Source organism: Carcharodon carcharias, chromosome 9 (genome assembly GCF_017639515.1).
Source record: "Carcharodon carcharias isolate sCarCar2 chromosome 9, sCarCar2.pri, whole genome shotgun sequence".
In the NCBI taxonomy this organism is placed as follows: Eukaryota; Metazoa; Chordata; class Chondrichthyes; order Lamniformes; family Lamnidae; genus Carcharodon; species Carcharodon carcharias.
In genome coordinates, this window is record NC_054475.1 from 148,041,008 (window position 1) to 148,102,476 (window position 61,469).

Sequence of the window (61,469 nt, forward strand, 5' to 3'; positions counted from 1 at the left end):
GAAGCCAAAAATCAACCATGATTATATTGAATGGCAGAGCAGGCTCGATGGGCCGAATGGCCTAATTCTGCTTCTATGTCTTATGGTCTTATGGAATGGCGGGGAAGGCTCAATGGGCTGTGTGATCTACTCCTGCTCCTGGAACCATTGAACCATAGAAAAGTTTTAACCCCAGCTTCCAGCACCTGGTCCATATTCTTGCAGGTTACAGCACTTGAGGTTCAGATCCAGGTGTCTTTTAAATGAGTTGAGGGTTTCTGTCTCCACCACCAAACCAAGTAGTGAATTCCAAACACCCACCATCCTCTGGGTGAAGAAGTTTTTCCTCATATCATCTCTAATCCTTTTACCAATCACATTAAATCTGTGCCCCCTGGTAATCGACCGCTCTACTAGGGGGAACAGGGCATCCCTACCTACTCTATCTCGGCCCCTCATAATCCTATACACCTCAATCAGGTCACCCCTCACCTCCTCAGTTCCAAGGAAAACAACCCCAGCCTATCCAATCTTTCCTCATAGCTGCAATTTTCAAGCTGTGGCAACACTCTTGTAAATCTCTCTGTACTATCTCCAGAGCAATTATGTCCTTCCTGTATTGTGATGACCAGAACTGCACACAAAATTCAAGCTGTAGCCTAACCAGCATTTTATACAGTTTCATCATTACATCCCTGTTTTTGTATTCTATACCTCGTCCAATAAAGGAAAGCATTCCTCATGCTTTCTCTACCTCCTTATCCACCTGCCCTGCCACTTTCAGGGACCTGTTGACTTACATGCACACCAATGTCTCTCACTTCCTCTACCCCTCCCAATATCCCCCCATTTATGTTCTTGGTTCTTATGTTCTGCACTGTAAATGAGTATAAAAATTGGAGAAGATTCAAAAAAAACAAATTGTGGTGGAGGGGTTTGATGTTTTTATATTCTCTAGCATGGTCCTAAACAAGGAGAGGTAATGACAGTATAACTTGAAGTTGTCCAGTTACATCAGAAAATTAAATTATATTTTAAAACCAAAATGATCTTTCATCTTGTTGCTGTTTGTGGGTGTGCAATGTACTAGATATTTGGAAGTTCTTGTTTTAGATTTAATTGGAACTCGTTATTTTTTGTTTAAAACATTCTAATAGTTTTTATATAATGATTGTAAATACAACATTTCTAAAATTAATTTGGGAATTGATAACTGTTACAACTATCCAACTGTGATATTAGCCTTGGATGATAGTGTGGATGCCAGGCAGATATTAATCCTTAACGTTAGAGGGCGCCACAGCATCTAAGCTACGTCCCTCTTGTCTTCAATGCTCTTTGATGTCTTTGATTGCACCGGACGGAAAGAATTCCGGAATAAGGCGATGTTCCGGAAACAGCCGAAGAGAGCCGGCGCTGCTCCGGAAACAACCGAAGAGAGCCGGCGCTGTTTGGGGAAAACAGCCGAAGAGAGCCGGCGCTGCTCCGGAAATAGCCGAAGAGAGCCGGCGCTGCTCCGGAAATAGCCGAAGAGAGCCGGCGCTGCTCCGGAAATAGCCGAAGAGAGCCGAGGCGTTTGGCGGCGTCCGATGTGGCTGAGAGAGGCGAGGCCGAGGCAGAGGCAGAGGCTGAGGATCGGCTTTTCGGCAGTGACGGGGATTTGCTGGGGCCGGCCGGTAGGCCGGGTAGGAAAGATGGCGATATCGCGGGGGTTGTGGTGTTGTCAGCGGGTTTTGGCCTGGATTCCCGTGCTTATCATCACTCTGGTCGTGCTGTGGTCTTACTACGCGTACGTGTTCGAGCTGTGTGTGTGTAAGTAGCCCTTTGTTGTGGAATTGCTGATGACTGGGGTAGGGAGTTGTTGGCTGCATCCATTGAAGGATGAAAGTCGCCGGGTCTGCTTAACATGAGAGCTCCGATCACATCACACTCAGTGTTCGGGCCTTTAACAAGAAGCTGTCAGGACAGAAGGAACTCAGAATATACAACAAGTTGCTGCTCTGGCTTTAATATCTCACAGCAGCCAGTGTACACACAGATTCCTCAGGTTCTGTGCTGTTGACAGTCCCAGTTGTAGTTTAACTTATTTTACAATAAATTCTAAAGTTGTAGCTATTTCTTTTAAAAGCTCACCGGTTAAAACAATTACGAACGCTCAGGTTACAGTGGTTTACAGTGAAAGACATAAGTAAACGTACAAGGCTCTGAAGAGGAGTTCATACGGATTCGAAACGTTAACTCCACAGTCTTTCTCTCCACAGATGCTGTTAGACCTGCTGAGCTTTTTTCCCCCAGCATTTTTTGTTTTAAATATACACGGTATAGATTTAGTCCAGTTTTACATTTCCTGTGTTGTAGTTTCCCCCTTTATAGGAAAGGCTTTAAAGCAAACAGATTGGATTTTAGCTACTGTAAATGGTCAGATTACAATTAGATTTCTGTCAGTGTTCGGGTGGAGTAATTTGATAGAGTCAGGTACAGGTCCTGGTTGTGGACGGAGGTGAGTGTAACCAGGTGAACATTCCTCCAAGATCAGCAGTCTTTTGAAATGGTATTGTGTCATATCCAAGCAAGTTCCTTAAGCTTAATTCAATACTCAATCCAATGATCAGAGGTACATTTTTAGGAATAGTTGCTAGTGCCAGATCACTTCGAATGAAGAACTGCATCCCTGATGTCACCCTGAATTTTCTTCTTACTAGTTCATACCAGCTTTGTCCAGCAGTCCTTGTTTAACTTTTAAGTGGTGCTTTCCATCTATCTTTTCTGTTTCACATAATATCAAATACCTCTTGTAAGATTTCTTCTCATTCTCCCTATCTCTAGCGATCAACCCTGGGATTCTGCTCTGTTTCCAGAATTTGATGGTTTGTCATTGCATAGATGACCAGAACTTGACACAATGCTCAGGATGAATCTTGACCTGAGAATGATATTAGCAGGACAGCTTCAGTTTGTCCTCTGCTAATTTGGCATTATGTTTACTATATTGATTGCTCCTCCTTATTGACTGGACATGGTCAATGTTAAGTCTGCTTCACTCCAATATTTCTTTCAACCTCTTCTTCCAGCTCGTTTTACGCTATTTGTTAAAGATGTTGCCATTTTTTCCAGTTCATAATATCTTCTACTTATCAAGATAATAAGTGACTGTGACTATAGCAAACTATCCATCCTTATCTTTCTCAGCGTGACACCGTCCATCTCCAATGCCTCTCCTCTGCCCTCCAGTTGGGTGGCATTACCTGGCACCATTCTTATCTATCCATCTGTAATCAGAGAATGACCTGTAGTGACTTCTCACTCCAGCACCGTTACCTTTGCTGTCCCCGAGAGTCTTTTGGCCTCTCCAGTTTCTCTTCTTCATGCTGCCTTTGGACAGAAACATAATGCCAGGTTCCACATGTACGCTGAGGACATCCAGCTCTATCTCACTACCACCTCTCTCACAGATCGCTGTCTGTGATTGAGGCCTTCAGAAGAGAATTAGATAAATATCTGAAGAGGAAAAAAATGCGTGGTGAGGGAGAAAAAGGCAGGGGAGTGAAATTGTGAGTTGCTCTCGTAGAGAGTCAGCATGGACATGATGGGCTGAATGCCCTCTTCATATGCTGTAACCGTTCTATGAATTAACATACAGCTGGTCCGATATCCAGTATTGGATAAGCAGTTGTTTATTTGGAAGACAGCAATCGTCGTCTTTGGTGTCCACCACAAACTCCATTCCATATCCACGGACTCCGACCCTACTCCATGGCAACTGTCTGAGGCTCATGCGTTTGACCCCAAGATGAGCTTCCGATCATATATCCACTCCGTCACCAAGACTGCCTATTTCTGTTTCCGTAACATCACCGACTTCATCGCTGTCTCAACTCATCTGTTGCTGAAACCCTCATCTGTGTCTTTGTTACTTGTAGACTTAACTATTTCAATGCTGACCTGACTGGTCTCCCGTCTTCCACTCTACATAAAGTTAAACTCATCCAAAACTCTGCTACCTGAATCCATATTATCACATAAGTATAGTCCACCTATCACTCTGTGCTTACTGGCCTACTTTGGCTCCCAGTCTGACAATGCCACAATTTTAAATCCTCATCCTTGTTTTCAAATCCTTCCATGGCCTCACCCCTCCCAGTTTTCTCCAGACTTAGAGCTCTCCGATCTCTTCACTCCTTCAGTTCTGGCTGCTTTGCACATCCCAATTTTAATTGCTCCACTGTTGACAATTGTGCCTTCTGCTGCCAAAGCCTTAAGTTCTGGAATTCTCTCCCTAAATCCTAGTCATTTATGCGCGCCATTGGTTCCAACATGGACACCTGAATACTTCATGTTCAACAGAAGTTTGTAATAATGTAGTTCTTTAGCATAGAATAAAGTGTTTCAAGACATTTCCAAGGGGCATAAGCAAAAAGTGAACACGAGCGCAGGTGATTAGAAGCGAATTTATGAATTGGGAGCAGGAGTAGGCCATTCAGCCCCTCGAGCCTGCTCCACCATTCAATAAGATCATGACTGATTTGATTGTGGCCTCAACTCCACATTCTGACTAGCCAAAAATCTGTCTACTTTTGTTTTAAAAATATTCAATGACTCTGCTTCCACCGCCCTCTGGGGAAGACTCAAGACCCTCTGAGAGAAATTATTTTTTCTCATCTCCTCCTTAAATGGGAGATCCCTTATTTTTAAACTGTGTCCCCTGGTTCCAGTCACTCCCACAAGGGGAAACATGCTTTTAGCATTCACCCTGTCATGTCCCCTCAGGATCTTATATATTTTATAAGATCACCTCTCATTGTTCTAAACTTCAATGGATACAGGCCCAACCTTTCTTTATAAGATAACCCCTTCATCCCAGGAATCAGCCAAGTGAACTTTCTCTGAACTGCTTCTCATGCAGTTACATCCTCAGCGGTACGCAAATGTTTGATTTTAAGAGGTGGGTTTTAAAGGAGGAGAGGGAAATAGAAATCTAATTTTCCTTATGCATACCCTCCTTCCTTCCCACCAGCTGATTCTTAATCCTTATACGGTTCCATCTGGGAAGTTATCTTTACTGCAGTACTTGATCAAAAGGCTTTCTGAAAGTGAAAACACTACAGCAGATGGCTTACCCTCTTCATCCTGGGAGAAGTGAGATTGGGCAGGGATAAGGTTTACCCTTTTTAAAACCATGCTGACTCACCCTTGTCAGGGTTGCATTTTATTTCCGATTATTGATTCACATAGCTTGAATTGTAACTTTGTTTATATTGATCACATGTTCCACACTCTGTGAAAATGCAATGAAAATTAAATTAACCTTCAAATAACATGCAGCAACAGAGTACTTTGAAGAGAGGGATACTGAAACAGGAATCCTTATATTTATAAAAATATAAAAACAAAAAAACTGCGGATGCTGGAAATCCAAAACAAAAACAGAATTACCTGGAAAAACTCAGCAAGTCTGGCAGCATCGGCGGAGAAGAAAAGAGTTGACGTTTCGAGTCCTCATGACCCTTATATTTGAATTGAATTGTCATAAGTGCGATGCTATTGTAGTGTTACTAGACTTTTTAAAGTTTTTTTTAAGAGTAACTTTAGCTCTAATATAAGCCTGTCCTTCCTGTGATATCAGGGCACGAGTCATTAAAATCCTTTAGTTGGTTGCAGAACTGAAATGCAGCACACAAACTGCAGCTGAAGATACTGATTCCAGTTGCATGTTGCAGTGCCAGGTATTTTTAGAAATTTAGTCTTGTTACCTAATGCTGTGTTGGAAATTTAGATCAAATTTTCAATTGTTTTTAATGATTTATATAGGATATCCCAAATGGTTTGGAGGGAATTACTGCATAATTACTTGCAATTGAGATGGAGTTCGATCCTACTGTTTCAGGATGTGTTCCAGCCATATTCCACAGGGATTCTAAAGAGCCATTACATAACCTTGTTGTAATCCTATCCAAATCTTGCCATAACGTCCTGGGCTCAAAACCTAATGGGAAGTTTGTGGATTTAATGACAGCGTATTGCCTCTGAATCTTAGCATACCACAGCATTTTCTAATGAGATGCACAGCATAAAAATAGATAGCAAAAGATAATGTAAAACCTGCTGTTATCTTCCCTTAGACTAGTCCAGTGGTGACTAGATCCATTTGGCTAAAATTACAAATGTAGTGACCCCTTTAAATTGGTACCAGGCCCTCAAAATTAAGACTTTCTTTCATGTTTGCTATTGGATGCCATATTTCCACACTTCTCTGCTCACTTTATTCACTCTAAGAATTATGGTTAACCTTAAATGAGGATGCAGAGACCACATTGCTGTCCTAAATTGGAAATAAAACCAGAAAATGCTGAAAATACAGCAGTCTGTGGAAAGTGGAAAGACAGGTTAATATTTTGGGTGTAATCGTTCACCAGAATTGAAAGACAAACGAGCATGTTAATACAGTGTGGAAAATGGAGAAGGTTAACAATTGGTATTTTAATGACGGTGAGAGAAGCAATGGCTTGCAAACTTCTCTCTCCTCTCCTGCTAAAATGCTCCTTGCTTAACCTTTACAAAAGCAAAATGCTGTATATGTTGGAAATTTGAAATGCAAATAGAAAATGCTGGAATGCTCAGCAGGTCAGACGGCATCTGTGGAGCGAGAAGCAGAGTTAATGTTTCAGGTTGCTGACCCTTCATCAGCTTGCTTAGCCTTTCAGTTTTTAGTGCTGATCTAGCGAAGTAGAATACCTGAAAAGTTAACCTGTCTATTCCTTTCAACACTGATGGACCTGCTGTGTAGTTCCAGAATTTTCTGTTTTTGTTTTCAGACATCTAGCCTTTTCAGTTTTTGTTCAAACAGATTAAGGTTTCTCTTTGCACCAATTAATTTGCATTTTCTGTGGATGCTTGTCCCACTCGTGTGAGATGTTTTCTTACACAAGCAAACTGATTTTCAGCACACTAGTCTCATTTTACTACCCACTGATTAATCTTATCATTCTTGGGGAAAATAGTTTGTTTGTCTTGTGAATACAGAACTGAATGACAAATGTACTAGACTCCAGTGATGCAGGAATGGATGATATAAAGGTAGGAGGGAGAGTCATCAACAACATCAACTATTTCAACAACAGCGTACTTATGGGTAAATATGAAGAAGACTTGCAAAATGTAATTGGTACAATCATGAAGGAAACTTTACTCAACTATAAGAAAATGTACACTATTGTAATAACAAAGTGAAAGGACATTCCAGTATATAACTGCAGTAAATGGGAGTAAGTTGGAACATGTCAATCAATTCAACTATCCAGGAAGTGCAATAACATCCGAAAAAGGATTGGGCAAGCCAAAAGTCTTTTTATAAAATCAAGCAACATTCTAAGAGTCATCTTGAGACTTGAAACGCGAATGCATGTACTAAAGTGTTATGTCTGACTAGTAATGAATTATGGATGTGAAGCTTGGCGCTTTGGGAAAGAGAAAGAAAAGCAACACCTTTGAAATGTGGTGCTCAAGAAGGATCCTATGAGTAAAACAAAAACAGAATTACCTGGAAAAACTCAGCAGGTCTGGCAGCATCGGCGGAGAAGAAAAGAGTTGACGTTTCGAGTCCTCATGACCCTTCGACAGAACTGGTTCTGTCGAAGGGTCATGAGGACTCGAAACGTCAACTCTTTTCTTCTCCGCCGATGCTGCCAGACCTGCTGAGTTTTTCCAGGTAATTCTGTTTTTGTTTTGGATTTCCAGCATCCGCAGTTTTTTTGTTTTTATTCCTATGAGTAAGTTGGGTGGAGAAAAAATAAGCACTGTATGAGACTGGATCAACAAGTTAATTCTTAAGTAACATCAAAAGAAGACAAATGGAGTTCGTTGGATATGTTTTCCATGCAGAAGGGTTGGACACTCTAATCACCAGAAGGACTAATGGAAGAAGAACAAGAGGCCAAAAGTGAAGGAAGCAGCTACACAGCATTAAAGACTGGCTTAACCAGAACTCCAGCAATAAGGTCATCCACTGTTGCTATGTTAGGAAATTTTGGAAGACCATGTTCGTCTATGCCACTTGGCATGGCACTTAGACGATGACAACAATGCATAGTAGGCAGGGGTCTTGCTATGGAGAAAAGCGGAACCAATTTTTGAGATTTATGATGTAGCTAGGATTCATGATACATGTAGTATTACTGCTTGGAGCTAAAGGAAATCTTGCTGCAGTTTGTCTCACAAGGTCATTTTGCATCATTGAAACCTATGAAGAAGGCTGAATGCTGAATTACAAGGAGATATTGAGATTGAAGCAGGAGGATCTCGTGGCACATCAGTTTCAAAAAAGAAAGCTTCAACTTCCACGCAGTCCTACTTTGCTTAGAAAGGACATTTTTAAGTATTTGAGATCTAAGTGCTCCCTGTAGCCTAAACCCTAATTGTGTAACTAACAGAGCAGCCAGGTAGTGAGCTGATCTCAGGCCTTTGTTATTCAGTTGGTTGCAGTTGGAAGGTTCTTAAAAGGGATAATTTTTAAAAAATTTTTTTCTATCCACTCTCCTATTTTGGAAGAGCTGTTCTCTCGTCGGCAACTTCTCACCCCAATGGTGAACACTAAATGGGAATGCATTCCTGACATTATCTCCCTAATCAAGTTTCAGGATATTGACTAAGATGGAATACTGCAGCCCCAATTTTCTTTCCTGTGAAGATTCTCCGCTTCATTTTATTCCCCATTCCTTTCCTGTACTCCTCTGTTTTGAATGTGCTGGCTATTGTTTCACGCTGGTGGTTCCCATTTGCTGCTGTCATTTGTGACTCTCACAATTGATCATTGTTCTATTTGAGCGCATCCTACTGAACTCTATCTTATCTTCAGAGATAAAAACAAAAAACTGCGGATGCTGGAAATCCAAAACAAAAACAGAATTACCTGGACAAACTCAGCAGGTCTGGCAGCATCAGCGGAGAAGAAAAGAGTTGACATTTTGAGTCCTCATGACCGTCAACTCTTTTCTTCTCCGCCGATGCTGCCAGACCTGCTGAGTTTGTCCAAGTAATTCTGTTTTTGTTTTCTATCTTATCTTCACCTAACTTTTCATCACGTACACTTTTCAGCCAGGAGCATTGAATAGTGATCAGAGGTTAAAACAAAGATCTGTCTGATCTTTGTTTTCCTTGCCCATGGCTAATTGTAGAACTCTTGCCTCTCCAGCTAAGATTAGCTAATATTCCACAGACATTTCCTGATACGAGATTTAACTAGAAATGCACTGACTGGGGAAGTTGGGTTTTATTCAGCTTCAGTAACTCTATGAAGCTTTATATCACTAATCTTAACCCTTAAACCCTCAGGTATCTCTAGGAATTTCCAATCTCCTTGGGCAGGCCACTTTCAGCTCACACACTGTACAAAAACAAACCATAGTAATGTATGAATAAAACTATTCAAATATTGGCAATACCTTTATTATTGTAACATCCAAGTGTAGCTAAAATAAGTATCTTAAATACTCGGCTTACATTTTTAAAAAATTAAACATTTTCTCCTGCCTATTCAATTATTTAAATCTCTGAACCTATATTGTTCTCTGAACCTTAAATGTTCTGGAGGTTGGTGAGTGAAGCATTCTATAGTGTTTCCATCAGCCTCTCATGTTACACTTGTTTATCCTACCAGACACTATCGATCTTTTATTGTTTTTTGATTCGTTAGCAACTTCTTATCGTTCTTATCAGCCCAACCATCTTCAGCTGCTTCATCAATGACCTTCCTTCCATCATAAGGTCAGAAGTGGGGATGTTTGCTGATGATTGCACAATGTTCAGCACCATTCGCGACTCCTCAGATACTGAAGCTGTCCAAATGCGGCAAGACCTGGACAATATCCAGATTTTGGGCCTTCTCCTTGAACCACCAAAGTTTTTGCACTGATGAGTGGCTTCTGATGTTGGAATAAAGATCAACTGGACAAATTAGAGGGAGTCTTACTTTGCACTTCACCATGCTGGAATAAAATGGAGGTATAAATTTTCATTTCCCAATCCTGAAGTCTGGGCCTTGTTGATCTGCAGGGGTGTCCTAGTGCCGTGCTGAAGACAGACTTTCTCAAGGATCTGGTCAACATTGTAGGAAGGTTTAAATCCACCAGAAATGCTTCTTGCCTTTCTAATTCAAGTGTACCTAATTGCCATCTCTTTTCTCTGGGGACAGGGTGTCCAGCAGTAAGTATACCAGTCAAGAGATGATCTCTCCATTACTTCTGTTCTCTTTGTCTTCCTAAGTGGCACTGTTGGAGATGAGTGGGACTCAGAGAAAGGATATATTTTGTCTTTGCTTGGTTCCACTATTAGCTGTCTGATTGGAGTCAGGTCATCTTCAGTAGTGGATTCCTCTCCTGTCCCGCACATTTCTTTAAAGTCCCAAGGATATATCTTTGGCCCACTTATGACTTTTCTAAGAGGCAGCAGATAGATCTGAAGACATTGTATCAACTTATATGTGTATGCTGATGAAACCCAGGTCTAGCGCTCCATCATCACCCTTGATTCCTCTACTGCCTCTACTTTGTCCAACTGCAATTATCTCCAAATAAAAGTTGGAAGGAACAAAACCATTGTCTGCAACTGTTGTCAGTGATCCAACTCTATCCCCTTTCTAGCCATTGTTTCTGGTTCAACTAGGCTGTTTACCACCTTGACTCTGAACTGAGCTGCCAATGTCATATCAGCTCCATCTGCCTGTCTCCAACCAAGCCCTGAAGTTCCTTTCCTAAACAACTCCACCTCTCAAACACCTTTTCTCCTTAAAATCCACTTTGTTGAGCAAGTTTTTCGTCACCCTTCCTAATATCTCCTCCTTCTTTAACTTGACATCCATTTCTTGATTAAGCATCTGGGAAAGGCTTTGAGGCTTTATTTTAGCATTGAGGTACTATATAAATGCAGATTGTTGATATTCAGTGCAGCTATATTGTCAGTCCTATTAAAAGTATCTTTGCATCTCAAAGATGAAACCAAGAAATTACATTCACAACATTTGTACCTAGTGTTAGAATAGCAAGAAATTGTTTGTGCTAGTGCATGTTTCACACCAACAGGTTTACATCTTTTAAGATCTACAATATGGGTTTTGGTATTTACAGAAACTGTTTCTTAGAACCCCAACTGCAGAAAGTGAAATTGAGCAATAACTGCTGTTGCGTGTAACAGGAAGATGACACCCGCAGTAACGGCCAAGAAGGATGCTATTTTTGTTTATTGAAATAAATCTGCGGCTTTCTCAGAATCTGATAATGGCAGGTTTACATTTGACTGTTTCTGAATATTTTTGAAAACTGATAGAAAAACCAATGCATAACACCAGCTAGGCCTAACTGAGTACTGAAGTGACACCATTTTGGGCTGAATTTCGATGTAGGTCCCTTATTCTGCATGAAACTAAGAAATGGTTAAGCCAACTGTTTTATCATTATCATATTTTATCCAACAAACTCCTACATCTTCATACCAATAATGTGTTTTGTTGCCAAGTACAATTCTACATGGGGAGAAAAAGCTTATATTTGTATAGTATCTCATCACCATAAGGCACTTTACAATAAATGTGTTTCTTTTGAAACAGTTACAGTTGCGTAATCTTGTGGTAATGCCCCACAAATGAATGAGTGGACATATACTTTGTTTTCAATGGTGGTATTCAATCAAAAATGGAATACTGTGAGAATTTCCTGCCCTTCTTTGAATAGTGCCATGAAATAGTTCACATACACCTGAATCTCAGGTGTATGGAATCTCAGGTCAGACAAACAACCTCATCAACACTAGCATTCCCAACCATGCATAAACTCTTTCAGTACCACACAGGAGTGTCAGCTTACCAGGGATTCGCAAACCTTTTCTTTTGAAGAACCTTTTTCAAAAGGTTTGGTGATCACCAACTGCTCATCTAAGTTCTAATATCATACAATACATATAACATGAAAGTGCTGCATGTAATGGGTGCTTTAATAATGCTTTTCAGAAAACAGGTATTTACATTTGTACTGCTCTCAACACTCATGTTCCAAGGTATGGCAGCTAGCACACCATACTCCTGGGTATGGCAGCCAGCCCACTCTGTGCTACATGCATTTCACATTTTCACATTTGTTTTGTGGACCCCCAGGAAAGTCTTTATGCATCCCCAGAGATCTGCAGACCCCAGTTTGAACCACTGGTCTAGACCATGTGCTCAAGTCTATAATGGGACATGAGTTTACTGAGCATGCGGCCAACTGAGCCAAGGTGATGTTGGAGGTGGTCAGAGATGCGAGTGGGTGGATGTGAATGATGGTAAAGGTTATAGGTATTATTCATGGATTATGCGGAAAACCTAATGAAGGCTTCAGCCTCTGATCCAGTGGCCCACTCAGCTAGAAAGTGTGAATTTGCAGATGTCAACAGGATCAAGCTTAGTTGCCATGCTCTCCATGGTTGAACCATCTGTCACTTTCTGTCCAGGCTCTCTTATGATGATGGCTATTTCGGTAAGATGACAGAGAGCCACGTGTGCTTGTGAATCTATATCTCAGCATGAGTAAGCACCTTTAGAAAGCGAGGAGGAAAATTAATTGAGATTCATTTTCCACTCCATATTAATTAAATTCAAAGGGAAAATAGTTCAAATTTTCAATATTTAGTTATCAGTGTGGAACCGATGAATTTCTTGCTGTGAAGCAAAGATTGTTGTAAAGTTACTAACTTTAGGTAGGATTTTTTTTTAAATTCATTTGTTTCTTAATTGACTATTGATAATGGGAAAGTGCATCATAGCCTGTTTCAATTAAGCAGCAGTCTGATGATTGGATCGCATATCAGTTTTTGGAGATTTAGAGCCAGCAATTTTTTTTAGTCTTTGTTCATTTTTTTCTCTATCAAAGGGTGAAATTTAATTGAGAGTCTCTGAATGGTATTGTGTCCTTAGCATGATCCTGCACATTCTCCTCAAGCCATAGTATTCAGTTCTTAAAAACATGTCATTCCAGCCAATGACTCGTATGTGGGTTGAAAGACCTGGCACATACATAAAAAGTATCAAACATCACAATTTGTTCACAATGCTAAGTTAGGGGCTGTAACAAACTGAACTGAGAATGAATTTGGTAGATTGCAGGAAACAGCAACGGGTTATTGAAAGCACAGTTCAACGCAGGTAAATATGAAGTGATTGTTTAGAGGGAGAAGAGCAGAGAATGGAATTCTAACCTAAAATTGTCAGTGGAGGATTAGCCAGATCTAGGCTGCAAAATACAATGCACAGATCTTTTGAAAGCAGGATTTCAACTGTGAAAAAAGCCAGAAGAGGGCAAAGAGGATTTTGGGTTCATTTTAAGGGGGTTTTGTTTTTAATTTCTTCTTTCATGGGATGTAGGCAACACAGGCATAGCCAGCAATTTTTGCACATCCCTTTTTTCCCTGTGAACTGAGTGGCTTGCTAGGCCATTGCAGAGGGCAGTTAAGAGTCAACCACATTGCTGCCACATGTAGGACGGAGTAGGTAAGGATGACAGATTTCCTTCCGTAAATGACATTAGTGAACCAGATGGGTTTTTACAACAATTAAGGATAGTTTTATGGTCACCGTTACTGAGACCATTCCAGATTTATTAATTGATTTTAAATTCAACTAGCTGCCACAAAGGAAGTTGAACCCATGTCCTCAGAGCTTTAGCCTGGGCCTCTAGATTACTAGTTCAGTGACATTACCATTATCCCACTGTCTCCCCCTAGTCTCCCCAGCGATTGAGTAAAAGGACCAGGAATTGGTAATGAATCTGTACAATTGGTGAGGGCACAGTTGAAATAGTGTACAGTTTTGCACACTCAATATAGAAAGAACATTGGAGCCATGAAAAATACCAGGGATCAGAGGATATCACTGAAACAAAAAAGCTGGGACTGTATTTGCTGGAACAGACAAGGGGCAGGGGAAATGTAACAGTTTTCACAGGAGATCTAATGAAAGATTATTTCCATTGTTTGTTGAATCACTTAAACGATGGTAAAACCTGAGGATTAGAGCTAAAGGCATAAAAGCATGGGGGGATAGTGAAGGGTCTGGATATTAGATTTGCTTTTTACAGAAGGTTTATTAGGTAACGGAATGTATTCCCACAAACAGCTTTTGAAGCTGAGTCAATTACAATATTTAAAGGGCATTGGGAAAAGAGTTAACGTTTCAGGTTGATGACCTTTCCCACAGATGCTGCCTGAACTGAGTTTGTAGCATTTTCTGTTATTATTTTGGATTTCCAGCAACCACAGCATTTTGCTTTAGAGGTTAAAATAGATAGTTCATGTGGAGCTGACACTGGCAAAGACAGAAAGATCTCCCTTTGCTGACATTTCTAATCCAATAAAAATCACTGAAAACTTATAGTTAATGAATCAATAGTAATGCATTTCTTTGTTTGAGCCTGAGTAACAGGGATTGTTAATTTTGATCTGTTCATGGCTTTGAGTCTTTCACTGTTAAAACACTTTTTCTTTTTCTCTCCACACAGTTACTGTCCAGAATGGGCTGGAGAAAGGTAAGTTTTTATTTTGCATCTCAATGTCCTTTATGAAATCTGCTTCTACAGTGAAATGCAAGGACACACCTGCCTTCTCAAAAAGTCTACATTCATAGATTGTGTTCAGATGCAGACCGTCCGACAGCAAATTTAAATGCTATTGAAATAGCTGGCTTTCCTTAACTGTGAATTTTCAAAATGTAGAGTATAATATATTCCCTACAAAACCCTAGTTTGAATTCAATATTTTATAGCTATGAAATATATATTTAAAGTTTTATCTGTAATATTTAATTGAGGTATTCATAAACCATGAGTGAAAAGCTCGTTTGCTTTATGCACTGTGACCTGAATACCAATATGTAGGGGATAGGATTTCATAAATTTGCCACTGCATCTTTTCGTTGCATGAACATTATGACTCTGATTTATTAATACAGTAGTTCCTCACTTAATGTCCTAGTTCCTGAGAAGTGTGACTTTAAGCAAAACAATGTTAAGTGAATCAGATTTTCCCATAAAAACTAATGTATAAACTGGAGTTAGGTTCTTTTGGGCATTTCTCATCAGAAACAAAAATTGAAATATTGTACATGTACAGTACATTCCTGAATGAAATAACTTTAAAGGTAAAATAAATTGCTAAATATATTTACCTATTTAAAGAGGTTGCACCATTGAACAAACTGACAATGAGAATAGAATCATTAAACAGGCAGCTTTTGAATGGAATGTAGGGGCAGGATATTAGGATAAAATAATATTAGGAAAAGATGGGAAAAATACCATTTAGGAAAAAGATTGCAGAGAGTATTCCAGACAGAGAGAGAAAGCAACTGAGAGTGATGGAAGGAGCAGGGAGAACAACAGAAAGAGAGAAAGAGCAAAGTAGCGGCATGAATAATTCACGAGGTTAAACTGCTGAAGTGTCCCGAACAATTAGTGAGAGAAACTGAGAGTTCAAGTTGTTATTAGGTTTTTGCCTGTTTGAGTGAGTTTTATTATTGAACTCACTACCTATATCTTTATCCCAGTCAGGTCCTCGCCCTGTTTTTCCTTACTTACAAACTAAATAAATAAGCATAGTAGAATCAGTTACTCCCTGATGGTAATTAATTATTTAAATATTGCACTTTAAAATCTCCGACTGCTGAATTCAATAACAAGTGAGGCTGATTTCATCAATACATTTGAATTCTCCTCATGTGGCCCACAGGCAAACTTCACTTGTCAGCAATGTTATAACGAAACAATGTTGACTGAATCAATGTTAAGTGAAGAATCCCTGTACACACTCCATTCTTAGCAATGCTTCCCACACCCCTATTATTGTTTGATATCCTTTATTATAGTTGTTGGATGCCTGAACATTTTGGGTTTATCTGGTTGCATTGGTCTTTCATGAGCAAATGAAAAATGTACTTCCCACCAAGTCAATCTCATCCCTCAGACAAAACCATAGGCTCCTTCTGCAAGACGTGATTCTTTCAGCCCATTGTGCCTATGTGTCCTCTTTGAAAGAGCTATCCAATTAGTCCCAATTAGGGCGCGCGTTCCCCTGTAAAATCTACCCTACTCACTTAATCCCCCTGAAGGAAATTTTTGCGTAAACGCGCCAAGATCTTCAAGTTATGAATTGTTTATCATCACATATTGAATATTCAACACTGACTTCATGTCTCCCATAGAAACATCTAAATATGTTTTTAAGATTAAATTTAATTCTTTTGCATGAATTATTTAAATCTTCTGGCAACTGAGACATTTCTCCTGCTTCTTCAGTACACAAATAATATTCCTGCCTAACAACTGCTCCAAAAATAATGGCTGAAACCAGAACCAGATAATGCTCCTGCATTCTTGAAAGAGCAACAGCACAGAACCTGGTGCTTTTTGGGGAGTAATTAATCAGAGGAGAGATACTAATTCTGGGAGCAAAATATTTTTCATCTCAAGCACTGAGTTTCAGCCTCCCAGATCTAGTATAGACTACTGCAATCAGTGTATATTAAAGCTTCCTGTATTGTACTCAGGAATCAGTTTTAACACCAAGTTCAGAAAAACATTTCTTGATGCTTCTGTTGACAATTCCATTTCTTACACCAGGTATCAATTCATACCAAATCAAGGGAATATTGGCCTGCCACGTATTGGGTTGACACGCTCAAACTCATTTCATGTAAAGCTGTAGTAGCTAATTTTTAAAAATTCATTTACGGGTTGTGGGAGTCACTGGCTAGGCCAGCATTTATTGCCCTTCCCTAATTGCTCTTGAGAAGTTGGCAGTGAGGTGCCTTCTTGAACTGCTGCAGTCCCTGTGGTGTAGGTACACCCAGATGTTATTAGGGAAGGAGTTCCAGGATTTTGACCCAGCGACAAAGAAGGACTAGCGATATATTCCCAAACCAGGGTGGTGAGTGGCTTGGAGGGGAACTTCCAGGTGGTGGTGTTCCGATCTGTCTGCTGCCCTTGCCCTTCTAGGTGGTAGTGGTCCTGTGTTTGGAAGATGCTGCCTAAGGAGCCTTAGTGAGTTTCTGCAGTGCATCCTGTAGTTGGTAAACATGACTGCCGCTGTTCATCAGTGGTGGAGAGAGTGAATGTTTGTGGAAGGGGTGCCAATCAAGCGGGCAGCTTTGTCCTGGGTGGTGTCAAGCTCTTGAGTGTTGTTGGGGCTGCACTCATCCAGACAAGTGGAGAGTACTCCATCATACTCCTGACTTGTGCCTTGTAGATGGTGGACAGGCTTTGAGGAGTCTGGAAGTGAGTTACTCACCGCAGGATTCCTGGCCTCTGATCTGCTCTTGTCGCAACAATATTTATAATTGACAAGAAACACTTCAGGCTAACTTTCATCCAGGTCCCAGAAGTGAAAGCAAAGTATACAAATTTACTACCACCCAATCCCCAAGAGGCCTTGTTTCTCTTGATGCAAAAATGTTAACTGCAGTCACTACACGCCTTGTATCAGACCATGCAATTTGTTAAATACTGAGAGATTATCTCTTCTTCCCTTACCTCTTGGTACCCTGCGTTTTTTTGATTGCCTAAATAATTCAGTGCTCAGAAAGAAGATACAATGAGTATCATGTAACAATGGATCCTAAAGTTTATAGGGCAAAAGGGAACACTGAGCAGGAGGTAAGAATGAGATTGAGGAGTGACCAGAAATGCTCAGAGATTAAGGGCCAGGTTTTCCTCTTTGTGGTGGGAATCGCAAGTTGGGAGATTTCCTCACATTGTGATCCTGCCTCCCACCTGGCAGTTCCCACCTGTGCCCTTCTCACAATGAGATGGTGGAGATGGGCTGGTGTCGGGGCTATCACCTCCCAAAGTAAGTCCGAGACAGGAACAGAGCCGGGCAGATGCCGAAGTGGGCAGGTTAGAAGGCCCGCCTCTATTTGCTGGGGTATTGGCCCAGTTCTGTACATGAGTGTCAGGCACCTTAACCCTCACCTCCCAACCTCTCACTGCATTAAAAATGTGTTAGGATGATCAAAGAGCATCTAATTATGACGTGAAGTTGGCAACACCTTTTAAATTTGCCTGTCAAAAGGTTTCTGACTCCAGAACAGGCTTCCCTAATGGTTCCATACCCCTCTGACCTAGTCTGAACCATACCACCTTTAGAAGCCTTCCGAAGCCGACTTGACTCCATGAAAATTACAGGGAATCTAAAACTACCACCCCTGCAATGGAACTGCCAGTGTTGGGATTGCTGAGTGCAGGATCACAACCTGTAACCTTATCCCACACTCTTGAAAATAGCAGAGGATGGGAATGGTGCTAGAAATCCCAGAATTGGGCCCACCCTGCCTCTCCTTTTTTTCTCCTGCTTGACACGGGTTTGACCCGTGTTAGGAAGGCAAGATCCAGCCCTAGGCTTTTGAAGATGGGGAAAGATGTAATGAGGAAAAGAATCTTGCCGAATCTAGGGAAGTGGTGGCTGACTGCTCTTACACTGATGGGGCAACAGAGAGAAGAGATGAGTAAACCAAAGTTGGAAGCTTTTACGAGATATATTAGGATGTAGGGTTCAAGATGATTACAGACGTAGAGCGGAGCAAGGCCATGGAGGTTTTGAAGACAAGAATAAAGATTTTTGAATCATTTCGCTGGAGATAATAAGCAGTGGAGGTCATTGAAAACTGAGATAAGATTTTGTATTGAGTAAGTTACAGAAATAGAATCCTGAATGTTTAGATGTTTGGTTTTGTGAAAGGAAAATCATGTTTAACCAATTTATAGGAGTTCTTTGAAGGATTAACATGTGCTGTGGATAAAAGGGAACCTGTAGACATGCTGTACTTGGATTTCCAGAAAGCATTTGATAAGGTGCCACGTGAAAGGTTATTGCGGAAAATTAAAGCTCATGGTGTTGGGGGGGGTAACCTATTAGCGTGGATAGAAGATTGGCTGGCTGGCAGAAAACCAGAGAGTATGCCTAAATGGGTCTTTTTCTGATTGGCAGGATGTGGTGAGGGGTCTGTGCTGAGGCCTCAACCTTTTACAATTTATATCAATGACTTAGATGACGGGAGTGAAGGAATGGTAGTTAAATTTGCAGATGACACAAAGATAGGTAGGAAAGTATGGTGTGAAGAGGACATAAAGAGGTTGCAGATGGATGTAGATAGGTTGAATGAGGGGCAAAAGTGAGCAGAGGGATCTAGGTGTTCTAGTACATGAGTCACAAAAAGTTAGTATGCAAGTACAGCAAGTAATTAAGAAGACTAATGGAATGCTAAGCGTTATTACGAGAGGACTTGAACATATAAGTAAGGATTTTATGCTTCGGTTATACAGGGCATTGGTGAGACCACATCTTGAATATTGTGTGCAGTTTTGGTCTCCTTATTTAAGGAAGGATGTAAATGCATCGGAGGTGGTTCAGAAGAGGATTACTAGATTGATACCTGGAATGAGTGGGTTGTCTTATGAGGAGAGGTTAGACAGGTTGGGCTTGTTTCCACTGGAGTTTAGAAGAGTGAGGGGTGACTTGACTGAAGTATATAAGATTCTGAACGGTCTTGCCAAAGTGGACATGGAAAGGATGTTTCCTCTGGTGGGTGAATCCAGAACTAGGGGCTTTATCTTTAAATTAGGGGTTGCCTTTGCAGTACAGAGATGAGGGGAACTTTTTTCTCTTAGAGGGTTGTGTGACTTTGGAACTCTCTGCCTCAGAAGGCAGTGGAGGCGGGGCCACTGAATACTTTTAAGGCAGAGGTAGATAGATTCTTGTTAGGCAAGGGAATCAAAAGTTATCGGGGTGGGGGGAGTGGATGAGAATGTAGAATTCAGAACACAAACAGATCAGCCATGATCTTATTGAATGGCGGAGCAGGCTCGAGAGGCTGAATGACCATCTGCTGCTGTTTCGTATGTTCGTGTGGATTTTTTGCAGCATCAAGGGAAGAATATCAGTGAGTTGAGTATGTTGGAAAAATCAAGTCTTGAATGATGAATGTGCAGAGGAAGATTTAGCAGTGTTGGTTCTAAGATGGTGGCCTTTGACAGCACTGCTCCAGAGATGGAAGTAAGTGGCCATGCCAATGGACCAAATATGAGCTTTATAGGGCCACCCAGGGTCAGACAGGATACTGAGATTCAGCAAGTGAACGTTCAGATTGTGTAAGCAGCTGAAGAAAAAAAAGAGGAGAATCACTACCTAAGGTTTCAAAAAATGATTTCAGTCTTCCAAATGTTAAGTGAGGAAAGTTATGGCTCATCCAGGACTTAATTCAGACAGGCATTTGACAGCTCACCAGTAGTTATCAAATCGAGAGTACAGGGATGGAGCTAGTTTTTTTAAAATTCTTATTGCAGGGTTACAGGGAAAAGGCAGAAGAACGGCATTAGGTGAAATGCTCATTCAGAGAGCCAATGCAGACACGTTGAGCCGAATAGCCACCTTTGGCACTGTAACAATTCTTTGATTCTTTCATGGGATGTGAGCATCGCTGGCAAGGCCAGCATTTATTGTCCATCCCTAATTGCCCTTCAATTGAGTGGCTTGTTAGGCCATTTAAGAGTCAACTACATTAATGTGGGTCTGGAGTCACATGTAGGCCAGACCAGGTAAGGACAGCGGATTTTTTTCACTAAAGGGCATTAGTGAACCAGGTGTGTTTTTACGATAATCAACAATGGTTTCATGGTCACCATTGCTGTGTTAAGCTTCAATTCCAGATTTTATTAACTGAATTTAAATTGCACCCGCTACGTTGGTGGGATTTGAACCCATGTCCCCAGAGCATCAGCCTGGGCCTCTGGATTACTAGTCCAGTGACATTACCACCATGCCACCATTGGCATATGTAAAGTAAATTAGCCCACGTTTTTATGAATGTTGTTGCCCAGGGGCAGTATACAAATGGGGAATAGGAGAGAACAGGACCTATGCTTTGGGATGGGACAGGTAGTGATGAGTGGAACTCAGAGCTCCACTTCTACTGTCAAAATCCTCTGGTTGCAAGAAATACTTGCATTTACATAGTACCTTTCTTGACCACTGGACGTCCCAAAGTGCTTTAGAGACAATGAGGTGCTTTTGAAGTGTAGTCATTGTTGTAATGTTGGAAATGCTGCACCTAATTTAAACACAGCAAGCTCCCACAATCAGCACTGTGATAATGATCAGATAATCTGTTTTTGTGATGTTGATTGAGAGGTAGGTATTGCCCAGGACATTGGGGAGGTCTTCCCTGGTTCTTTTCAAAATTGTATCATGGAACCTTTTACATCCACCTGAGAGGGCAGACAGGGCCTCAATTTGGGACCTCTGATAGTGCAGCACTCCATCAGTTCTGCGCTGGGGCTTTGGCCTACATTGTTGTGCTCAATTCGTGGAGGGGCACTTGAACTTACAACTTTCTGAGACGAGAGTGCTACCAACTTGGCCACATCTGACACTACCTCACCTGGTGGTGATAGTCTGCTACATTCTGTATCCTATTGGATAAATCCTATCTAGTTTCTGAAATATGGTTCTATTTAATAGCAAGTGATCATTTTAGTGATAGAGTATGATTGATGAATGAGAAAATCCAGAAAAAAAGGAAGAACAATTAGAAAACAGGAAAGCAGATTTTTAATTGGAAAGATCAAAATTATGGTACAAAATAATTATTATAAGGAAAATAGTTAATTGACACAAAGTGCTAGTCATTGATAAGCCTAGTGCGAGTGCATCCACACAGTAAAAAATATAAAACTTGAATCATGAGACAGAGACTAATCTGGTTGTTGAAAAAACAATTTTGTTCAGAAGGAAATTTTGCTGCAAGCTGTTTAAAAATGTCGGTGGATCTTCCAGATGAATGTATAGATTGATTCAAGTAGTATTTTAAAAATTGGCTTAGAAATGCCAAACAAAAGGGACTGTGTCTTTGTAAATACAGCGAGGGCTCTGATGAGCTTGCTGGCTCACTGCCACATCCTTCCTGCTGACCTCTGCCCAACACTGCAACTGGTATCCTGGATGTGACTGGTGGCAGTGAGAGATCCACAGGGGAAGCTGCCAGATACTGAGCACACTTGTAAAATCTGGCATCTCTGTCTTATTTCTCATCAAAATATGAATCGCTGAATTTTCATGAATCCCTGCCTTAAGCTCAAATTTTGGAAGTTACAGTGTTGCGATGTGTAAGAAATTGAACATTAAAAAAAGGAGTATGATTCAGGATGGGAAGAACCTGAGGTAAATTTAACATTTTTTTTGTTTAATCACTGCAGAAATAAACCATTGGGAACTGCAGTAGGTTGAAATGAAAAGTATCGCAGTTGCCAAGATTTTACTGAAACAAAGCCATGTAAGATCATAATGACCAATTGTTCTGGATACACTAGGCTTTCAATGAGAAAAGTACCCCAAAACTAGATTTCTTCACCAAGCATGTTGTCCTTTTGATCTTAACAGATGAGCTTTCAGTGCTGAATATTCATCCACATCTGTCCTGCTTCTTGCATGGAAACTGAAAAACTGAATGTCATCTTCCGATAAAGAATAATGCATTTGATTGAAAGAGTGGCCAAAAACAAAACAACGTCATTCTAAACACTGAATCCATTACAAACTTAAATTGTTTTTATTATGCTGATTTTTTTTTTGCTGTCAATATTCAGTTCCCAAACCAATTTTAGCAAGGTTAAAACTTGTGCTAAGTAAGAAATGAGTTAGTAATCCAGTAGCATTATTAATAACTGCGATATCTGATGTTTTATGCCATATGCCCAGATCAAACACCATGAACCATGCTATCCTTTCACCAGGTGCATGTTTCACAGTGTTAAATTGTGCAAACTCTCAGCATTCAGATTGAAGCCCATGACACTTCATTTCCCCTTTACCTGTATGCTGCTGCTCTACAGCAGACCCACATTTGGTTAGTAAATCTTTCATATTCAGCAGTCTCTTCCACCTGTCTGTTAAGCCAATATGCCTGAAATAAAATGAATGTTTTAATAAATAATGGCTACCAGCAAATCTCCTGTGACAAGCTTCACGGCAAATGGGAGGAAAAGCTGTGTTATGAACAAAGTGTCAGAGGAAGTTAAGTGCAACATCTGAACAAATTTCACACTATATCCAATAGTATATGTTTTTGTAGATAAGAATGAACAAATCAAGTCCTGAATACTGCTCTCATTTCTGTGGGAAGCCATTCTAACATCTTGCGCTCCTGTACAAATTTGAAAAAAAAACTTGTCTTTTGATCGACTACTGCTCTTTAAGCACCAAGCACACCCCTCCTCTTTCTTGTGTTTCTGTTTTTATCAATACTATTCTGGTCATTGCTGTTCCAAATTATCCACTCTTGTTATATTCATATCCTCTGTCTCACTCAGACTGTTGGTCTGACATCCAGGGCTGGAGGAGCAGAAATCCCCTCCAGTTGAACATTGGGAAGGGGAAGCCAGTGCTTTTAGTCACCATAGTAAACTCAGCTTGCTAACCACTAACTCCATCCATCTCCCAGGCAATTATCTGAGGCTGAACCAGACTGCTCAAAACCCTGGTATCATATTTGACCCTAAGATGAGCTTCCTACCACATATCCACACCCACTAAGACCACCTATTCCCACCTCCGTAACATCACCAGATTCTGCACTTGTCTCCGCTCATCTGTTGAAATACTCATACATGCCATTGTTACTGCTAGATTTGACTATTCCAGTGCACTTCTGCTCAGCCTTCCACGTTCTACCCTCTGTAAAGTTGATGTCAACCAAAATTTGCTGCCCTTGTCCTTATGCGCACCAAGCTCCGTTCACCCATCACCCCTATTTTTGCTGACTTACGTTGCCTCCTAGTTAGCAATGCCTTGATTTTAAAACTCTCATCCTCAAATAATTCCATGACTTTGACCCCTCCTTTCTCTGCAGAGACCTCCAGCCCCATAACTATCCAAGATATTTATGCATCCCCAATTTTAATCGCTCCACCATTGGTGACCATACCTTCAGATTCCTGGGCTATAAGCTCTGACATTTCCTCTCTCTCAACTTCTCTGCCTCTCCATCTCTCCTTCCTCCTTTAAGACACTCCTTAAAACCTGTTTCTTTGACCAAGTTTTTGTGGCTCCTTATGTGGCTCGGAGTCTTATTTTGTTTTTAATGCGCTTGTGAAACACTTTAGGAAGTTTCTTTATGATAAAGGTGTTGTATGAATTCAAGTTGTTCTTGTTTCTTCCAAGTTACAATTATGTCATTTTACATGTTTTTCTTCTCCCTGCATCTTCTGCATTTGGAAATCAAATCTTATCACACAATTTCCCACTCTAAGATTCTTTCTCAAAACCTCAAAGCTTGAATACCTATCTTTCCTTGGCTATTTCTCCTTTCTATACTCTTCAGACTTTTAAAACTCAAGCCTGGCTCCACTCATTATTTTTCTTTGATTTGCTTTGCCTTTTTACCTATTCCTTTCAGCCTTGGCAGTGTACTGAAATATGGTCAATTATGAAATTTGGCCTTTTGATTTCTCAATTTTAAAAAAATAATCAATGAACAATGGCATTGCTTTCATGTGGGGGAGAGTAGTTCCATCTTTTACTTTGTTCTGATGAATTCTACTTTCCACTCATTTGAAATGAGGAACGTGACTATCAATAGATGCATTATTTTTACATTTTACACATCCAGTGTTAGTTTTGAGTTCTTCCAAGTCAGGAAAAGTGCAGCCGATTGCAGAGGAAACTTGCTCCAATAGTGTGCCTCAGCCTCCAATGGCTCATGTGGAGTGGGTTGAGATTGTGCTAATTCCTTCATTTAAGACCCTTCCAGTCAATAGACATCAAAAATTTCTTTTCCATCAACCTATGGTACATTTGAACATAGCTCACTGAGGTGAAAGAGCATTGCACTCCACCTATGCTCCTAGCCTAGTGCTGCTGATACCCAGAAAACTCTGAGCTTTGTTCTTATGTAGCTTAGAATTAGAAATAAATAGGGATTTTATATATTTCCACTCTTCCAAATTATTGAATGAGGATTCTATTTATTAAAATTTGGTGATAAAATCAGTAATATTGCATTTGTTGCCAAATATAATTTAACTTCTTTTAATCTGATCCTCTTTAGACTGTTTAAAAGTAAGGAAATATTTTCTGTCTAGTTACAATACACTGCGTAACATGTTTCCTGTCATTTTGTTTCGCAACAATCCTAATTGCACCATAAATGCAAAGTTGCTTTTGCAGTGGTCCCAAATTAGTGGCTCATGTGAGGAAACAAAATCGGTTTGTCACCATTTTATGGTTTTGCAACACTTTTGAAAGACTCATTGACAAAATGTCAGGAAACTTGCCTGTATGAAATTGATTGTGCATTTGCCTACATAACAATGATCATTGCACTTCAAATTAACTCATTCTGTCTGAAAAGCCTTTGGAAATTGCCAACAAGCATAATAAAACACTAAGTGTAATGTTTTTACTTTTCAAACCAGAAATATAAAATTGGACTCTTGTATTGTAGTCAACAAAAGTTAACATAAGAACTAGGAGCAGGAGTAGGCAATTCAGCCCCTCGAGCCTGCCCCTCCATTCAATACGATCATGGCTGATCTCATTTCAGCCTCAGCCCCAATTTCCCACCCTCTCCCTTCAACCTGTTACTAATTAAAAATCTGTCTATCCCCTCCTTAAATTTATTCCGTGTCCTGGCATCCACTGCACTCTGAGGTAGTGAATTCCACAGATTCACGACCCTTTGAGAAAAGTAATTCCTCCTCATCTCTGATTTAAATCTACCACCCCTTAGCCTAAAACTATGGCCTCTTGTTCTAGAATGCCCCACAAGGGAAAACATCCGCTTCACGTCTACTTTGTCTATCCCCTTTAGCATCTTATATACCTCAATTAGATCTCCTCTCATCCTTCTAAACTCTAGTGAATATAGGCCTAAACTCCTCAATCTCTTCTCATAAGACAAGCCCCACATCTCTGGAATCAATCTAGTGAACCTCCTCTGTACCGCCTCCAATGCAACTACATCCTCCCTCAAGTAAGGGGACCAAAACTGTGCACAGTACTCCAGGTGCAGTTTCACCAATGCCTTATACAGTTGCAACAACACTTCCCTATTTTTATACTCTATTCCTTTAGCAATAAATGCCAAAATTCCATTTGCCTTCCTTATTACCTGCTGCACCTGCTCAATAGCTTTCAGCGATTCATACACGAGGACACCCAGATCTCTCTGGACTGAAGCATTCTGAAGTTTCTCCCCATCTAAATAATAAGTTGCCTTTCTATTCTTCTGACCAAAAATGGGTAACCTCCCACTTATCCACGTTAAACTCCATCTGCCAAATTTTGGCCCATTCACCTAACCTGTCCATATCCATTTGTAAATTTCTTATTTCTTCATTGCAACTTACTTTCCCACCTATTTTGGTGTCATCTGCAAATTTAGCTTAGTACCTTCCATCCCTGAATCCAAGTCATTAATATAGATCGTAAATTGTTGGGGCCCCAAGAACCGAACCCTGCGGCACCACACTAGTTACAGCTTGCCACCCAGAAAAACACTCATTTATCCTGACTCTGCTTTCTGTTGGTTAGCCAATCCTCTATCCAAGCTAATATGTTACCCCTAACTCCGTGTGATCTTATCTTGTGTATTAATCTTTAATATGTGAATATTGCAAAATTAACAGTCCTATTCTTTTAATATTGGATGACTCTCATCACTTATTATTTTCTTTAATGTCTATGCTGCCTTTCATCTGTGCTATTTAATGAATGTTTAAGAAATACTCCACACTAATACTCTCTCCTTGTATATGCTAATGGCTTTGGGAATGTACAGTGAGTCGGGTAGCACAATATGTTTTCTTTATGGTGCTAGGTTATGGACTGCTGAAATGAAGATCTCCGTTTAATGGAAAAAGATTTTGGTAGCCTCAACTTAAGGCTTGCTGCACAAAAGCTGTCTCAGCCTAGTGGAAATTGGAACTAATTTAGCAATTTCAACAGAAAGGTGATGAAGGTGGCTGGCTTAGGGGATGGAAAATTCAGACCAACTGTAATGCCACTTGTGGCTGACATATTGGTGAATTTTCCAAGGCCAATCCTAGGTTTAATGTGTCTGCTTCTGCGCCCACCTCCTCTCAAGCTTCCCCTCCATCCATCATCAAACCAATCCTCACTTTCAATAGAAGAGAATAGTGTCCTGAGAGAAGTTATATATTCCAATACAGATGAACAAGAAACTGGACAAAATGGCTACCTTAATTGAAGCCACTGTCATTACCTGGTGAGATTAATGTAATTAACCTTTTAAACGAAAAACACATTTTTGACTTATAGAGTGAATTAGCCAAATACTTGAGAATATGAAACCATTAAAATAAGTTTCCCTGAAGCCATCTGCATTGTTTTCCACCGGCTCCATGTAATGAATAACTGGCCTACATTTTCCAATTGTAATGCTAACAGTTGTCCATTCCTTTTATTGGGCTGTTTTATTATTGCAAAGCCTAAGCTGCTGTCTCTGTAGAACAGAACTGAATGTCTAATCAACCTTTACGTACACGGAACTTATTTGCTGGTAAATATAGCTACAATGTTTTTTGTATCTGTTAATAGAACCATCTTTGCTTTATCGGATCTTTCTTTTATATTGCAGCTGCGTATCTTGTGGTATTTCACTTATTTTTTGTGATGTTTGTATGGACCTATTGCAAAGCTATTTTTACAGAACCATCTCAACCTTCCCGAAAGGTAATTCAATTTGAGTGAAATGTGCAGCGACTGATTTTTTTTTTTGTTTTGTATGAAGTTCAAACTTTTGTAGTGTTTAACTTCAACATTGTTTATGTAAAATGACTAGATTGAGCAGAGTCATTACAAGGTCTTCACGTTCCAAGGCTCTCTGTTACAAAAGTGGACGATTGCAAGCTGTTTTCCTCAGTCCCGTCTGAGCAGTTGGATGCTGATTTAAGTAGAGCTGTTGAAGAAAGCTGTAGAGAATGCCATGGAAAGAGAGAGTTCCTTTGGACTTCGTTTTGCACACCTTACTTCAAAAAGCATACAAGCATACATATGAAGATACGAATTAGGAACAGGAGTAGGCCATTCAGCCCCTCAGGCCTGCTCCGTCATTTGATAAGATTGTGGTTGATCTGATTCACATTCGCCTACCCCCAATAACCTTGGACCCCCTAGTTAGTCTAGAATCTATCTATCTCTGCTTTAAAAATATTCATTGACCCTGCCTCCACCCTTCTCTGGGGAAGAGAGTTCCAAAGACACTCAGCCCTCTGAGAGAAAACATTTCTTCTCATCTGTCTTAAATGGGAGACCCCTTATTTTTAAACTGTGTCCCCTAGTTCTATCTCTCCCACAAGGGGAAACATCCTTTCGGCATCCACCTTGTCAAGTCCCCTCAGGATCTTTTATATTTCAATAAGATCACCTAAACTCCAATGGATACAGGCCTAGCCTGTTCAGCCTTTCCTCATAAGATAACCCCCTCTCAGGTATCAGTTGAGTGAACCTTCTCTCTAATGCATTTATATCCTTTCTTAAATAAGGAGGCCAAAACTGTACACAGTTCTCTAGATGTGGTCTCACCAATGCCTTGCACAATTGTAGCAAAACATCCCTTCTTTTATATTCCATTCCCTTTGCAATAAATGACAACATTCCATTTGCCTTCCTAATCACTTGCTGTACCTGCATATTAATTTTTCCTGATTCATGGACATCCGGATCCTTCTGTGCCTCAGAGTTCTGCAATCTCTCTCCATTTAAATAAATTGTTGCTTTTCTATTCTTCCTGCTAAAGTGGACAAGTTCATATTTTCCCACGTTTTATTCCATCTACTAAATTTTTGTTCTCTCACTTAACCTATCGATGCCCCTTTGCAGATTCCTTGTGTCCTCTTCACAACTTACTTTCCTACCTATCTTTGTGTCATCAACAAATTTAGCAAACATACATTCAGTCCCTTCATCTGAGTAATTGATATAAATTGTAAACAGTTGAGGCCCCGCACTGATCCCTGTGGCACTCCAATCCAATACTGCAAGAGATTCAACTGATGCAAGAAGTTGTACAAAACTTACTGAGGTGGTATGTTCATAACATAGGATTTTACAAGCTATAAGATCGTTGCAGGAAAATATATAATACTAAGGTCCTTAATTTTTTTTTGTTCCCCATCATAAATGTCGTCTTTGCTTAAGTTCTGCTTTTGCCTTTGAAGCTGGGCAGCTAGCCTGCTTCTGGATGTTTACTCTGCTGCTTTGACTGGCTGTTGAGGATTGAGCGGTAGCAACCGATGTATTGCTCAGGCAGGACAGCTCCTGAATTTTGCTTCCTTATTGAGTGATTGGCAGAAACACTGCTTCCAGGTTTGAATCAAGAGTATAAATGGAGTTGTCAATTTAAATATGTGACCTTTCAACTTTGTAGCCCTGCTAGCTAGGGCTCAATAAACAGCACAGATGTTTGGTTTTAATATAATTAATGCAGATAAATTCTACTATACTAAAACCATAGACTAAGAGATTGTACTTTTTTTTGGAGGAGGATTGCATTTTATTGTCGTATTTCCATTGTGTTTTGCAGAGCTAGTCCTGATGGTAAACAGCAACATGCTGTGAGGGTGAATCAGCTTAGGGTATTTATAGGGGAGAAGAGGAGGGTGATGTGTCTCTGGCAACCTTTCTGATTTCCTGCCATTATAATAGAAGTCTGCTTTATACTTCATGCTCCACTGCTGTACGCTCATTTCATTTTTACATTTTCTGGCGTACTCCTGACAATAGTATTACCATCATCAAATTCCCCCTATTAATAACCGCAAGGCCACTATTGACCGGAAACCAAAAAATACGGAGGCTATAAGAACAGGTCAAATGCTGGGTGTTGTGCGGTAAGCGACTCACCAAAGCTTTTCCATCAAATCAGGAGTGTGATGGAATACTTTCCACTTGCTTGGATGAGTGCAACTCCAACAATACTTGAGGATGTGAGCACCATCCAAGACAAAGCAGCCCAGTTGATTGGACCCCCAAAAACCACCTTAAACATTCACTCCTGCCACTACTGGCACTTTGTGGCTGCAGTGTGTATCATCTACATGATGCATGGCAGTAACATCCAAATGCATGATCTCAACCACCTAGAAGGACAAGAGGAGCTGGCACATGGGAACACCAGACGTTCAAGTTCTCCTCCAAGTCTCACACCGTCCTCACTTGGAACTATATTGCTGTCCTTTTTGCCGCCATTGCATCAAAATCATGGAACTCCCTACCTAATAGCGCTCTGGGAGTACCTTTACCACACAGACTATAGTGGTTCAAGGGGGTAGCTTACCACCGCCTTCTCAAGGGCAGTTAGAGATGGGTAATGAATGCTGGCAGTTATGTCCACATCCTATGGATGAGCAAATCAAAAAGGTTGTGTGATTTTGTTGGATTTTTTTATGTGCTTACAGTTCCAATTGTCCAGGGCTGATAAAGAAAGGTACGAGCGAGAAGATAGGCCTGAAGTACAGAAGCAAATTCTCTTGGATGCTGCTAAAAAGTTGCCAGTGTATACCAGGACTGCAGCTGGAGGTATCCAACATCAAACTGAGTTTTCAAAATAACTAAAAAGAGTTGTGAGTAGTCAGGGTGGTATTCTATAAACATCACCTTAGGTGTGATGTTGTGATCAATGACATTTATAACCTGTGATAACTATGTTACTAACTATGTTACAAGTAAACTCATCAGACTAATTGCAATAAATCAGTAGTAAAAGTAACCTTTTGGCATCCATTTGCAGCTATCCTCTGGCCCAATCTATTCTAGCAAAGTTATTATTAACTTAATTGAAATATTAAAACTAATAACTGGAGAAAAGTAATGATTTGAGTTCAAATATTGTCTTGTGGTACATTCTTACTTTAGCGATGGAGCTCAAATCTATTCAATCCCATGTTCCCTTCTGGTTCAGAGACCATGTGGGAACCATCAAAACTTGATCTATGATTGTGGGGATACTTCTGGTCATGATGCTGTGATTTTTTTTATGCATGCAAACAGAATAGTTCATTTTTAATCTTTAAGATTGTTAACTCCTTGTTAACAGCCAACATGGGTTTTGATTTTTGACATTCTTGTAGTGCCAAGTAGGGAAAAAAAACTTTGTCCATTGGATCCAAACTGCATGTTTGCACTATGCACTCTGTGTACCAAGTGCTGGGATTAGAGGGTTGGCTCTGAAAATTGCTTGATCTACCGTCAACTCTGTAACAAAACATCTTTAGTGTCGCTGCAAAGTAGGAACGAATTGACAGTGATGCTGAAGAGGACTGGCGATGTACATTAACTGTGACACTTAATTAGACGATGTGTGAGTGTCCATCCACCCCAGATCATCCTAAAAATTTTGAAATGTATTTTCTTCTTTTATAAGTATGAATGTTCATGAGACATCTTGGAAAAACTAAAATTTCTGAATTAGCTGGATGGAACCATGATGTTCAGTTCCTCATTGTGGAATCATTGTCTGAAGAGGAAATAATTATAACTGTATTGATCATTACTGATAAATAAATGGGAACGTTTTGAAAGAAAGGAGAGGGAGAAACCTAACTCATCTAACTGTTCTTTTTCTTCTGGCTTTGCTGCCTTCCCAAAGGGTAAAAAAATAACTAATTTTTAAGCAGCAATAGATTTTTGAAGGTGTATCTCAACATTCTCCATCTGTTAGATCCGTTGATATGCAATATTTTAACACTTACAGATTGCTTATAAATAACTATGAAGTAGAGATTTTGACTTGAAAATTCTGGACATTTTGGAATTGGAATCACCGGATGTGCAGGTACTGTCACGTATATTTGGTGGTACTGATCCTTGCTTCCTTCTCTCATCAGCCATCCGATACTGCGACCGATGTCAACTTATTAAGCCTGACCGCTGCCATCACTGTTCCATCTGTGATACGTACGTAATTCAAGTTTTCTCATTGAGAAAATCTAGAACAAAGGAATGAGACTGTTTAAACAACCATATTCTCTCATACAGCATCATACATATACTCTGGATTTCACATACAACAGGTTGAATTGTAACTACTACACAACACCTATAAGGAGCAGTTCAAATGCCTTGATTTGAATGCAGTGCAACTCAGTTGTGATATCACTGCATGCAATGAATGGATTTCTCAACTGCAGTGTTATATATCAGTGGGTGCTGCCATGTAATTAGGGGCATGGTTTCTCTATTGGAGAGTGTTTGTCTTGCTGACCACTCTACACTTTCTGGTTACTGATTTTCATGAACCTCTGCTTCCCAGATACCGCTGATTGTACTTGTAAAAGTGCATTCGGTGTGTTGCTCGCCCGTCTGTGCGTTCTGCAGGTAATGCTGGAACACTTCTGTTTGGATGTAATTTCATCTTTGTGAAACAGACAAAATACATTGAAATATCTTGTACCACATAGGAATTCATCAAGATGAAGGAATAGCTTTTTTTTAAGTTATTACAAGTTGAGATGGTGAACTAGTTCTAAAAACAATACTGAGGAAACAAACTGTATAAGATTGTGAGAAATATATAGTACATTCAACCCAGCAGTGAAAAAATTCCCAAATATAATTATTAAGCATGACAAACTGATTTTTATTTTATGTAGGATTATAGTAATTATCTGATATAATGAACGGTTGTTCCCCTTCCCCCTCCCCCAATCCGGAATATATTTTTCTGCATGGTTAAGTTCCCATCACTGCAAAACTCCTTAGACTCACTAAGCAGAGGTAGGCATGTCTCCAAAAACTAAAGTGGGACAAATGGTGAGTAAATTATTCTGCAAATTAACATCCTGGTACACGCAGTTCACAGAACTCAGTGTCACAAGAAAATGGATGTCACCTTTTTGTTAAAATAGTCAACTAAATTGTTTTTAAAAAATATTTTTGAATTCAATTTCACGGAAAGACCAAAACCTATTTCTCCTGGAGCTACCTGAGGTCTTATTTTTATTAACATGTCCTGTATCACTATTTATCACTAACTGGATTTTATTGTTGTCTTTGTTTCTTAGATGTGTGTTGAAAATGGATCATCACTGTCCTTGGTAGGTCCGAATTGATGTTTAATGAGCTCCTAGCCTCATCAGTCACACTGGTCATGACCAAGACACAAGTCCATTTATAACTAAGTTTGCAGCTTTGTTGCATGGTAGACAGATGATATTTTTCCCTTGGCATTAATGTCTGGATTGTGGAGTTATCCTGTCTTAATTTAAGACTGTGTAATTACCACTTAAATTGTAAGCTCTGTTCAAATGATCCTGCAATAAGTTTTTATAGCTATGTTATCTCCTTGGTGACACATTTTGACATCCCTTTGAGACTGCTATTTAGTTATTGTTCAGTTGTCATTGTGGGTGAAAAACTTCAGTTTGGATAGTGATTTGTTTACATTTTCATCTTGGTGCAAGAGAACAGGGGACATTAAAACTCTACACAATTGACTCAATGGTAGCACTTGCCTCTGAGAGAACAGGTTGTAGATTCAAGTCCCCTGCGAAGGATTTAATCCCATAACCTAAGCTCATACTTCACTGTAGTACAGAGGGAGTGCTGCAATTTTGGAAGTGGTGTTCTCAGATTAATTAAATTGAAGTAAGCCTTCTCAGGTTGATGTAAAAGCTACCGTGACACAGATTCAAAGAAGAGAACAGAGGAGTTCACCCCCATATCCTGGTCAATATTTATCCCACAGCCGACATCAATAAGAAAACAGAATATTTGGTCACCATTGTTTTTTGTGGAACTCTGCAGTGTGCATATTGGCTGCCACATACCCTACATTACAACAGTGACTATGTTTCAAAAGTAAGTCATTGGCTGTAAACTGCTTTTGGATACCTGAGGTCATGGAAAGTGCTCTATAAGTGGCACAATCTTTCTTTCTCTATGATTATGAACAGAAAAACTCAACCCTGAAAATGTTCTTTCTCTCTAGGGTGAATAACTGTATTGGATTTTCAAACTACAAATTTTTTCTGCTGTTTTTGGGGTACTCGATGTTGTATTGCTTGTTTGTTGCTGCCACTGTTCTGCAATACTTCATCATGTTTTGGACGGTAAGTTCTAATTTGCATATAACCCCACCCAAAGCACAGAACATACAGAAATAACACTTGGGTGTTGCCTTATTTTCCTCTTTAGATAGTGACATTAATTGATCTGATGCACAGGCACCACGCGTTTACATTCTTTCACTTTTCATGATTTAAAAATCCTTCTTCCAACTATGAATTAAATTTTTGTTTTTACATATATATGGTCCATTTTTTTCCTCTCGTTTTTCCACTTCAATTCTTGAAGGTATAATCCCTAACTGGCATGCAGATTCATAGATGTTGACAACCTGCCTTGCCCTGGTGGCCCATTCATTGTCTGAACATGAACATTGAGGGCAGAATTTTATGACTCGCTGGCAGGTGCACGCCTGACCCAAACAGATGTAAAATAGCGCAAGAAGACGTTGGGCAAACGTCCCGATGTAATCCTGCACATGAGCAATCTTCAGGTCAGTGGGCACACGCTTGTTTTGGAGTCACGCCTGCCAACAATTAAAAGGCCACTTTAGGCCATTAAAAAGGCAATTGTTCGCAATTTTACTTTGTCCTTGTGATATCGCATGGGTAAAACGGGCAGATGGGCAGCCCACTTTTAATGAACCCTCATCCAAGGGCGAGATAAAAAGGGTCAGCAGTATTGCCAGTGTGAGTAGTGAGGAGTTTAGGAGATAATTTGCTGCTAGTTGCTTATTTGAACTTGACAGCTTCATCTCTATTCTGAGCTTCTGTCTTAGCATTTCTAAGCTTCATTTCAGGACTCATTGGTGTCTCCAAGGCCCCCAGAGGATTTTGACCATATGGACCCTTTCAGGCACCAGACAGCCTTCTGTTACCCTGGTAATGGGGATTGTGCTCTCCGCTGGTGGCACCTCCCCTGAGGAGGAGGAGAGGAGGCCAGATGTCCCTATGCAGCTTCCAAGGGAATGACCTATGGGAGGAGAGGTGGAGGCACAAGGGGCGCAGGGCCAACAGGTGGTCCAAGGGACCTTAGATGATGCCACTATCCTGTTGCCAGGGTTTACAGGCAGCGATGCAGCTACTTCAATATGTCTGAGTTGCAATGCCGAAGGTGGTTCCACCTCTCCATTTTTCAGATGATTGGGTCTAAAATCACCTCCAACTGTGTGGGTGGACACCCCATGCCAGTGGCTCTGAAAGTCACAGTGGCCCTCAACTTCTATGCCTCCGGCTCTTTCCAGGGGTCAGTGGGGGATCTTTGTCAAGTGTCCCAATCAGGTCACAGTTGTGTCAAGCTGCTGACTGATGCTCTGTTCAGGCAGGTAATGACATTTATTAATCTCCAATCAAACGAGGTCAGCCAAGCTAAGTGAGCCAGAGGGTTTGCAGCGATTGCTGGGTTCCCCTGCATTGAGGGTGCAATCGACTGCATCAAGGCACCATTGGGTCAGCCGGGTACCTTTGTCAACAGAAGGAGCTTCCACTCGATGAACGTCCACCTAGTTTGTGACCACAAGGCACAGATTCTACAAGGTACTGTGGCAGCTCCCATGACACTTACATCCTCAGACACACACATGTACCAAGGCTATTCAGTGCTCCAGCTCGACTGGATGGAAGGCTGCTGAGTGACAAGAGCTATCCATTGAAAAGATGGCTTATGACGCCTCTCTGACACCCAAGAACAGAGGCAGAGCAGAGTTATAATAGGAATCATGCCTCCACAAGGGCAGTCATAGAGAGGACCATAGGTCTTCTGAAGATGCACTCCCAATGCCAGGACCTTTCAGGGGGAGCATTACAATACCCCTCCCCTTCCAGCGCGGGTGTCACTGATAGTGGTTGCAAGCTGCACTCTCCACAATCTGGATCTGGCAAGGGAGGGACCCACTGGAGGAAGAGAATCTTGAGGTAACTCCACAGGATACAGAGGATTAATCCAGTGGTGAGTCTGAAGAGGAGCATGGTGAGGAGAACACAGAGGACATGGAGGCAGACCTCTGGATCCTTCAGGGAACTTGTGTTCAAGGGACATGAGTGACACCTTGATCCAATGCTCCTTCAGCTATGCTGCAAAAGATCTGCTTCTACCTCATGCCAGGGGTGCCACCTCTATCCAGGTTGTTTCGAGCCACTCACATTTAGCGCTCCATACTGGTGTGCCTTTCACGTATAAAACTAGTGAAGCATACTTGGGCCATTAAGACAAAAGCAAAATTTATATCATTTTGACACTCGCATTAAATGAACAGAACTATATATGGTGTTAATGGTCGCACCAGCAAACATATTAACAAAATATGGCAGAACAGAAGATCATCCATGAACAGTCCCTCTTATGCTCATGGTGCCTCAAATTTACATTAGTCAGTTATGCGTCTTGTTTGCCCCGCCCCTGCCCCCAACCCCCTTTGCTGGCAGTGACATTGGAGTCAGCCTGCTGACTCTGCTGTCATCCTCTGGCCACTGGATTCTGTGCTGGCCCAGCCTGGGAGGGAGCGGCCAGTTCCATGGCTGGCATCTCCCTAGTCATTGAAGCCTCATTAGATGCCACAGTCACTGGCAGAGGGGCGGAGGAGCTGCTGCTGTCATCTGAGCGCTCTGACAATAAGCAGCTTATGCGTCAACGTGAGATTGCTCTGGGCCTCCCTACTCACCATTGATGGACTGGCACCTAGCTGGGATACTGGGTGCCTCATCCATCTCCCATACTGGCACTGACCTCCTGAAGTCATTGCCTGTGTGAGGACATGAAGATCTGAGTGCAACCCCAGGGACGTCTGATTCTGTCCCTGGAGCTGCCTCCCCATGAGAATCTCCACTCCCGCAATGGAGGAAGCAGTGCGCTCAGTGATGAGCGTCAACACAGCGCTCATGCTTCAGATGGACTCTTCCACAACAGAGACCATGGCACACATACTCATCGATCTCTGCCAGATCCTCCCACTGGACATCCAGCATCTGCCGCCTAATGGACGACTCCAGGAAGTCATCATCTGCCTTCGGTTCAGCATCATCCTGATTCCAGCAGTCCTCTGACTCCCAGCCCCTGGACACTTTCTGTTTCCGCCTTCTCCTCAAGCGATTATGAAGTGCCCTCACCGCTGTGCACCGACATTCTTGGCGACAATCTAATACCCACCGAGGCTTTGGTAACTGTGCTGGTGCCTGATTTAGAGAGGGGGTGTAATGCAGGTGCATCGACAGCCCAGTGGTCCTCTGGCGTCAAGGGTGGCGCTTCAGGGTCTTGTGTTCAAGTGCGAGTTGGCGATTCATGGGGAGAACAGTGACATTTCATTAGTTTAAGTCATCACACTGTTACTGTGTATGCCAGGCGCCCTGGCAAAGCAATGGAGATCTGCATTATGGTACCATCGTCTTTCAATGATCAATGGAGACTTCAGGTTTGAGGCTTCCATTAATGATGGGACTGCACAAGAATGGTTACACAATCCAATACTCTCACCTCTCTGCACTGCTCTCTTAAGTTTGTCAGGGACCCCTGCCTCTCCACAACTGGCTGACCCAGGTCGGTGGCGGCACTCCAGCTCCAAGGCATCCATCTCGTACCTCGTCAGAATGAGGAAGTTTGAGGGCCTCCGCCTCTCCTTGACCTCTCGATGGTTTTATAGCTTCTCTCCTGAAAGGACAGAGGGGCATTTATTTTTTAGTCCACTCTCTACCTTCAGCGCCATTGCAGCCTGGCCAACCCCACCTGAGGAACACCCTGCAGGGCACATCTGATTCTTGGCCCTCAACCCCCAAGGCACTCAGGCCAAGCAACCAGGGCTCACCCCCTTGGCCAGCTCCAGTGTCAGTGACAGTTGGCACTCAGACTCTTACAACCCTGAGCCCTTAACACTGACCCATGCCAACTCGGTACTCACCCTTACTGAGCGCAGCAGATTGTTGAACTTTTTGCAGTACTGTAACCATGTGCGCCGCACACCTGACCTCAACTGCCACCTCCTTCCAGACTTTTTTGGGCAGGTGTGATGGCCTCCTCCTGCATTTCCTGGGGATTAGAGTGTCCCGCCTGACACCAACCTGCTCCACAAGGACCGCAAGGCACTCATCCGAGAAACAGGGAGGCCGAGTGCCCACCTGACTTGCCCTCCCAACCTGATGTTTCCAGCCGCTGGTGAGGCCATTGTTCTAGTCTCCTGGACAGACTCCGGAGAGTCTCCCCTGGTAGCCTTCAGGGAGCCGCTTCTGTTGGTTTTAAAGTGCCCACAGGGGTCGCCATTGGGCCTGGTGCACAACATGCTCCTGCTGCTACCCCCGCCCAGCCTTTCCCAACCACTGAGAGGCCGCGTTTCATGCTGGGCTGACCTTAATTGGCCATCCAGTGTGACATCACGTTTGCGATGCGACCGCGTCCGGGAGTGGATTCCACAACCATTTCCTCTCTTGCCGACTTGGTGCGCACGCCAAGTGTGATATTCAGGCCTGGGTGTGGGCAAGTTATATGGTTTTGAGTGGTGTCATAGGCAATCCCAATTCTCTCTTTGCTCAACATTGATGTATTTCAAAAGGCCTACTGCATAGTGATCAGGAATGGGAACCCTGGATGACTTATCACTCCCATCACCTTCCTTACCCAGGAGCACATAAACCGATTGTAGCACAGGTAGAATACCTCAAATCCAGCTACCTAAACACCAGCGGAGTCTGAAAACTGGACATTTTTATAATGTTCCATGCATCAATTTTAAGTGAGTAAAATTATTTTTTTAAATTTACCTGGACAATTCGGCTGGGCACTGCATTGGCGCAGTGTGGCTCCACATACTTACCGGCTTTGCCACTTTGCAGACCGCTCTATCCCAAGCTCCAAGCGACTCAGGAACCTACCTGACCCGGCACAACCCAAACGCCCAACTCAAAATCCAGCAATATCCAAAACCCGGCATGACCTCTGTCCCAAGGGTACCAGATTTGAGGTACTTTACTTGTACTGTAATTACCAACCAGACTAAGATCAGGTAACACAGTACACACTGCGAATTGAACAAAGATCTTCTCAACTATATAATTTAGTGCTACATTGAGTGTTGCTTTTAATCAGATTTATTTTATTGAATATGTAGCTCACAACCTATTAAAGCATATTGAATAACAGTGATTTTTCCAGCATGTAATACTGGATTTCAAATTTGAGAAGTTAAGCCTTGGAAATTAGAAATTTATTTTGACCTTCCACAATGACGGAAGACCAATTTCATTGGCTCATTTTGTTTTCTCTGATTGACAGGGTGGTCTTACTGATGGCCGTGCAAAGTTTCACGTTCTCTTTCTTCTCTTCGTGGCTGTCATGTTCTTCCTCAGTCTCATGTTCCTCCTCAGTTACCATTGCTGGCTGGTCAGTTTGAACAGATCTACATTAGGTAAGAGTTAAGCAACATCTCTACAATATTGTACTATTAATGGAAGAGGTTAAGGTAGGTTTGTGATACTATTTTTGTTTTTTCCTCTTACCATTAAAGTTTATCTTTGAAGGAGGTAGTATTATAATTGTTAATCCCCTGATTATATATTTGCAATTGACTTGTTAATATTAGCACAGATGGCTTTCTAGTATTTGCAGAACATAAATAGCCCTTGCTCCTAGATTTCTATGTAAGTGGAGATGCATTGTAGATTTTGGTTTAGGATTGGCATCATTGTAATGAAGTTGTTAGATGTAACTATCTTCAAGGAATCTGCTTGAACCTTTAGGGTAAAACATTGTAATAACCCAGGGACATTCGGTCTGTTTCATTGTGAGATTACACTTGTTGGATGTGGGGTTTGAGCTCAATTAGAAGTATTTGTGCTTGTACCAGCTGAGACAAGTTTTCCAAAGCAACTGAATGGATGATCAACTCTGCATCTGTGTAGTATTGTACCTGCTGGACCAGTAGTTTAAGCCTATATGATGACCTAGCAAAATGATATTTTCCACCTGCAAACTAATGGGATTATATTGAGCATCCTACATATTCTTCAGTAAGCAACTTACTGTGATGAAAGTTTGTTGTTTGGCATGGGTTGCAGTAAGTTAAATATGACAGCATAAAAGGTGCAAGTTTAAGCTCTGAGGAGACTTGGTGCATTTATGCAATATGTTATCCACCTCTTTACACAATGTATTCATAAAGCCCTTACTGTAGTATAGCTGGCTGTAACATAGCTTATTGTATATTCTTCTTACTGACTTGTCTTTTTTTTGTGTAGTATTGTGAATCAGCCTGCTTCAATGTCAAGACTGAACTAATCCTGAATAAAAATAAAAGAAATAAAGTAGTATCTGAGGGCTAATGGAAAGGTTGAGTGTGGCTTTGTACATTGTGTTTGTCACATTATAAATTCTTATTTTGGTGGGTTGCAGTGCAGAAAAGAATGAAGGTATGTTCAGAGTAGAGGCTAGATGAATTCTCTGCCCCAATGGAGACTGGGTCAGTGAATTTATTGAAAGCTGAGTTAGAGAGATTTTTGATAGACAAGGGAATCAAGGATTATCAGGGGCAAACAGGAATGTAGAGTTGTGAATACACTCGGATCAGCCATCATCTTACCGGATGGCTGAGTACACTCAAAGAGCCGAATGGCCTACTCCTGCTCCTAAGTCCGATGTTCCTATGTTCTCTCTCTCTATCCCATTCAAGGATGTATCATTGAAGGCAAATATGGCCAGTTTCATAATTTTATTCATCTCTGATGCAGCGGCTGAGGAATGCTGCGTAGGGAAGAAGCATAAACTAACTTTTTTAAAAGTGTGGATACTGTAGAAAACTTAACAGTAAAGTAAAATATACCATTATTAAAAATAGGAAGCTACAATTCATGGTAACAGTCAGTAAATTACCAGCTTGATCTTTTAATTTTACCGAAAATATGTAATCTGCTCAGAACTGTTCTGAGAACTGAGCAATTTTGCATCTGTTAGGCTAGCTACCAGCTATCTGAAATAACTGGCTGCTGCTTCAAAACTTGCCATCAGGTTGCTTTTGAAAATTAAAAAAGCGCAGTGCAATTTTACTTTATCAGTTTTCTTTCTTTCCTTTCCTCTAGAGGCATTTTCAGCACCAGTATTTCAGCATGGTCCAGATAAAAATGGTTTTAACCTGGGTGTGTCGAAAAATTTAAAGCAAGTATTTGGACCAAAAAAGAAGTACTGGCTGCTTCCCATCTTTACCAGGTATCAAATCATCTTGGATTGTATTCTATTCATTCAGGCTTTTATTACTGATATGCATTTGTGATGCTGTATGCAATTTTAGACCAGGCACTGGCAGAATATAATGGGTGTGTAGATGGTCACTGGTTGAGGATTCCAATAAAATATGATCTCCCCATGACTGAATTATAAACTCCTACAAGCTTCATTGGTGTCAAATCTAATCTTTCTACTTATTGAATTTTAAAAATTTCACTTGCAGTGTTGGAGATGGGCATTCCTTTCCAATGAAGTCACAGTCAGAGAGTCACAATCCGTTATTATCCAATGAGGAGCACTGGGACGAGGGTGAATCAGATATGGAATACACAGGTAGGACTATCGGAATCATGCTTTAATAATAGAGATAATCATTCTTTCTGATCATCCTTTCAAATGAGAAACTTTATTATTATAAGCATATTGTCCTGGTGCAGTTGCTTTGGAGATCGGTTGGGCTGCAAACGTTACTGGTGTTCAACCAGCTCCTTTTCAAATACTTCAGAATAATGCCATCATCCTTGAATGTCTATCTACATCTAATAAACGATTAAGGATAAAATCGGTGCATTAGGAGCTGAATAGTCAAAGACTATGGGCTGGATTTTCATGCAGTCATGGACCTGAAACGCCTGTCCCCATTTCCGATAGATCCTATTTTTGCTGGTAGGGGAAAGGGGCAGGACTTGAATCACACTGATGGGGAAACCCAAACTCAGCAGGGCCATTTGAACTCAGTAAGTACTGAGTTTAGACCCAATTTCCAACCCTTTTTTAAAAAAAATTAAGAAGCCAGCCTGCCTGTGTCAGTGAGAGTTGAAAAAACTCAAGCTGTGAGATAGTTTAAATCTCTAGCCCTTCAAAAATTCGGTGGGGGGAAAACTGGCTGCCTGTGTCAGAGAGTTGAAAAGAATCTGTTCTAGCAGTTATAAATACTGCTTATTGACATTACTCCAAGGGCTATTATTTTGAATGGTTGGTTGCTTTCCACAAGCTACAATTATCCCAGCAAAGGGGTTTAAGTTCATAGTTTGACAGTATAAAGAGGTTATTAAAGAATTAGCTGTCTTTTGATCTGGAGTTATGAATACAAGTCTCTTTGTTTTGATAAGGAATAAGTACTTGAGGGGCTTTTAACATTTTTGAATGGGCTTTCATAAATGGGAGCATTTGTTTATTATGATGAAAGCTGTAATACATATTTGGATCTTTTTTATTTCATCTCAACATGGCTCCTGAGATATATGTAATGTTTTTCTCTCTCTTTCCTCCTCCTTTTCTTTGTACACTCGTGTTTGTCTCTTTCGCTCTCTCTTCTCCTCTCTCCCCCCTCCCCCCTTTTTACTCTTTCTGGGCACCTGCAAGTATGACAATAGTTACGTTACTAGCAGCGTGTGTAATCCTCTTTACTAAATGTACATAAGAGTGTGATCATGCCCTTTTACGTTTCTTGGCTTTTGAGAAAATAGAATATATTTTCATTTTTGGACATTCATAGAACTACAGAGTAATTGAATATGGATTTTTGTTGCCAAATGTTTTGGTCTAATTAACTATACTTTCTAAGTTCCTTCATGGTTACTGGGTCAAAAACCCTTCCTAGCCACATTGTGGGTATACCCATGCCAGATGGATTGCAGCAGTTCAAGAAAGCTCACCATCACCACCTTCTCTAGAACAATTCGGGATGGGCTGAAAATGCTAGCCTTGTCAGCGATGCTCACAACCCATGAAAGAATTTTTTAAAAACTTGATATCCGCAAATTGCAACAGCACTCCCACTAGGCCTATTCCTGAGTCATTGACATTCCCAGACAACTGAACAGGGACATCACTACTTATAATCTCTTGTGTGGCACATTTGACTACACTCCCATCATTCTTTCTTAATTTCAGCCTTATCAAAGGTTTTTGTAAAGTCCATGTTCACTACATTCCCTCCATCCAGAATGGCTGTTAGCTCCTCAAAGAACTCTTGAGGTTTATCAACAATGATTCTCCTTTTGGAGATCTGTGCTGGCTATGTCTAATTGATTTTTTTTTTCTTTTTTTTTAGACAAGTGGTAATTCTATCCTTAATTAAAGACTACAGTTTTTCCTTACCACAGACATTAAGCCTAAAATTACCTGGATTAGTTCTGCCCAGTGATGTAAAACTGTGCAGCTATAAACATCTCGATTTCCTCACCAGCCATCATAACGTGGTTGTCAATTTGTGAGCATTTTTGTATTAGACACTCCTGCCCACTGGGAATTGGGCAGGGATTTCATGTGAGACCCTTGCAACTAGCAAATGGGGGAGAATTTGTGCCATTAACTTAGGTGAATTCAAACCCAATTCCCTGTAGTTAAAGGAGCCAGTGCACATTCCAGTTCTCTAACAAAGCTATTGTCATTTTTTGCAATTTTAAATTTAATTGTCCATAAGCCTCTTGGCATTTAGGAGAATGCTACAGCATTTCTGCTCAGTATTGAAGGCTGAAATTAAGAAAGAATAATGGGAGTGTAGTTAAATGTGCCACTTGGCGTGGTACAGAGCCAGTAGGAAAGACTCAGGTTTGACCTCTGCTCTGTGATGATAATCTTGAGCTGTGGTGGGTAACTATAATTGGCCTTGGTGTCCTTAGACTAAAGAAGGGGAAAACATTAAGCCACTTTTCCAGCTTCTAATAGCTTGCTCTGCTGAAAGTTTGTGGCTGTAAACATTGAATGAGGACAGGGTAGTTTCACGTGTTCTGCTCTTGGTCAAGCAACTTACACATGAAGAATTTGCTGTTTGATCGGTACTGGAAGGAGAAAATTGGGAAGGGGTGGGTACTAGGTGCAGGGTGGAGGTGAGGGATATAATAAAGAAATTTGTATATTGTAATATTCAATGTAATGTGCTTATAATATTCAATATAAACCTATAAAGAACAGAGAAGTTATAATTTTCAAAGATATCAGTTATTTGTTTTCTCTGAAGCATAACTATATTTTCTCTTCAGCAACTGCAAGTGGCGCTACCTCTGTGACTGTTGAAATGGAGTCCTAGCTGACCTCTGGTGCTGTTTAGCGTTCATAGGTGAGTCTCCATGAGCATCAGTAGTTTCCACTGATTATAGATTTCTATTTCAACTCATTAGGAAGATAGAAGCTAAAATGTAGGCCATGCTGGAATGCGCTAATTCCTGGTAATTGAGTAAGAAATAGAGTTAAAATGTGCTTGTCCAAAAGTCAGGTGGCCTATGAATTTATCCACATCACTCAAAATCCTTGCATTTGTCAATAAGAGTGCAATGAGGTAAACAAAATATATCTTGCATATTAATCAGAATTGTTATATGGTGAAGCTACACATTAAGTGTGGTTTTGCATAATGACAGCTTCCAACCCAACGTAGCTAGAAAGGGAAGCCAATGAAACCACAAGTTGGCAGGCAAAATTGAGTCGCCCCAGGTTGCTGTTCGGCACCTTGCTCTTGGCTAGACATGGAACATCACTAGGAATCACCTTAGAATAACATATGGAGTAGAGTCTCTTCCTTAAGAAAGGCAGAACATTTGCATGTGCATCAACAAGCATCTTGCTTCTTTTTTGGTTCTGGTCATAGCTGACAAGAAGCCCAGTACTTTCACATCAGAACAAGGACCACTCCTTGCAAACCTGCTAGTGACCACTTAGACTGTCATTGGAAATGACTTGGAACAGAATCTTCTGCCTGACGGGCAGGCTGGTCAGGGATGATCGGCTGTGCACCGCCATTTTACATGGGCAGGCCAATTAAGACCCGCCCAGCGTGACATGCGCCAGATAGCGCTCAGCGCTACCTGTACGGGCAGGGAGAGGAGGGAGAATTGGGGCCTGTGCTCTTTTGCGCATGTGTGTGAAAGAAGGAGAAATCTCCCTGAGGCAGCTCTGTGCCTCGGGGAGATGAAGTTGAATTTGAAACTTCAAAATAAAAAAATTTTAAAATCATTTACATGTCCCCTCATGTGACAGCGTCACATGAGCTGGGACATGTTTATCAAATGTTTAAAAAATATTTATGAATTTAATAAACCCTTCATGAAATCTCATCCCGCCTGTGGATAAGGTTTCATGAAAAATGCGAAGGCCGCCTGGGCTCTTCGCCTGCCCACCAACCTTAAGACAGGCAGCCCTGTCAATTTGGTTAATTAGTTTATTAATGGTCTTAACAGGCCTTTGACAGTTTGGCGGGCGCACAGCCGATTCCGGTGTGCGCCCTCCACGCAAAAGATCGGAATGACGCGCAGTGACGTCGGGACGAACGCCCAACGTTACTGCGTGTCGTTTTGCACATTGGAATGTGCCCCCCCCCCCCCCCCACCCAACACACACCAAAGAGAAAAAGTTCTGCCCTTGGAAAAGATTTCTTCTCCCATTCAGCTGAGATGTGCTGCACAGTTGGTGAGGATAAAAAGGTTCTGTAATGTGCAAAAATTATTGTTTATTTTGTTAAGATTTGAAGATTTAGAAGTCCAAATTTCCAGGACATTAATGATTTTAAAATTTGTCGAGCGAATCCTCCCCCCTGCTGGTTCATCACAGAATTGTTACAGTGCAGAAGGAGATCATTCAGCCCATTGTTTCTGCACCGGTTCTCAGAATGAGCATTTCACTTAGTGCTATTTTTCTGCCTTCTCCCTGTAATCCAGCACATTCTTCCTTTTCAGATAACAGTCTAATTCTTTTTTGAATGCTTCAGTTGAACCTGCCTCCACCAAACTGTCAGGCAGTACATTATAGACCCTAACTACTTACTGTGTGAAAAAGTTTTTTTCTCATTGCTTTGCTTCTTTTGCAGATCTGTGCCCCCTCATTTTTGATCCTTTCATAAGTGGGCACAGTTTCTCCCTATCTACTCTGTCCAGACCATTCATGATTTTGAATACCTCTGTCAGATCTCCTCTCAGCCTTCTCCAAGTAAAACAGTCCTAACTTCTCCAATCTATCTTCGTACCTTAAGTTCCTCATCCCTGAAACCATTCTCATAAATCTTTTCTCTCTCTTCAATGCCTTCACATCTTTCCTAAAGTGTGGCGCCAAGAACTGGACGCAACACTCCAGCTGAAGCTAATTGGTGCCTTTTAGAAATTCAACATAACTTCTCTGCTCTTGCACTCTATCTCCCTATTAAATGAAGCCTCAGATACTCTATGCTTTACTAACTGCCCTTTCAACCTGTCCTTCCACCTTCAATGACTTATGTACATATATATCCAGGTCACTCTGCTCCTGCACCCTCTTTATATGAACATATGAAATAGGAGCAGAAGTAGGCCATTCGGCCCCTCGAGCCTGCTCTGCCATTCAATAAGATCATAGCTGATGTGTTTGTGTTTTGAGTACCACATTCCCATGTACCCCCGGTTACCTTTGATTCCCTTGCCTACCAAGAATCTATCTATCTCTGCCTTAAAATTATTCAATGACCCCGCTTCCACCGCCTTCTGAGGCAGAGAGTTCCAAAGTCGCACAACCCTCTGAGAGAAAAAATTTCCCCTCAGCCACCCTATAAGGGCAACCCCTAGTTTTAAAGCTGTGTCCCCTAGTTCTGCACTCACCCACAAGAGGAAACATCCTTTCCACATCCACCTTGTCAAGACCATTTAGGATCTTGTATATTTTAATAAAATCACCCCTTACACTTCTAAACTTCAGGATAAACAGGCCCAGCCTGTCCAACCCATCCTCATGAGACAACTGGCTCATTCCAGATATCAATCTAGTAAACCTCCTCTGACCTGCCTCCAATGCATTTACATCCTTCCTAAAATTACACACAGTTTTCAAGATGTGATCTCTCCAATGCCCTGTATAACGGAAGCATAATATCCTTACTTTTATGTTCAATTTCCCTCATAATAAAGGATAGCATTCCATTTGCCTTCTTGATTACATGCAGTACCTGCATACTAACTTTTTGTGAGAACACCTAGATCCCTCTTGCGCCTCAGAATTCTGCTGTCATTCACCCTTTAAGTAATATTCTGCTTTGTTATTGTGCCTGCCAAAGTGAACAACTTCACATTTTCACACATTATACTCCATTTGCCAGATTTTTGCCCACTCACTCAACTTACCTATATACGTCTGTAAAATACTTACGTCTTCTTCACAACATACTTTCCTACTTATCTCTGTATTTAGCAAATTTAGCTACCATGCCTTCATTCCCCTCATCTAAGTCATTGATGTAAATTGTATAAAGTTGAGGCCCAAGCACAGACTCCTGTGGGATTCTACTTGTCACACCCTGCCAATCAAAGACCCATTTATGCATACTCTGTTTTCTGCCAGCCAGCCAATCTTCTATCCAGGCTAATATTTTACCCCATACACTATGAGCTTTTATTTTTCACAATAACCTTTGAGTTGTACCCTTTATTTTATACTGTGTCCCCATGTTCTTTCTACCAAAATGAATCATCATTGAACTTCACCTGCCACCTGTCTGTCCTTTCCACCAACTTGTTTATGTCCTTTTGAAATTCTCCCCATGGTTTACAATGCTTTCAAGCTTTATATCATCCGCAGATTTTGAAACTGTGCCCTGTACATCAATATCTAGGTCATTAATATACATCAGGAAAAGAAAAGGTCCTAACACTGACCCCAGGGGAACCCTACTACAAACTGCCTCCAGCCCAAAAAAAAATCATCAACAACTATTCTCTGTTTCCTGTCACTCAGCCAATTTGGTATCCATGTTGCTACTGTCCCTTTTATTCCATGAGCTATAACTTTGCTCCCAAGTCTGTGGTGTGGCACTTTATCAAATGCCTTTTGGAAGTCCATGTATATCACATCAACTGCATTGCTCTCTCTGTTACCTCTTCAAAAAACTCCAGCAATTTAGTTAAACATGATTTTCCCATAAGAAATCCATACTGGCTTCCCTTAATTAACCCTCATTTGTCCATGTGGCTATTAATTTTGGCCCAAATTATTGCTTCTAGAAGCTTCCCCACTGCCAAAGATAAACTGATTGGCCCGTAGTTGCTGGACTTATCTTGACACCCATTTTTGAACAAGGGGTTAACGTTTTCATGATGATGTGATATTAAACCCTGCAGGTGAATGAAGCTCCAAGTTAAATTCATGTTTACTGTTGTAAGATTTCACAACTGCACACTCTGAACCAGGGTTCTGCTGAAATTTCTGCTTTTGATCACTATCCAGGGGCCATTGTCACCCAACACCCCCCACCACCACCACCACCACCACCACCACCCCCCCCCCCCCCGAGGCACTAGCAGCACGCAGGATCCCTAGAAGTCTGGATTTCCCCACAAGTTGTGGAGTTTAACTCCGGAGTGTGTATCTTTTGTCATTTATAGCTTTCCTGTTCAGAAGTCAGTCTGATTGGCAAGCTTGGGTCCAGTTGGGCAGGGAATACTGTGGAGGAAGCGACACGACTAGTGAGGGTCCAACCGAACTCCTTACTCTGGCAGGGAGGTTCGATCCTTGACTTCAGGGGTCAGCGTTCAATCTGATCCTGGCAGGGTGTGATGCTTGGAGATTTCCTTGGGGATTTCGCAACAGTATCTTGGAGCTTGGGAGCCAGTTAAACCTGCAATGAAGGTTAAATCATGGCTTCCAGCCTCATTAATGTATTTGAAATGCTGCCTTTCTCCTGGGAACGGGTTAGCTGCCCACTCATCGCGCTGCCTGAGTTAAACCTGAAAGTTGGGTTGGAGCTTCCTGGCACAGTTCCATTAATTGTCCACTTAACCCCCTCCTTCCACCCACCTGAACCAAATCCCACCCACTCACCATTGTAAATGTCCAACCTCTGCACACCGTCCCTTTCACCCCCGAGCCACTGTTATCATAATTGACACTGTATAGACTTGCACATGAAATATGTCTATTTGATTAACTGCTGGAGAACATCTCTACCCACTCAGTGTGCAGCTGCACTATCAGGAGCTGAGGTAAGCAGGAAATATGGGTGAAGAAGAACATTCGTGGAGTAATCTTGTCATTTTGAATGCCAAAACTGGCCTTGAAACTGCAGAAAAATTACACTGCTCCATAATGTAATTGATTACGTTTCAATATCAGTCAATTTAATGTTTACCATAGTCCAGTTGGGCAGGGAATACTGTGGAGGAAGCGACACGACTAGTGAGGGTCCAACCGAACTTTGCCATAGTTTGTTTATCTGTAGTATTATAGGAGACTTGACTTTTTTTTGGCTTGGTTTACTGATTGGTAAGCCACCTCCCTAAACAAAAAGTGTAAAGTAATAGATCAAAAATAATTTCATCTAGTGTTGATATCAGCTATTGCTATCTTTTCAGGTCACTCCCAGAGGCTACTGTATTATTTGAAGTGCAAATGAGAGAACCAAAGATCTTTGAGGGTCTTCAACATATCAGATGGAACTAAGTATTACATGCCTTACGTCAGGCAATCTCCTGAAGATCTTTTTAATAGATAATATACATGCAGGCTTTGGTTCACAAACAACTGCATTTCCTTGCTGGGGGAGGGAACCACTGTAAATTCAATTACAAACTGGGTACTCATGGACTTTGATGTAAATAATGTGTGTGTGAATGAAGCTCTATCACAGATACCTAAAACCAACATTGGGATTAATTTAACATTGACATGCTACATTTAACTCATTAGGGTGAAGTGCTGAACAAAAGTGTTCCTTGCATTAATATTGCACGGTTAAGCTACAAATATAGAACTGTCAAACGGAAAAAGAACTGCACTGTCTGTTCAACCATGTGTTTGAACAAAACAGCAGTAAGTTGGTTGTTTACTGTGTTTATATGAATTAAGTCATTTCAAACCAGGTCATTTTTTTAACATTTTTTAAATTTTTTTTAAATGTGTTTAGAAGATACTTAAATTTAGCTAGTTTTTTTGATATGTTTGTAATGTGATGTACATATTTTTTAAACTAATTTACCCTCAAAATTAAATATAATAAAATTACTCCAATGAGGGACCAAAGATTTGTAAAGCAGTATCTGCTCAAAGTTTGAATCACTCTCAAATCTAAGGAAAGTTCAGTTATCTGCTATTTAATGCACTCATGCCAGTGTTAACCTTTATAGCACAGTGACAAGCCAGTTTTCATTGTCGTTGCATGAAGGTGTAATTTGCATCTACTCCGAACCATAATTTTGAGCAAAGAAATGATGAACAAAAACCTACAGTAAAAATTCACTTGGTCTTCCACCTCCAAAGGAACAGCTCACTAATTTATCTGTACCCTGTGGCACAATTCCACCCTAAAATGTCACCTTGCACTTTCTCCCTGTGCCAACTCCAACTCAGGTGGAATAGTCAAGGTTGAGAGTTTTCTACCTGTTTACATTTTATTTAAATAATATATTTAAATTCAGGAAAGAAATTAACTGTCGAAAGATAGGTATGTAAATCTCTTTTAAAAAGTACAAGCCTTAAGAGTGGTTGATTTTTCTGCCCGCCTAAAAATGTGTATATTCACCAACCTGACAGAGGTTAATGGATATTACTGTCAGAACTTTGTAACATCTTTTCCAGGTTTCAGATGTGACTTGTGTTCTCATCATGTAGCTTTTGAATTTCCTGAATTTTTACGTGTGGAGGTTTTCTTACTACAGGTAAGCCCTCTGAGCCCTAAGTGCTAAGATTAAAGCAGAACAAGCTTCTTGACTGGAGGAAATGAGTCATAGGCTTTCATCATTCCAAGCAACAATAAGGAATAACTGCTGCTGGGTTCAGGGACATTAATCCACAAAGGAATAAAAACCTGCTGATAGGCTGGTAGAATTTTTTGAAGGGAACTTTAAGGTATTAAAACACTGAGCAGCTTCCATCTTTGACATGCAACCAAGTTAAAAGCTAATTATTTATATCAGTGCAGTTTAGTATTTTCACTTCCCACAGTTAAAATGTTGTTCTTACAAGTATCACTAGCATTCAAAGCATTTGCCCAATTGTCTCATTTTATTGTGAGATCATTCAGCCTTTTGTTTTCCTTTTATCCTTGTCAATGTTCATCCCTCAACCAACACCTAAAACAGATGGTTTTGCCATTTATTACTTTTTTTTGTGAAATCCTATTGTGTGCAAATTATCTGTTGCATTTCCTATACAACACTTAGTACTTTGGCTGTAAGGCACTTCGAGATGTCCTGTGGTTGTGAAAAGTTCTGTATGAATGCATATTTGATCTTTCTTTATTTTCCTTCATTAGACTCTGTTATTGACTAAACTGAATTACAGGATTCATTGTGGATTCCCAGGATTGTAATAGAAACGGGTTTATGAACACCTTTTTATATTTAAATGAATGGTGTAAAACTGCTCCTTCCTGTTAAAAGCAAAACACTGCGGATGCTGGAAATCCAAAACAAAAACAAAAATACCTGGAAAAACTACACTGTATTCCTCTCCGCAGATGCTGTCAGACCTGCTGAGTTTTTCCAGGTATTTTTGTTTTTGCTCCTTCCTGTTGTCTGATAAGAACACACTTCCTCTCTGACTTCATGATGCAAACCCATCTGGCAGTTGAGGCAACGGTAATGCAAGGAAATTGAATTCCTGATAGGAATCTGTCTATATTAAAAGGGGCATTGAATAGTTTGCTGTCCCGTATAACGAAACTTCTGGATTCTTCAGATACTATAAATGCTGTCACAGCTGTGCACAGGTGTTTTTTTGTTGAAATCCTTTGGATGAAATGTTTCGTTTTTATTTTCAATTGCATTGTGGATATATATTTAAGAGCTTTCTTGTCACAGGCTAAAAACCCTTTAGGCTAAACCCTCTACTATAAACCAATCAGTGACTTAATTACAAGTAGGTTGTAAATAATCCAGTTTTTTTTTAAACGGATGAATATGTAGAAATTGAAACTAATTTTTGCAATAGCAGTTTTTTGAAGTGCAGGTTTAGCAAAGTGGAAGTAATTATGTGGCATATCCTAAGAATTCTGTTTGATAACCCTGAAATTTCCTTTTTGTAATGTGACACCTATGCAACATACAGGCACACGTGTTCTAGAACTGAGAATTGAAGAGTCTGATCCTTGATGTTTGGCTGATGTTTAAGCAGCTTTGATAAATACACCAGGCCTTCACAAGTTTGAATTCTAACTCCACATGCAGACAAAACTTTAGTACTTTATTTAAAAACAAGGCTATCAGATCGTCCTACAGTGGAGTCCATTTTTTTAAAAAATGGTATTCCAATGTAAAGGCGGGCTCAGTTCCTGTAATAGACTTTACTGAAAACTGCACTGTAAGACTACAAAACATTCCCGCATACATTATCATCTGTTGCAATGTAAGCACCTCTCAGATTTTCAGCTATATGATGACTTCAGGCTCTGTTTTTGTAGGAGCAACTTTTCAGTGCCATTGCTACATTTAATGTCAGTTTCCAACATGTTGACAGAGAAAAATAATTTTAAGCATAGCTGGGTTGTTAGAAATTATTTCAATGTAACAGAAAACATTCATGCATTCATGATATTCCTCTGCTGCTACAGCAGAAAGAACTGGTGCACTTGCTAAATCCTCGTACAGAATTTTCCAATGATCAGACACAGCTACTGTTGGGCAGAAAATATTACATGGGATCTTTTTTAATTTGCACTAGCCACTAGATATTTTTGAAGGGGGAGGAAGATGATCATAAATGATCCTTGATTTGTTTTGAGAGATAGACAATTGGGTCTTTGTAATATTTTCGAGGAATTATATTTATATAGATTATTCTGTTTTTCTGCCAGAGTGCATTTAGTTTTATGCAAGATTAGATTTTTATTAGTTTATCTTGACTTGCAGACAATCTCTCTCTTCCCCCCACCCCTCACTCCATGTTTTTTAAAGTGAGAAGTGCAAGTAAAAAGAGTGCTGTAATGTGAGAAATTTCTGGATTTAGAAAATGTCTCTAGAACAGTTATGTGGAGAAATGCAAATAGAAATAAAATTCCTATTTCTACTGCTGGAATTGCAGTGATGAAGAAGAGCTTTGAATGATTTTTCAATGCTAACAAAGCACTCAATTAATACTTTTTGAGTATCAAAAAGTTAATGCAGTTGTCTAAAATAAGCCATGATTGTTCATTGCCTAATGTAATCTGAATCTCCACCAGTGAGCTGATAAAGCCCAGTGTGACTTTGTTACTGATTAATTATCTGGTAAATTGCAGATATTTTTACCATATCACAGAGCTGTCAGAGGCCATCCATTGCAAATTAAACTAGCACAGAATGATGTCATATTGAACCAGGAGTCATTAATTGTTACTATACATACTTTTTCCTGAGTGTCTTTGAGATGGGTTTTGAAGTAAAACAGAAGTGGATTTTGGAATGCGACAGATAATAAAGCCCTTAAATTTGTGTGCCTATTTCTTATTCATTGGTTTCTATGCAACCTTATAGATAATAACCTAGCTGAGGATGGATTGTATATTCGGTTTATGGTAAGGGTAATAAAATACTGCCTTTTTAAGAACTTGATATATTGCTGTCATTTTCTATTTATTTATCTGCAGCAGTAATGTCCTTCAAATATCCCTATTCTGCAAGAAGATCTGATCAACTTGCAACTAGTCTATTGAACACAGGCCTTAAAAGGGACAATGACTCTTTCCCTCAGTTGCATTCTATCTTGCTCTTCCCTCCCCGATTAGAAAATGTTCTCTTTCTCTAATTACAGTATTCTGAACTAGAGTGAAACATCTGTTCACAAAATTACAGAATGGTTACAGCACAGAAGGAGGCTATCCAGCCTGACATTTCTGCACCAGTTCCCCGAAGGAGCAATTTACTTCGTGCCACTCCCCAGCCTTCTCCCAGTGGCCCCACACATTCTCCCTTTACAGATAATCAACTAATTCCCTTTTAAATGCCTCGATTGAACCTGCTTCCACCACACACTCAGGCAGATCATTCCAGAGGTTATACTCAAAAGAAGTCATCATTAATATAATATTGAAACTTGCTTTGCATTTGCATCACTAAAATTATTGACTAGAGAAATTTCATCACCACCAGTTTATAAGTGCATCTGCTTGTAGTATTTCCTGGAATGTCGAGCAACTCAAGACTTTAATCCCTCTCTTTGTTGAAGTAGTTTTCCACTGGGGAAATACATGGGCCAAATTATACGAGGTGCCAGATTGCCCACCCTGCCTCCAGCTAAAAAGTTGTGGGAGAACCCACCAAATGGAACAATGTCCCACAGCCATTTAACGGTCAATTGGCCATTAATGGATTGGAGCTGGGACTTCTGCCCTTCTGGGTCAGGAATTGCCATCTCAGCTGCCAGCCAATCAGAGGCCGGCAGCTCTCCAGCAGTTTGAGACTAAGGCGTGTGGCGTTGAATAGGGATTTGGGTAGTTGTTTGGGAGTCTTGCCTTGTACCAAGCTGGCAGGTTCTGGCAAGGAGGCCAGAAAGAAAGAGGGAGGGCAACCTGGAGAGGGTTCACACCTTTGGGAGATGCCCTCCGATGAGCCTAGGGAGGGACCCTCCCCCTCCCCCTCCCCCTCCCCCGAACCCAGGCATGGAAATCTGCTGGGCTGTGCACTTGGCATGGGCCTCTCCCGCCACCAGTTAATTCTTGTCAGCGGTAGGATGAGGCCCTTAAGTGGGTAGTAATGCCTACTTAATGGCTTCAATTGGCCCACTGGCGGGTTGACTGCCCGACCTCATCTCCACTGCTAGTACAATTGCAGTGGCAGCAGGGGCAGTCGCAAGGCCAATTTGCAGGCCATCTGCTGGATTTAACAAGCCTGCTTGCCTTCAAACCCATGAGCGAGGAACATAAAATCCAGCCCCCTGAGTGTGTAACTGATCCACTTGAGGTCTTCTGATGTTTCTTGCCATATTAGGAAACTTGTGAAAATCTACTTAGTGACACTAAATATACTTGTGAAAATCTAATCATCATTCCTCAAGAAGAATCCAGGTGGCAATGTATAGAAATGGAAAGAGAGTTTCTTTTTTCCCTTTATCTGTCAGTTGGGAATTAGATCAGCGTAGGAAAGTTTCTATACAAACATAGAAAATCTAGTGGGATAAATCTGAATGGACTTATTTTTAGCCAGTGCCCATAACACTGGGGGATGAAGCTGCCCATTGTCCATTATAAGCTGGGGAGTAAAGCAACCCCTGTTGAGTAAACATCCTATTATCCAGAGCTGTCAACTTCAAGAAAATTTATGATCAATGTGGTTGGAGGATTGTAAACTTTCAGAGGCATATTTATTTTGAAGAGTGACAGACGTGAGGAATAGGAGCTGGAACAGGCCATATAGTCCTTTCAACCTGGTCTGCTATTCAGTAAAATCATGGCTGATCCTTGATCTCAATTTCACTTTCCTGCATGATTCCTTTAGTGCTCCAAACTCTGTTGATCTCAGTCTTGAATGCCCTCAATGACTGAGTATCCACAGCTCTCTCTGGTAGCGAATTCACAATCCTGAGTGAAGAAACTTTTCCCCATCTTAGTCATAAATGGCTGACCTCTCATTCTGACCCCTAGTTCTAGATTCTTCAGTCAAGGAAATAGCCTCTCAGTAGCTGTAAAGACAGCAAATCAAACTAGGATTTTAAACCAAAGTATTTTGGCAGGGTACCCATTTGCTGAGATAATGTAAAAAACTTGTAAATTTATTTTCTATTGGTTTATCACCTTGGCCTTTATACCATTCGTGTATACTTGGTAAAGAAAATAATAGAAGATGTACTAATGAGAGGGATATCCTTATCCTTTGTCATAAGCAGAGTTGAACTAATACCATGTACCTGGTTTCTTATGAGTAGGTCATTTAATTATTATCATACTGGACTACCATTTAATGCCATTTGGAATTTTACAGATTCCAGATACTACTGAACTATGTCATTAGTTGGTCCTGAGTTTTTCTTTTAACTTTAGCCTGCCTTAAACAAGTGCTTTGAAACACCTCTGATACCTTGGTAGCTTCGGCCGTTGAATATCCAACTCAAAGTCAGTCCACCAGCTCTTATTGCTGGATGATTGCCTGAAAATGATCAGTTTCGCAAATTCATCACAGGTCCCCTTGACTGAACTGCTCTCTTGGTTTTGAAGGGGAAAATATAGAAAAGCTGGTCAGGCTATAATAGGAATACATTTCCACTTGATCAGTTGTGTAACTACATCTGGAGAGAATTCTTATCAGCCAAACCTGAGATGAAGGAACAAGTGTAATGATGGGAGATAAGAAGAAGAATATTTTCTAAAATTGTATTTGTTTTGTGTTAAAATCTGATTGACATCAGTTGTGTGATTAGCTGAAAGCAGTAGCATTTCCCAGAATAAAGCTCTGCTACAAAAATAAATTTATTTTGTTCCTGACCCATTCAAAAAAGTTGATTGAAATGAATTGTACAACAATCTATTTACTGCTGTTCTTGGAATTTTGACTGGCAGCACTTTTAAAACTGTGGCTGGATTGCATTTACAGGCAAACTTCGGATTTAGAGGCAATTAACCAACACTACTGTATTTTACTATGACTTTATATTCTTTCTCACGTTTGTTTTAAGTTGATATGCTATGAATTTTCACACATTGCATATCTACACACAACCCACACTTTCACCTGCCTCTAATTGTTTGCATGTAATGTACATTGGTTTATAATGGTTACCTGGGTTTGAAGGCCATTTTTCAATGTAACATAATCTCTTGTGTGAAAAATTGGCTCTTTTCCTCTCCCGCTTTTAGCCAGTTACTAATGTCTTCAATAGCCAATATAGCCCAAAATAAATCACTTTGTTTCTGTATCTGTACATAAACTACCTGACCAGTTGTCAAGCGTGAATTTTTCTTATCAATTTTTGAATATTTTTAAATTGAAAGTAATCTCCTTCATTACCATCCAGAATGGATGGACTGTAGGATGTGAACCAATCAGAATGGCTTCCTGAGCTAGGAGCAGTCAGCTGAGTAAAACACGAGGAGCAGCAGTTCTTAAATGAAACAAAATTGCATATAAAGTGATGCAGACATTATTGTGCCATGTCGCCAAAGCTGTAAAGTTAATCTTCGGAGAGAGATGGAACGGTGAGCAATTCGTTTTTAGCTTAGAACTGCACAGGCCATCGCTAATGGGCACTGTTCAACCGTATCTGTACAACAATTGCAGTGAAGGAGGTAAAATCAAAACTGGCATTTTTTTAATGACTTACTGTGCCCCAGCCTGCCATCACCGTGCTTAAAATCTGCCACAAAAGTTGTTTTAAATCAAGGATTCGCAGCTTGCAAGATGAATATTTCTGACTATTCTCCTTTAACAAAAACCAGACTGATATTGCAACTATAAGTATATCTCCTACAAGGGCACACATGTTAGGGAGCATCCATAAAAGGATGGAAATAATATTCTCAAAACATGTTTTATAATAATCCATAGCTTCCAAACTTGCATGACTGCAACATGTCGCCTTCTCTGCTGTTAAGTAGTCCAGTCAGTGTGTTCAACTACTGTAGGGAACAAGACCAAAGCTTTTGAATTAAACTGCTAATCCGAGTATTAACTTGTGTATTGGGTACTCGCCCATGTTAAATTATCCTATTTTACTAAGGTATTTACTAAATTAATAAGAAATTTGACTTGGATCAGCAACCAGTGCAGTATATCAGCTAGCCAACATAGGGAAACAGTGGCATTGTGGTATTGTCACTTACAAGTAATCAAGAGGCCCAGGATAATGCCCGGGGGATATGGGTTCAAATCCCACTATAGCAGCTGGTGAAATTTGAATTCAATTAATTAATAAATTGAACTGATTAATAAAATCTGGAATTGAAAGCTAGTGTCAGTAAAGGTGACTGTGAAACTATGATCAATTGTCGTAAAAACTCATCAAGTTCACTAATGCCATTCTTACCTTGTTCAATCGACATGTGACACCATATCCATAGCAATGTGACTCTTAACTGCCCTCTGAAGTGACCAGCAAGCCACTCAGTTCAAGGCAATTAGGAATGGACAACAAATGTTGGAATGAAAAAAAATTCTGAAAACTGCAATTTCACTTTTGGAGTTATTTAATATACCAAAATGATTTGCCTTTTATAGATATTAGTTGAGTTGTGAGATATTTAAGAGCAACAAACTATAATTCCTAACAATTGGCTGCTTCATCCCTATTTCTCATACTTAGTCTTTAATTATATTAAGTACCTTTTGAAGTTTATTTTGCATACCGAGATCCAAACAGCAGTGCTATCTCAAGTTGATTTCAACAGAAAATTCCCTCTGCCCTGATAAGTATAATTGTCTTTCCTAGTTCCACAGAAAATGCAAGTTCCTTCCTTTATCATTTCCTTGTTCGAACAACATCAAGATATTCTAACACTTCAACATTGTGTTTGAGATTGAATCCCCATGCTGTTCTGTTATGCTATCATCCTGTATGTTTTATATTGTATTAAACTGAAAAAGATGGCAATTGAAGAAAACCGCTTTAATGATACCTGTGTTTTTAAAATCACTGATAAATCTGAACATGAAAAGATATGCAGTATTTTCACTTACTACTTCCGTAAAGAAGCTCTTGAAAATTCTTTTAAACCTTCAACTGGCATGTTGCATTGATTTGCAGTTTCCCCTGCTGAGATTATCATTTTGACTTTAGAACAATGGGTAGGCAGCGGGAGAGATCCTCTTCATTTGGCTGCAACATCCAAAAAATTGTTGATCTGGTCCATGTGATTTGGCACTGTCAGCTTTTGAGATAAAGAAAAGCCCTGTCAGTACCAAACTGGTGCCAAATCAGCTGGGTTTTTATCCCTAATGCTTCTATCATAGAACAATATATTAGCAAAGGAGATGTGCACAAATATCCTTTCATCCCACTTGATTATCATTCTCCTCTATCACAGTTCTGAAAAAGTAGTTTTCTTTAGATCTTGTGTGTAAGATCTTGCATCTGCCTTGTTTTTCTGATACCTGAGAATCTAGCCCTTTTTTCTCTGCTGCTCTGTTATTTAGTGCGCCGATTGCACATTTTGTGAGAGTTGTTAATGTATGACAGCATAATGCAGTTTCTCTTGACAGTAATCCTGTTTCTATCTTTGTTTTCCTGCCTTCAAGAATGTTGCTAATCCACAGTGATTGCTTTTCATTAAACCTGTATGTCTGTGCCAATGGTTTTCATGTTTTTTTGCTGCACTTTGTAATGCATTCACTAATGTGTCCATTAAAATCTTAATTGTAAGAAAATGTTTACAAGAATAAATGATTTGTTTTATTAAGTGTTGGAGTTTTAACACCACTTATTGAGCTGCAGTCACATCTGTTGGCCAAAGGTGAAATGAATCTAAGATTGAAGCATGTTACAGAGAAGGAACACACACAAGAACTAAACTCATAACTCGACGAGGTTGTCAGCTTCCTGATTCTGTTAGTACATTCAATCTTGTGTGTCATTCTAAATTATTGATTACATTAAGAAACTTGCATTTGTGTAGTCCTTCTAACATAGAAAATGTTCCTAGATGCTTCATGGGAGAAAGATGAAAAAAAAACCCAAGGAGGTAAAAATTAGGAGGGGTGACCAAAGGATGGAAAAATGGGTTTTGAAAAGTTTTTTTTAAAGGCAGAAGAAGCGGAGATGTGGAGGAATTTATTGAGGAGAGTTGGGGATTAGGGCCAAGACAGACTCTTTTAGCAGCCACCAATTGTGTCAAAAGGGCTTAGGCATACACTAAAAGGCGATGGCATAGTGGTATTGTCACTGGACCAGTAATGTAGAGACCCAGGGTAATCCTCTGGAGACCTGGATTCAAATCCTGCCACGGCAGATGGTGTAATTTGAATTCAATAAAAATCTGGAATTAAATAAAAATTTAAATATATTTAAAAGTCTAATGATGTCGATTGTTGTAAAAACCCACCTTGTTCACTAATGCCCTTTAGGGAAGGAAATCTGTTGTCCTTACCTGGTCTAGCCCACATGCGACTCCAGACCCACAGCAATGTGGTTGAATCTGAACTAGGGATGGGTAATAAATAAATGCTGGTCCACATCTCATGAATGAAAAAAAAAGTTCAAAGTGCAAAAGATATGGAAGGAAATTAAGAATGGAAGACATCACAGTTGAAAATAATGGCTTTGGCCTTCCAAGTCATTTGGGGGTAAAAACAAAAAACTACGGATGCTGGAAATCCAAAACGAAAACAGAATTACCTGGAAAAACTCAGCAGGTCTGGCAGCATCGGCGGAGAAGAAAAGAGTTGACGTTTCGAGTCCTTGTGACCCTTCAACAGAACTCAGCAGTGATGATGTAGGACAGGCAGTGGTAGGTGCAGCTTGATAACATCAGCATTCATATGGAACTTGACTCAGTACCTGTGGATGAAGTCATGGGGGAGAATTTTATGTTCTCCCATCAGTAGGTTTGTAAGTGGTGGAAGTCGTGTTAGTGTAACATTTCTCATTGGGGAAAATGCTAGAGTCTATTATAAAAGACGTAACAGAACACTTGGAAAGCATTAACAGGATTAGACAAAATCAGCATGTGTTTATGAAAGGGAAATCATGTTTAACTAATCTACTGGAGTTTTTTGAGGATGTAAACTCGTAGAATAGATAAGGGAGAACCAGTGCATGTGGTGTATTTGGATTTCAAAAAGGCTTTTAAGGTCCCACATAAGAGGCTAGTGGGCAAAATTAAAGCACATGGGATCGGGGGTAATATACTGGCTTGGATTGAGAATTGGTTGACAGACCAGAAACGGAAAGTGGGAATAAATGAGTATTTTTCTGGTTGGCAGGCAGTGACTTGTGGTGTACCGCAGGGATCAGTGCTTGGGCCCCAGCTATTCACGATATATTTAAATGAACTGGATGAGGAAACCAAATGTATATTTTTCCAAGTTTGCTGACGACATAACTAAGCAGGCTTGTGAGGGGGATGCAAGGAGGGTTCAGGGCGATTTAGAAAAGTCATGTATGTGGGCAAACACATGGCAGATGCAATATAACGTGGATAAATGTGAAGTTATACGCTTCGGTGTGAAAAACAGAAAGGCAGAGGATTATTTAAATGGTGATATATTGGGAAATGTGGATGTATAAAGGGACCTGGGTGTCCTTGTACACCAGTCAGTGAAAGTAAACAGGCAGATGCAGCAAGCCATTAGGAAGGCAAATGGTTTGTTGGTCTTCATTGCAAGAGGATTTGTATTCAGAAGTAGGGATGTCTT

At 40.5% G+C, this 61,469-nt stretch overlaps 1 protein-coding gene across 1 annotated transcript; it reads left to right on the top strand.

Moving 5' to 3' along the window:
- The first annotated feature begins 1,565 nt into the window (after positions 1-1,565).
- zdhhc15b (zinc finger DHHC-type palmitoyltransferase 15b) lies at positions 1,566-53,743 on the top strand. Its single transcript, XM_041195859.1, has 12 exons — positions 1,566-1,791; positions 14,496-14,522; positions 27,635-27,729; positions 30,456-30,576; positions 31,884-31,953; positions 33,060-33,092; positions 33,986-34,106; positions 39,319-39,451; positions 41,118-41,244; positions 41,486-41,595; positions 44,250-44,326; positions 49,572-53,743. The coding sequence occupies exons 1-11, from the start codon at positions 1,569-1,571 to the stop codon at positions 44,294-44,296; spliced, it is 1,107 nt and encodes a 368-aa protein (XP_041051793.1). The 5' UTR covers positions 1,566-1,568; the 3' UTR covers positions 44,297-44,326; positions 49,572-53,743.
- The last annotated feature ends 7,726 nt before the right edge of the window (positions 53,744-61,469 follow it).

Excerpts from the sequence above, each read along its gene's own strand:
- zdhhc15b (XM_041195859.1), top strand. The coding sequence starts at position 1,569 with ATGTGGCTGAGAGAGGCGAGGCCGAGGCAGAGGCAGAGGCTGAGGATC. Across the intron at positions 30,577-31,883 it reads TACCAGGACTGCAGCTGGAG|CCATCCGATACTGCGACCGA; the intron begins GTATCCAACATC and ends TTCTCTCATCAG. Across the intron at positions 33,093-33,985 it reads ATGGATCATCACTGTCCTTG|GGTGAATAACTGTATTGGAT; the intron begins GTAGGTCCGAAT and ends CTTTCTCTCTAG.